The sequence below is a fragment of the Leiobunum rupestre genome, chromosome 3, assembly GCF_980474605.1.
Source record: "Leiobunum rupestre chromosome 3, qqLeiRupe1.1.hap1, whole genome shotgun sequence".
NCBI lineage: Eukaryota > Metazoa > Arthropoda > Arachnida > Opiliones > Sclerosomatidae > Leiobunum > Leiobunum rupestre.
This window is the reverse complement of record NC_143386.1, coordinates 19,942,829-20,014,917: the sequence shown is the minus strand read 5'-3', so window position 1 is coordinate 20,014,917 and position 72,089 is coordinate 19,942,829. Positions and strand designations below refer to the sequence as shown.

Sequence of the window (72,089 nt, the reverse complement as noted above, 5' to 3'; positions counted from 1 at the left end):
AGCTTATTGTTCAACTGCCATGATGGATTGCAACTTGAATCTTGGTTACAAAATGGTCATAAGGGATGGGCTGGCTAATTTTGGTTAAGCTCAACTCACTTGAAACCCTAAAATTTTTGTAATAAAATAACCGTTTAAAATTTTTAAGTATACTAAATAATATAAATATATATAAATTTTTAAACTAGGATATTTCCTTTCAAGTAAAATTTATTCCGTATGAGTGTGTAAATAAACTGAGCTGACTTAAAAGTAGCCTAGCATCTAGAGCCAGCCATGAAGTCTGGAGATTTTAGAACTTGCAATCCAGCATGGCAGCTGAACATAGTAGTCATTTTTGATTCAGTGTTTAATAATTATTTTAACGTTGGATTTGAACGGACGCCTGACCGTGAAAGTGGTCTGCTGTATAGCGAACGCCATTCAATAACTGGTGAAGAATTTAACTATAAATCACAGTGGACTGCTCACATATAGGGCACCCTGGTTGTACTCATATCGGCAGATTTACCAGTATATCCAGAGTTTAGATCGAGTCTCCTAAAAATCGCATTAAAAAAGTCTTAGTAGAGTGTCCTACAAATAGTAAAACGCAGGTGTAAATAGAGTCTCCTACAAATAGTAAAATACAGGTCTTAATTGAGGCTCCTACAGAAAGCGAATTTTAATGCAGTGTCTTTCAAATCGCAAAAATCATGTCTAAATTGAGTTTCCTAAAAATTAAAAAATATGGGTTTAAACCGAATCTCCTAGAAATCACGGAAATAGTGTTTAAATCAAGTCTCAAACAAATCGCAAAAAAACAAGTTTAAATTAAGTCTCCCACAAATAGTAAAACGCGGGACTAAATTGGGTCCCTACAAATAAAAAATCTGGGTTTAAATCGAATCTCCCAGAAATCACGGAAAAAGGGGTTTAAATCAAGTCTCAAACAAATCGCAAAAAACAAATCTAAATTAGGTCTCATAGCAAGATCTTAAATAGAGCTAAAAACGAGTCTTCTTTAAGGCTAGCTTAAAGAAACGTAAATAAAACTTGATTGTATCTAGATTTAAGTATATTTTTAGTCTGAGTTTTGGACTGTGGGAGACTTATTCATGATTTATTATGGGCTTTGAATAAGTCTTTTTTAAGGTTTTATTTTCGAAACATAATTTTGGTAAGGGAAGTTCTGTTATATTTTGCGCTCTGAATTGACAAATTGGCTATGTCGTAATCGGCCTCACCGTTTGAGTTATACACTGTGCATCCATCATCGCGAAGGTATTTTGATGAAAAGCTGTTTATTTTCATCGTTATTGAGAAGTTGTTCCTTCGTAATTACCATTTACATATTGAACTCAAAGGAAACACGAATGAAGGAAGGTCCATATCAATCTTTGGTAGGTACGAAATAGACGCAACACCAGAGTGTATATCACAGTTGGCCATTTTCAAAAAGCCATACCAATTTGGTCTAGGAGTGTTAGGCAATCGAGGAATTATCCACAAAGTGTCATGGTTCATCTTGTAAAGTGAAATATATTATCAACGACCGGGAGTTGACATTAGTTTTTTCAGCCTGGATAATTTCCTCTTCACATATTTTAGCTCTATGGATTACGTTTCTAAATTTTATCCGCCATATACTGAACAAAATGGTCAGATGTAAATTTACTAATATCGGATTTATAATTATATGCAGCACAATTGCACTTCATCGTAGGAACAAGAAAATCCCATAGCGTGCTAAACGTCGACGATAAATCTAAAAGCTAATTTGTTATACGTTAAATCTCCAAGACCGAGCAGTAACGGAGTAATTAAAATGCAACGTCTGACCGCTTACATTATACATTGACCGATGGAAGCAAATTTTACATTGATATATTTGCTAGTGAATAAAAAACATGGTTTTGGATGTATAATTTTTCCAAATCCATGAAAAGTGCACCGATTTTCGTGAAAAAATAAAATTGAAAACGATAACTAGTCATAGAATACTACCTAAAAGTTTCGTACTTAACAATACATAGTTTTGGCGAAAAACGATTGTATCGATCAATTTCAAACACCTTGTATGCTGGTGATATTTAAGAAATTGAAACTCCTAAATCATGGCATTCTAAGTTTGATGTACATATTGTGGCGTTCTCGTCTGTAATGACAGGAATTGACAGTACTAGCTTGAATTTCTAGTATATTTAATCATTATAGAGAATGGTATCGACTTCTTCAGTGATAAATATTCCAACCCTCAAATGCTCTTAAATGAACTAGTGGCGCTATAGTCTACAAGTAAAAAAGATTAATTTAGGGAAAACTATTTCAACTTGAGACTTAATGGATTATTTATCGATTATCTCGCGTGTTTGTAAAAGTATTATGAAGTCCGAAATAATACTTTTACAGAAATTTAATTTCACGGTGTCGGACTAAGAAAATTACCTTTAAATTGAGCCTTAACTGTACGTAATCAAAGAATTTGTGAATTGCATTTTATTTAAAAAAAAACACTGTCTATTATGAGCTATTATTGATGACTTTAGTAAAGTCTAATACAAATTCAGATTTTTATTTAATTTTCTAAATACTTTTTCAAAACTTAAATGTGATATTACCTTAAGGAGATGTGAAAAAATAATTAGTTCGTGTCTAGGAGAAGTTCAATTGAAGACTCAGCATTGAAACTAAGAAATCAGGGTACTATAGTCAGAGTGGATAACAATTCTAACTCTGAACACTTTTCGTTTAAAAATTCATATCTTGAAATTGGTTTAATAAAAATTTACAAGAAAGTCAATGTTTTAAAGCTTAAGAACCGTGGAATGTCATAAAAATATTTAGAAGTTGTAGAACGATCCGAAAATGGTACGACATTTAAAAAAAAGTACCCCCTAGCTTGTTCATTTTAAAAAGTTTTAATTTTGATTCGCGCCAACGACTTTTGGCCCCGTAAATAAGGTTTCGCGAATATTAAAGACATCGTACCTGAAAACAAGTTGGCAAGCCAAAATATACCTCTCCTCGGAAGAATTGTCCCTAGTGGTATTAATTTCTCGAGATAACCCTTAAAGATATATCTCCGCAATTTAGAGTTATTTGTTAAAAATATTAACCCATTTCTATCCCGCCCGGTATAAAATTTTAATTATAATTAAAATAATTGAGACGAAACGACCAATTTTAATTTATTCAGAATATCATAAGTTAAGTAGTTACAACAGTAAGTTAGACGTACTATAACAATGCACAATTGAATTAAACCCTTTTACAGAACAAGTTTATCAGTTAAATATAATACGAAGCAAATTTTAATGAAATATCTACAGAGGCTTTTTGGAATTACTCGCTTACGAAATACTTGCCGCATCTTTAACGCTCATTTTATTTCAACACTCGCCCTTGATGAAGATACCGTAGATATCTGGTAGTGGACGACTCGTTCACTTCCTGTTGACGTTGTGACGCATACCACATGAAAAAGACCAATGCCGTCCAATTTCCAATATCATATAATGACTCGCACACCCAAGAAATCATTGACTGCGTTAGAAATCGTAGATATCCAAATATCCACACCAAATGTATTTACAAGAAGCAAAAACCTTACCATCAACAAAGCACAGAGAGCCACTTGACTAACCGCCAGCTTTTAAAGCAATTAACGTTAAATTATCTCCTTTGAATTAACAGAACTATATATAGGTCGTTAAGAAAGTGGACCACCCACAGGGTCTACCCTTTAACCCTCTAATCTCGGCTGACTGCGCTAAAACAAGATTTAACCTTTAAAAAATACCAGATTAGGCCTTCATAAATTCATTAATAAAAAAAGACTGTATTACCTATTATGCTTACGATGCCTGTCTTAATTTCAGTGAATCTAAGCAGCTATCGGTGGTTCTGTAGTAGAGCGCTCGACTGCCAAGCCGAATGGTCTGGGTTCGAAACCTGGGTGGCGCATTTGTTTTTAATCAATAGAGAAACGCTAAATTAGAATTTCTTCGATGCAATAATTTCAATTTCAATTCTATTTCAATTAAACCAAAATTTCGTACTCTATTAAATACGCTTCCGATAAAGCTGAAGGTCTAATTTTCAATAAGGCGTAACAAGTGTCGGTGGTTCTGTGGTAGAACGTCCGCCTGTCAATCAGGAGGTAATAATAATAATAATAATAATCACCACCTTAGGCCTAAGTCATCATGCGACTTTTGAAGCCCTTAAATCAGGTGGCCGGGTTACAATGCGTAGGAGGGTGGTGGCAAGCCCTGCATGCCACGAGATCGAGCCAACAGCTCCCTACACTAACTATTACCGTTCAAATCCCGCCCGATGCGATCGCAAATTGATACTAAGACGAATACCGTGTACAACTGGTGGAAACCCTGCCATTGGACGTTGAGAGGTAGCATTACACTCAGCACTCGGTCCGTCCCAAAGTCATTAAGAAGAAGTTGGAGAGAAAACGCCCATATAAACACAACAGACTCAACATGCACAACCATCAGAACACAAACACAACAAATTCAACACTCACAACCTACGCATAAACATTACAAAAACCGTAATACACCAAACCGTCACGACGGTGAGCGAAAAAACACCATCCAAACCAAACCGCAAATGCATCCGTTAACGCTCACCGTCACACGGTGGTTTTGCCAACCCTTTGAGAAACTGCGTACGCAGTGATTACACTTTGCACCGAAAATGCGAACGCGTTCGCAGTCCTGACAGACAGACACACCCACAGACCCACCCACAGACCCACCCACAGACCCACCCACAGACAGACACGGTCGTTGTATAACCCCTCCTAGGGGACTTTGTCCCCTCGGAGAGGTAAAAATCGTAATCACGAAAAAGATTAGCCTTTTCTCTATGAAGTCCATATTTTAAATTTTACATTGCTTCAAAACTAAATTTATAAATAATTTTTAAAACCTCCAAGTGAATTGGCAAACTCTGAACACTTCGCGGTTAAGGTATATTGAGCTTTATTTTACTTATTTAATAAGCCAAAAATACCACTAAAAAATTTTATCAGCTTCTAAAACATTCATATGGGTTAAAGGTCTTAGAAATGTTTGAATTTGGCACCTCTACATAAGGCCCTAGGTAAAACTTTCAATGATTGTTTATCGCAGAAACAGGTGGAGATACTGCCTTGGGTTCTCGAGATAATTTTCGGATGTCCTTGAAGACATGAGTCAAGGCATAAGTATATAATATCGTTCCATAAGTTTGTCACGTTGGGGAATATTTTACTGAGAGCTGTTCACGGAGTGACATCATCACAAGAAGAAAATCTCCCCCTAGCGAGGTGCTGTTAAAGGCTACGTGTGACGCGGGAGCAAGCGGACGCAAAATGGCGACGAAGCCCGTAATGCAGTCTGTCTTGCGAATAGCTCTCAGTAAAACTTTTCTATGTGTGGAATAGGAAGTGTCACGCTTATGTTACAGTATACTTATGGTCAAGGTCATTGAAATGTTCATAGTCGGCTGTCCCCCAAAATTTCACATTCGTAACTTAAACACATTTTGAGATTATCGGCCTGGTTCGGTTCTTAATTTACAACCTGTATATACAATATGTATACGCATAAGGTAAATTCATAAGCAAATAAAACACAGAGAAGTTTATAAACGTACCTTACCTAAAAAAATTGGCAATTTCTTTGGTGTTCAGAGTTACCTAATGGTGTTCGGAGTTTCCCGAATTTATTCGGAGTTAGCCTTCAATATTGTCTTTGGGGAAATTGATTTAATTGAAGTTAGAGGTCTAAAATTGACAGAGAATGTGTCTAAGGAATGGTTCTTAATATCCACCCTTGAATTTCCTTTCGTTAAAAATAATTTATGTTATTAAATGATTTATAAAAAGTGTTCGGAGTTATAGCTTAGATTTAAACGGGGGAGGTTTGGATCTTTGGTTCCCACTTACTTAAATAAAGTTTATTTCTCTTACGGACCGTACACTCTAAGAAATTGGGGTGTTGATTGAACTTGATTCAAACCGTTTTAACACTATTTGTACACTTTTTCATGAGTCAAAATTTGACACTGCTAGGGGCGTTTTATTACACAAATCAAACCCCGTATTAACACCCTCAAGGTTTTTGTCTTAAAAATACGGTGTAAACAATGAGATTTAAAACTCCTTTTAAACAATGTTTTATCATTCTTTGTTTGTGACACAAAATATTTCCAATAACCGTGTAATAACACACCTTTAAATAGTCATTTTGCAACTTGTAAGCTTTAAATCACACCTTTTAGGTGTTAATACACCCATTTCAAGAGTAAAATCACACCCGTGAAGGAGTTAAAAGTAACCTTTACAGGTGTAAATAAGCCATTTTAAAGAATAAAATAACACTCTTAAAGGTGTAAATTCGCACTTTAAATATAAAAATTGTACCTGATGAGAGTTGAATAACACCTCTAGAGGTGTAAATAGGTTCGTATAAAGAGTAAAATCACACTTTTAAAGGTGTAAATAGGTTTGTATAAAGAGTAAAATCACACTTTTAAAGGTGTAAATAGGTTTGTATAAAGAGTAAAATCACACTTTTAAAGGTGTAAATAGGTTCGTATAAAGAGTAAAATCACACTTTTAAAGGTGTGAAATCAGAGTTTTAAAGGCGTAAAATCAGACCTTTAAAGGTGTAAAATCAGACCTTTAAAGGTGTAAAATCAGACCTTTAAAGGTGTAAAATCAGACTTTAAAAGGTGTAAAATCAGACTTTTAAAGGTATAATATCAGACTTGTAATGGTGTGAAATCAGACTTGTTAAGGTGTAAAATTAGACTTGTAAAGGTGTACAATCAGACTTTTAAAATAGTACTAAAAACCTTTAATTAGTTAAAAAAACCATAGAAAAAAGTGTTGCAGTTTACAGCACGACAAACCGGGTGCAGCGGTAAAATTATGCATACAATTTACAAAAACGTTAAGTAAACTAAAGCAACGCCACAACGAACATGCTTTGCCTAAGACGTAATTTTAACTGCGACAAAGAGCAATAATGCCCGGGTGTTTTATACCGAAAACCAAGCGCGACTAAAAGTATTCTTATCTGCTAAAAAACAGAAGTACAGAGAGATAAATATGCATAAAAAACTACTGATTATTGATAGCTTAAGAACAAAAAATGGCTTCATCTCATTTTTCTTAAGTGATCACCCTCGATGGAAATATTACTTAAGGCGTAATGGCTGATCGTCTCGGACCAGGTCTGTTGTATAGAATTCACGGATGTTGATATGCTTTGCGCGATGGTGAAATTCTTGGTTATGGATCATTTCATTGGCCCAGGCGTTGTAGATTTAATAGTTATTTAACTATTAAAAATGGCGTATTAACACTTTTAAAGGTGTGATTTCACTCTTAATAAAGGGCTTATAAACACTTTTAAAGGTATGATTTAACTCTAACAAAAGGGCGTATTAACACTTTTAAAGGTGTGATTTCACTCTTAATAAAGGGCTTATTAACACTTTTAAAGGTATGATTTAACTTTTACAAAAGGGCGTATTAACACTTTTAAAGGTGTGATTTCACTCTTAATAAAGGGCTTATTAACACTTTTAAAGGTATTATTTAACTCTAACAAAAGGGCGTATTAACACTTTTAAAGGTGTGATTTCACTCTTAATAAAGGGCGTTTTAACACTTTTAAAGGTGTGATTTCACTCTTAATAAAGGGCGTATTAACACTTTTAAAGGTGTGATTTCACTCTTAATAAAGGGCGTTTTAACACTTTTAAAGGTGTGATTTCACTCTTAATAAAGGGCGTATTAACGCTTAAAAGATGCGTCATAACTGATTAAAAGTGCGTTTACATGTTATTGGATTTATTGTTTCACGAACTGTGGAGAGTGCTTAAAACCGGTTTAATTGTTTGGTTAAGGTGTTGAATCTGCGTTGGACTTATCAAATTGAGTGGAAATGGTGTTAGAACGGTGTGAAATGAATCCCAATTTCTTGGAATGTTTATCTTATTTAAACATTTGTATAGTGTTGCCACACTCTTTTTACACCTTTAAAAAGTTGCTCCGTTTTGGAAGTGTTAAAACGGTGTGAACGAGGTGTAACACTTTCTTAACACCTTTTAAACACCCCTATTTCTTAGAGTGTAGAGTTCGATGCTGGCGTAGTTCAGCGTGGGCACAGGTCACTCTCGGAGTGTAGAAGCGCTCACATCATAACGAGGCGCGATAACTTAACGCGTTTTGTCGAAGCATGTTATTCCGACAACTTTCTTGGAGTTGAATTCGAAAAGAATCTCTGCTTCCTAGGAAGGTGAGATATAGAGTCAGTAGACGCGGTTCGTCTATTTATATGCGCTGGACAATGTTTCGTTACCATTCTTAAATCTTTAATGACCTCCCGAAAATGCTGATGCTTGTTGGGTTTCAAACGGAAGGGTATTTCCTACAACCATTATGGGAAACCAGAGTAAAATAAAGCCGCTGAAACTCGAAATATATTGAGCGGGAACATTCATAAAGTTCATGAACCTTAAAATGAAAAATATTGTTACTTCTTTCTCTCCAGTTCGTTAAAGAAATTTTTGAAGTAACCAAAAGACAAAAATGTACAAAATCACTCGAAAAAAGTACATTTTACATAAATACATTTCTTAGATATAGCCAAATGAAAAATAATGTACATTTCGATGTAGTGGATTTCCGAACGACGCCATTGAAATGGCCATTTCACCTGTTATTTAATATTAAGCAATATATTACAGTTTGTTTATTGAAATGCTATTGATTGGCATTCACTAACAATGGTTTAAGGGGTTTTCCCCCGAGTTCTTCGGTTTCCCCTTCCATAAAACGGTTAACGGTAATAGTTAGTGTAGGGAGCTGTTGGCTCGATCTCGTGGCATGCAGGGCTTGCCACCACCCTCCTACGCATTGTAATCCGGCCACCTGAATTAAGGGCTTCAAAAGTCGCATGATGACTTAGGCCTAAGGTATTGGCCTAGCTGATTATATATTAAATTAAATATTAAATAATTGCATCTAAATAATGTGTATATTATAGGCGAAATCGTACTAAGGAGACGCATCTGAAGTCAAATAGATCTTCGAGTTAAAGGACAACAAAAAATGGAATTAAAATAGCTAGAATTTCCAGTTCTAGACCGGTTTCGCCCTATTTGGAGCTCATCAGTACCACGCAGGAATCTGGCTGGCGACGAACTAAACCGAAAAGAGAAGCTGCTGCATTATAGTCCATTGGTGGTTTTTATAACATTATCCTACACTCTTACAAAAAAGGGTGTTTTGAGGGTTTGTCCTAGATCTCCCGGGTTCTTTGTAGAACTTTAAAGAGTTTTTAGTCATCGAAGAGGTTGTTTATACAACCTTAGGGTTTTATTTTTATCCTTTGGGTTTAGCATATAACCTTCGGGTTTTATTTTGGCTACAAAGGGTTTTATTTGGACCAGGTAGGGTTTTTTAATAACACGTAGGGTTTTCATTTGACCACGTACGGTGTTTGTTGACCGCAGAATGGGGTGTTTGTTGACCGCAGAATGGGGTGTTTGTTGACCGCAGAATGGGGTGTTTGTTGACCAATTATGGGTTTATTCTAGATCTTCAAATATTTAATATTTGAACCTTTTGGTATCACAACAACTTAATGCTTTTTATTGTTGAAGTTTAAAATAGATCTTAATCAAGTTTCCATTTGACCCTTAAAGGGGAATTGTCACAACCCTAAAATTGGTTAAAAACCATTTAAATGGATAGAGGACTTCCGAAAATGGTTATACAAAAATTTCATGTTAATATTTCCAGTATTTGATTTATTATTAACAAGCAAATTTCGAATTTTATCCCCCCGACTCGAGAATCTCAAAACCGCTTGGTTGAACCTACCCGCAGCGCCATCTCGTGAACGAAATATTATTTTCCCCGGTTTTGTCGTTTTTCGGTCGGAACTGTCGTCTGCTACGATATTCTCCTTGGCAATTTAACCGAGTTATATTCGTAGATTGTAGTTTATCGTGTTTTTAAAATGCCTTACACGCCGCACTTTCTCAAATTTTTTGCCGCTTCATTGGGTAGTAGATAAAACCTAGGAAAGATATGAGACCAGCCTTTGAGGCTACTAGATGGAACCTTGAAGGGTTTCAACGAAAGCCCCACGCGGAGGTTGTTAAATTTGTGGATGGATTGAAATAGAACCTATGGCGGGGCTAGGTAAAACCTTAAAGGTGCTACGGTGGATTAACTAAGCACCTAGGTTGGAGTTACATAGAACTTTCTATAGTTCCAATATAACCTAAAAGGGTTGTTGATAAAACCGAAAGAAGATGTATGAAAAACTCCTGACGGTACAAGATAAATGCCTTAAATGGAAGATAATCAAACCCCTGGCCGTGCCAAATGAAACCTCAAAACAAGGGCTATACATAACACCTTTACGGGTTGAAAATAAGGGACATCGGTAAAAAACCCTTTTTCCGGTTACATGACACCAATTTTTCTAAGAGTGTATCGCACATTTCACTGTCCACCAATGTTACCGTTGTTTACCGGATCTTGATTTTAAACCATTAGTTTAGTTTCCCATGTTTTACATTATCATAAATATGTTATTTTAAACTTACTAATACCATGAAACGATTCAGTTTCTAACCGTATTTATACAATTTGCGACTTAAAATTTTCAACTCGTTTTGATGTTTATTTTTAAACACTCTATTGGTATCATTAAATAGAATACTTTAATAGGTTAAATAAAGTGGTTCTCTTTTAACAATAATTATAAAAAATATGAAATAAATAACAACACGCATTTAAATAGACGGTTTTTGTGGCTGGAATGCTGAGTTTGCTAGGAATACATTACGGAGTGGTTAGTACTTTCGCCCCGCAGCAAGAGGAGCCGGGTTCGATCCCAACTTGTGGCACTGGGTGGAAACTCGGAACCACTCCTTCCGCGTTGAGTTAGCAAGCTATCTCCCCACTGGTTTAAGGGGTTTTCCCTGAGTTCTTCGGTTTCCCCTTGCCATAAAAACTTCTATAGGTTAACGGTAATAGTCAGTGTAGGGAGCGGTTGGCTCGCGTGGCATGAAGGGCTTGCCACCACCCTCCTACGCATTGTAACCCGGCCACGGTCCACCTGAATTAATGGCTTCAAAAGTCGCTTGATGACATGGGCCTAAAGTGGTGTCTTGGATATTAGCCTAGTTGATAATAATTTTTTGTTATAATAGTTCAAATGAATGACCTAGTAATGATAAACAATTTTGTTTTATTATTTTAGTGTCTTCATTGTTCATGGCAATGGAACTTACCCCAAAAATATTCGAAAATCATATCTAGTTCAGGGATTAAGTCTAAAAATAGATTTGGTAAGGAAAATAACAAGAGGAGTTCAAGCGCAGGATTTTCCTTTATCAATTCACTCATCATTAGTTGTTACCAGAAAGCGCTCTAAATAGATCCTTAAGAAAGGCCGCTGTCATTTAATATAAAGTACCTGTAAGGTCAAAGCTGTGTCTCGCATCAGTAAAAGATGGACGTAGCGCTTGCGTGCGAATCGTCATCAACTGCTGATAATGGTATTGAAAGTATTCGAAATGGTTTCTAAAACTACAAATATCAAAACCACCCCTTTGAATTTGAAACAGCCGAAATTTCTTCCGACAGAATATGGAATTAAGGTCATATGTCAATATTTTAAAGTAAACAAGGCCACTAAATCTTTAGAAGACGGTAACCGGATGGTGAAAGACCGTAAGGTTCAACAAGATTTTTATGACCTGTGTCAACTAGTGCCTCTGTTTACGTAACACGCTTAACAATATCTTCTTGTAGTCCAAAGCAATATAAAGTGCAACTTCAACTTAATAGTCAAAGTGGTGTTACAAGGTTATTTCCGATGTCATTGTGGAACTGGTAGGGTATGCACACATATCAGTGCCATATTTTATCTGGGACGGCAAAAAAATAAATCTGATTTAAATTAAAGATAACATATCTTGCACAGAAGGAGATATATAATGGGGTAATAAAAAACCAACTAGTTCTGCGTTATAAAATAAAATTTTTGATAATAGTTCATTCTATAAATTCAGCTACGCTTGCCGAACTGGTTTTTATGTTGGCACGCGCACGTGAAAATTCGTGGGTTATATGGCCTTAAACGCGCGCTTGTAATATAACCAAAGTTAAAGCAGTGACCTAGTAGCTACATTCACTCGAGAAATCCACGTTATATTATAGAAACAACTATTTACAATTTGTTCAGTTTAAACTAACAAGGAGACATCCCGAAGTGTAACCCCCCGATTTTGTTCAAACTCGGGGGATTGGTAGACCTTCATGTATCATGAAAAATCCTAAAGGGGATTTATTCAATGGGCAACCGTTTTGCCATGGCAACGAAAAATATTTTTGACAACAAAAAATTTAAATTTTCCAATTGAAAATAACATGGGATTCAGACCGATTCCTAGGGCCCCCCTGTGAAACATTTTAACAAATTTAAAAAATTCGAAAATGCCAAAAATAGAAAAATAGATAAAAATTGACCAAAAAAAACATCAAAACTGATCAACTTTTGATCAATTTGAGGTCAAAATCCCATGTTATTTTCAATGGGAAAATTTAATATTTTGTGTTGTCAAAAACATTTTTCTTTGCCATGGCAAAACGGTTTCCCATTGAATAAATTCCCTTTAGGATTTTTCATGATACATGAAGGGCTACCAATCCCCTGAGTTTGAACAATATCGGTTGGTTACACTTCGGAATGTCTCCTTGTAAAAGACCACTCAATGAACCCTGATATATACATGTCGGCCCAGGCTTAATATAAGTTCCACATCATTTGTGTTACGCTTCTTCCCCAGGCAAATACAAAACAATATACACAATTTTATATCTCAGGCGTCATTTTGTACCATTCTAATTGATATTCTGTCACTTATGATTTTTCGTAAAACGGCTTCACTCTATCGTAGCATACTCATGGATTCGGTTACTTAAAATTGAACGTTAAACACACTCTCATTTAGAGTCAAACTTATGGAAATTGTAACGAATGATTGTACATAGAAATTCGGTTCACAGTTTCTTTAAGTGGTGGACTTACAGATATTAATGCTTATGATTGTACGTTAAACATTTTGTTTCCATATTTACTCTTACAAGGAGAGTACCCGAGGTGTTAATAGCCGATTTAGTTCAAAGTCGGCCGTAATGTAGACCTATATGAGGTATGAAATTTCCCAAAAGGAGACGTTGCACTACCCATTCGATTTGCCATGGCAACCGAAAATGTTTTTGACCACTTACAACCAAAATAAGATTTTTTCCTTATTTTATCCAAAATTTGTTACCAATTTACCCTAAAAATGTTTCAATTTACCTAAACTTGTTGAAAATTACCTAAATGTGGTCCAAATTACACCGATAAAATCCCATGCTTTTTTAAATGGAGATTTTATTGTTTTAAGTGATCAAAAACATTTTCGGTTGCCATAGCAAATCGAATGGGTAGTGCAACGTCTCCTTTTGGGAAATTTCATATCTCATATAGGTCTACATTATGCCGGACTTTGAACAAAATCGGCAATAAACACCTCGGGTACTCTCCTTGTTAGCGTAATCTAATTTAAAATTTGCGCCTAATTGTTAGCTCTGTTTAGAACCCGCCAAGGAATTACAAAGTTCGAAGAGTCACGAAAGCGAATTTTTGGGTAATGCGAGATTCTTGTCGTGTTATAACCAGATTTGGAATTAAATTGACAAAGTTACGTTTGAATTTATCAAATAATACCGCGGTTCTTTAACGAAACGATTAATTTTAATATGCATTTAAACGGCGATGTATTTCAATTTAACACTTTAAAGTTTGGTATCTAAAATTAACGTCGATAAGAGATATATACGAATCTCCTTTCCATGATTGGTGCTATCACAAGGCGATAATAACTTTCATAAGAATGATACTTCCTATTCTTCCCACGGGAAATTTTTATTGTCATTGTGAGACCTACATTTATTCAATCACAACGCGTATTTTAATCATTAATTTTTGGTAAAAATTATTGTTTTATTACATTTATTTCAAATTAGCGCCATCTAGGTTAAGTTCCCAACGTATAAATGAAATACTTTTAAGAGCTAACGCCTGGAAACAAAACGCTGTGTCTTTAGCTGTACACGTTTTACTTTTCCTAACATTTTCGTCCAAGTTTTGAACACCAAAATGTGATCAAGACCTTACCAGAATTATAAATATTAAATCTTTTAGCCATGGTTTATTTTAAATTGTTAAATTTTAAAAAAGCTGCTACTTCATGACTTAGAAAAAAACTTTATTTTATTCGGAGCTTTCGGACCGTGGTCCTTACCAGAATTGTTTATCTGTCCTGCTATAGATTCGTTATAAATAGTTTTTTTAGAATTCCTATAGAATACTGAACAGATTTTCTTTCAAATTAGCTTAGAGTGCTTAGAATTGTTTCTTTAATATTAATCATTAAACACCTTTTAAGCGTTGTATTAACTTACGTTATATTATAATATAGCTAAAAATAGTACGCTACAAGGGTTTTTTAACGTATTGTCAAACACTAGTTCTATATGAATGGTTCCCAACCTTTTATGCCATCTCCAATTCCCCTCCCCCCTTCCCTTGTGACATATAATTCATTTATATCCCTACGTGAGGGATGTTAAAAAACTCGCGTCAAGAGTGCATTGCGCGGGTAGAAAATTTCATTATTTGTAAGTTTATTCGTTCCACTATATAAAACCTAGGAGTATGTATAGAAGGAGAGGTCGGAATTATAAAGAGGGGGTCGCCAATAATCCTCCTAGATCGAAACGCGAGAGGGTTACAAATTATCTACCGCGCAGGTGCGTCGGAAGAGCAGTGTTCCCCACCACGGCATTTAAATTTCATTCGGCTTAGGCTTAGTTAGCGTTTCAGGCAGCATGGTTTACACTAAGAAATGCTGTTATACGAACTGCAAAAGCTCTTCGAAATTTATAGATAGATTAGAAATGGAAAACGTAATCTTTTACCAAAACCTAAAACTAAATTGGATGCCTGTAAAAGGTGGATTATTGCTATCGGAAGGGCAAATTTGGAGCTACTAAAAATAAACAAAAGGCACTACGTTTGTTCAAAGCATTTTCATGGAGGTGCAGATTACTACACCTCCAAAGAAGGGGAAAAGGCAAAGAACTCTGGCTCACATGGTAAGAAATACAAAAAACAATAATAATATGAATGGGCAGTTTGAAATTAATTAAATATTTTTTAAAATTTTGATTTAGAGTTGTTCAAATTGTATGAAAACGAACTGGTAGAAAAGGTACGGGAAAATATTTTAAACTCAATGTCCCTATATCAATCACCCTAGGTATACTTAATTCCAAAATGCTTCGATTACATTAAGTTATAAAGTTTTGAATAAACTATCTTCTCTCAATGAAAAACATATTAAGGAAAAGGCAACGTTCCTAATACAAGCTAGACAACTAAGAAATGACCTGGAGCTTCCGGACGAATAATTTTATGTGTTTCAAAACATTTCCATATTCAAAGATGTAACTGAGGGACATTTGGAAATGATCATTTCAAACTGGATAAGGGCTTTTTTGGATGACACTCATTAATGGGTAAGTTTAAAGCCAAACTGTACGCGGAAAGAGTTTGGTTTCACACAAACTATTTCTGGAGGATCTAAACTCTTAACTGATAAAGAACTGGAGTACAAAGAGGATAATGCAATTCATCATAAAGCGGGTTACATAATGAAAATATTATCCAAACGTTATGAAGCGGAAGAGTTACAGGTTCTTTTCGAAACTTGCATTGAGAGAAAAGTACCGCTGGAAAGCAATTTTTCATATTGGACTGAATTATTAAGCCTAACAAAACTAGGTTTTAATTTGTTCAAAAAGTTAAATCAAGTTGCTAAACCTTATTTTGAAACGGAATTAGTGCATGAAAATGTTAACAAGAAAATTAAATTGAAGAATCGATTAAAAGAAAGTGGTGAATTTAACAAACTTTGGGGGAAAAATGATTTAATTGTTAGGGATAGAGCTAAAGCAATTTTGTATGACACATTTATCAATTGTCTAGGGAAAGCTCTCCAAAATTTTGCCAAAATAAAAATGAGCAACGCACAAAGAGCTTCTTTAGCTAAAGGTCTTTTCACACGAGCCAACTTTTCAAATCAAAATGCTGAGTCAGCAAAAATGGATCAGTGATCCATTTTTTTCTGGCGTACTTTTTTGGTGGATCAACTCATCGAACTTTTATTCACACGAACCAACTAGTTTACTCAACTCAAAGTTGACTCATCTAGTTGGATCAAAAAGTTGGCTCGTGTGAAAAGGCCTTAAGAAAAAAGGGTTAAGAAGAGCCTTAAAAGAAACCACCACAAAATATACCGAATTATTTTGTATTAACTAAAGTTATATATTAATATTTTGGAAAAGGTGCCATGGTTGCTTTTAGTTCTGGCCAAAAAAAGCACCTTCCCAAAAAATTGCAATTTAAATTTAGTTATTGCCGTAAAAAAGAAACCTTTCCCAAAATATTGCTATACACATTTAGTCGAGGGGCAGGTCACTTCCTTGATTAACGACGCACCCCTCAAAAGATTAAATCCGATTTAATTTTGATTTTTGATTAAATTCAATTTAATCAAGGTAATGTTGATTAAATCACGTTTAATCAATAATTATAATGTTTGAATCTGATTTAATCATGATTAAATGATTAAATCTTATTAAAATGATTAAATCATGATTGAAAGTTTAAATCATGATTAGTATGATTAAATCGCGATTAGAAAATAGAACGAGAATCAGAATGATTATATTGGTGATTGGAATGATTGTAATTGTGCGTGATTAGAACGAGTTGATTAGAATATTTTAATATGTGATTAGAATTAATATTTCGTATTAAACGCGCTTGATAAAATCTCGATTTAACCGATTATATTGATTAAATCGTGATTAAAATGGTTAAATCTATTTAAAATGTTTAAATTTGATTTAAATGTTTAAATCTGATTAAAATGATTAAATCTGATTAAAATGATTAGATCATGATTAGAATAATTAAATCTCGTTTAAATCGTAATTAGAGTGATTAAATCGTGATTAGATTTTTTAATCTTGATTACCCTGATTTAATCACGATTACCCTGATTTAATCATTTTACTACGATTAAGACGCACCCAAAGTGACCTGCCCCTCGCATTTAGTTCCTATACCTTTATCAAAATTTATCTATCCAATCTCATTGTTTATTTATTGATGAATATCGGGATACTTTTGTATATTTTGAATAGTCTCTTGAGCCATTTATTTTAGCCACTGTGTTTCAGCTACTAGTCCTATGGTGACAATAACAATCTATGGCGGGTTCGGAATTTCGGCAAAAACAAACAAATTTGAAATTAAAAAAAAAACAATAAAAATACTTGCGGCGGCCAGATAATATTTTAACTATTTGTTTTGAACTTCCTATGGTCTAACTTGACGAAATAAATTTTTTTAAGGGAGTTAGGTAATCTGACCATTTTTGACCATATTTACCACTCCCATAGCAAACTGACCATTTTAGACCATATTGACCACTCCCATCGCAAACTGACCCTTTTGGATCATATTGACCACTCCCATCGCAAACTGACCATTTTGGACCATATTGTCCACACCCATCGCAAACTGACCATTTTGAATTATATTGACCACTCCCATCGCAAAATGACCATTTTTGACCATATTGACCACTCCTGATTCAAACTGGCCAGTTTTGGCCATTTTACCCAATTTTAACTTTGAATGACCACTTTTCGCATGTTTGACATTAGCAATACAGAATTCCAAATTGGGGACCCTTTGGTGCACATGAAATCTATAAAGTTTGTCCTTTTATTTATTTATTTATTTATTTGTTTATTTGTATGTATGTCATGTTCCTAAAAACCGAGAACGGTTAGCTCTAGAGCTTTGAAATTTTAACTCAATATTCAGGGCCTGATTTCCAACTAAACGCGCCTAATTCCAAATACCCAACATGGTTATTAATATTATTCCATTTTATTTTTATTTCACTCGGGACTTCGTAGAAGTGGAGGTTTAGTTGGGATTTTTAAAGCAAGTGTCAGCTCTAGGTGAAGTAGCTCTTTTTTCAACAGATGTCGCTAGCGTCGAAATCAAAAGAAGATACTGAAGCTACATTTTGACTCAAAAGGCGGGACATAAAAGTATGCTTCGCGTTGATTGGCTCGTTTGTAAATTTGTCAATAACTTCATTTATAGTAATTGTTTACAATATATTTTATATGGGATATATAATTCAGGTTAAAGTTCACTAAGTAGAGTAAAATTGGTCTAAATATAATACTCTATAATGGCTCTCTGACGACGTTATTGTTTCGCTATTTTGAATTTTAGTTTCCGTTCCCATTAATAGATGGCTCCACGCTCTCCACGAAAGTCATTTTTTTCGAAGATTCGGATAGATTCATGGCCATCTCTAATAACAGGGGCCTTGTCATAACACAGGTGGCAATGATAGAGCCGACGGTTGCTTTAAGTAGTTTAGGACTTTTTACGTTTTTGCTAAGCGTGTTGCGTTTTTCTCCAGCGTTTACCTTTCTTACGTACAAATCAGATCTAATTCATTAAAACTAAGACCCCGGTCGAAGCCGGGTATTAGAGCTAGATAGCATATAAAATCCCATTAGGGATTTCCGGCTCGACCAAAGTCAAAAATTTCGAAAGGTCATAAAACTTGACCGGCTGATACCTTCTTGGGGCATGGACTAACGGTTGCCATAACGTTACGACGACGAGCATCGATTCAAAATATTCCGATAGGCCTAACCCATGTTTTCCGGTCAACGATCACCGTCACTGCGATTTAGATATTCTGAAAATAAGCCCTTTTGCAATTTCGAAAACCAGCCTTTTCTCTTGGCGCCACTTTAAGCGTTAGCATAGCAGACCAAATAAAATGTAATTCATGTGTCCGAATGTTTGTCAAATGTTCAAACGTACTAATGTGTATGTATTAATAAAATGTACAAAGATTGTTTGAATTTTCGTAACACGCCTATTATTTTTGAACGAGTTCGTGTATCGGTTTTTGCAATAGTTTTTTGGAACCCATATTTCTGAACATTATTGAAGAACCCATGTTCATTGGACAGTTATGGCTAATTAAGACACCCCCTAAAGTTAACGACGTACTTTTCGGAAACACCCTGCATGTGCACAAGAAAGACACAACATATTTCCTTTATGCTTCCTTTTTTTAAAGGTATTAACATGAAAATGCACTTTACACCGCCAAAATATAAAACCTTAGAAGGTTCTTAGCCCTAACTATCACAGATTTGCTGTTAGTAATAAAAGTTTATCTTTGGAACTTTAATGGAAACGGACAAGCGCGTACGCAGGACCCCACTGCTAGAACTTATACGCCCCATCTATTGCAGTTAACAAAGTGAATGAAGTCAACCACCGCGAGTGCAGAAGTGCAACCATGAATATATCTAGCTATGAATATCCAACCCTACGATATAGCCCTTCTATCATGTCGATTTGATTTGGGTGGCAACTTTCGAGACCAGTGACGCGTTTTCAGCCAATCAGGAGACTGAAGGAAATGACGGCATGCTCCTCACTCGATCGGAGCAGACATTATTGATCACGTGACTAGATAAGCCCAACCCAAATTTTAGCGGGAGGTTAGAGAGGCTATTGCTTTTGTATATTCATAGCTAGATATATTCATGGTGCAACCTCATTCAAGCGCGCCTCTTTCAAAATCAGAGCTGCGGCGAGGCCAGGTCAGTATAAAATATGGAGTTCTAGAAAAAATATTTGCTTTTCAAAAGCAAAATAAAAAGTGACATGTGACCATTTAAATATTCGATTTTTTTTATATTAATTTGCAGTATTACATTAACTAACTTTACAAACACAAGAACTAGGTAATCAGCAATAGACTGTTGAAAAAATAAACGGATAGCAAAATCACGTTTCAAAGATGGATTACTGTATAAAATTTTGCTGTTTTCTTCAGGATGGAGCGATATTTTTACGTTAGGTCAGCGCTATCTAGCGAATGCAAAACAGAGTTATAAAACGGGTAAAACTTGCGATTTTCGTGCTGCGTACTTTGGAATTACCTAATAGTATTCCCTATCTCTGGTTAGGATAGATAAGGGAAGAATTTGGGAGAGGTTGGCAATCAGGGCGCAGTTGCAAGAGTCCGTAAGACAGATGGAGGAAATAGCGTTTCTGCTATCCACTTTCAGCACTGATATTTCAGATAGAGGCTACTTGGTGTAGGAGTCTATCGCGTTCTATCTATTCGAAAATTTTCATAAAATATCCTTCAAAATAAAAACATTTAAAAATTCGTCTTTTTTACACAAAATAGGTATTTTTTTTTTAATTTTATAAAATTGACCATTTTGGTAAGGTTTTGTAAAATTAATTTTTGTAATATTTTCGTTTGAAGTTGCCAAATCATTTTCGGTTGCCAGGGCAAAACGGAAGCCCATCGCCACTTTTACCTTAACGAAATTTCATGTTACCCAACGATCTACAAACCAAGGAAATCGGTGAGAATCACCTCGTGTAGTCTCCTTGTTAGTGTAGCAAGCTATCGAGTTCTATCTATTCAAGATGTCGGCCAATTCAAAATGGTGGCACTCTTGAACCAGATGGTTCCAAGTATAGGGCATCTATTACCATCTAAAGACGATGTTATTTCTGACAACTCCGGGTGATCGAAAGTTATGTGTGTTGTAGTCTAAAGCGCTCTATCTATTCAAGATGGCGGTCAGTTCAAAATGGCGGCACTCAGCTAATTTAATATCGGCCATTGATACGCTTATTCCGTGGCCCTATACAGCATTCGATAACAGTTTTTAATAACTTGTGCCATCTAGCCAGACAACGGGAAAAATTGGTTTTTCTCCTTCATAAAATGGTTCATTGGTAAATTTATTTAATACAATCTAATTTTCTTTATCTGTTATGAGTTTATAACCAGCATACTCTTCCCCTTTTAGAAATGATGTTAGGCTTGAAAGTGGTCAGGACAGCATGAAATTAAATTCGTTCGTAGAATCAGCGAGATGAATCAAACATTTTATTATCTGGTATAAATTGTGATTATTGAAGATTCCACGTTTTACCCAACGTATAAACTTTCTCAACCGGGTGCGCTAGCAGCGTAATTGGTGTTTATAATGTACTAACTTCGATGCTATGAAATTTAAACAGTTATGTAGACTGGAACTTTGATGGTAATGAGTTTTAAACCGATTTCTGCCTAAGCAAAACAGATGTTACCTTTTACCGCTAGATTGCAAAAATCAACAAACATGATAACAAAAATACTTTTCGATCAAATAGTGCTGTGGACAACTCAATAGGCGTAATACATACCGAATTATGGCTATATTAAAATAAGCAGATTTCTGTCATTTTTAATTGGCCGCCATCTTGAATAGATCCATTTATGATACATCCTGGAACCGTAAGGTACTCATTGATGTTCGGATGTGTCACTACTGATAAATTATATTTAAATTTGTTTTGTTGTTTAAACCGCGCTCCTTATTATGGATATGCCGGCTCGTTTTGAAGGGGTTGTACATGGTCCATGTTCACAATGAAATCTTGAATATTGAATTTATGAACACAATAGCCTGCAAGTCCCGACATTTTCAATCAGCCCAAGTGATCAGAAAATAACAACATTTTTGTGCAGAGAGTTAGTAATAGAAACATCATTTCTCCGATCTGACTCATGGACTATTATAACTGCTCATAAAGAAAAGGGGAAAAATCGAAACCCTCAACGAATTTAAAGCCATTACAAATAATCGTAATTACTCGTACAAAACGTCTTCTAACATTAAATTATGACGTGAAACTTGGACCAAATAGATCTTTTAGTCGAAAACGAATTAAAACGTTAGTAAAATAGCCAGAATTTCGGACGGAAGACCGGTTTCGCCTATTCGGGGCTCATCAGTAGCGCGCAGGGAATCTGGCATCCGACTAACAAACCAATAAGAGAAACCTAGCGCCAAATCAGAAACCCACGAAGCAAACAATGTCTTGCGCTATATAGTAAGTTTAAAAGTATGATTCATAAGAAATTCAGATAGTCGAAAAAATTGGTGAGATCAATTTGTAAAACTTACGTCGTAAATAAACACAACTTCAAAACAATTAATCCAAAGCCAAATCACCGCTTAATGACTGAAGATGAAGTCTACCAAAATGGCCGTCAGTAAAACTTTAACATACTTATGGGCTTAGGCATGGTATTTCCTCTCCATTTCTAACTTTTACGTCAAACATGATGTTACGCGGACTACTTCAAATCAAGCTTTAGACCTATAATTATTGAAATCGGTAAATGATTTTTGAACCAATTATTTAAAATGGTACGTTAATATTATATATTTCTATAAATTGAATTTTCTTAAATTTCCAGAAATTACAACTCATAAATTTAAAATATATCCTGTTCATCTAGATTTGCACGTTTAAAGTTAGATATTGTAACGATAGCATTAATAATCATACTTACCTTGCGTCGCTGCAGCCAAGCTCTGTAAGGAGGTGGGCTAGGACGAGATACCTTCCACTGCACGAAGGAAGAGTTGACGCCTATCAACTGTCGCAAAATGTTGTAGTTGGGACGCCTAATTTATGGCAGCGGGGTTCTGCATACGCGCTCAACCCTTCACTTTCGTAAGATAAAATAAATACACAAATTTTAGACTAATGTTCTACTTCAATGTTTATCTATAGATAGATCATAGGTACATCCAAAACCGTTAAGCATATGTGCCACATAGCTCGGTGATCTTAACCTACACTACGACTTCAATGATGGCATGACGCAATTTTAACTGTACTAAGCACTGGCCTTGTAACTTTAACTGTACTTAGCACTGGCGTTGTAATTTTAACTTTATTAAGCACTGGTCTTGTAACTTTAACTGTACTTAGCTCTGGCGTTGTAATTTTAACTGTACTAAATTAATCTAAAATTTTAAATAAGAAATGCCTTTTTTATCTAAACTCCTAATAACTTAAAACGTTTGTGAATAATATCTTAATAAGTCAAATATTTGCTACAGTATCAATAGTTTGATAAGGCTTCATTGTCAGATTTATCTTAATTAAAAAGTCATTAATATACTTTTGTTATTTGCTTCTAATTTTCGCGCTAAACTGTAAAAAATGACTAAGAATTTATAGCATAAAGTTGATACAAACAATTTTGTTCAAGAAAGCTAGAGTATCGTTGGTCAGTATTAAGGCTGTGTATGTTTTTTTGGAGCCGTTTTTCAAAAAATGATATTGCATGGATATCCAAGTTTGAGTCAAAAATTTGACATCGCACGTATTCGAATATTCAAAAAATTTAAATTGCATAAATATCTAGGTTTATACGAAAGTCTTACACGTATCTTAAGTATATCTATATATCTAAATAAAAAAAATATATGGGACATCCGAACTTACGTCGTTAGTTGGTTGCTTCCCAGCCAGCTAAATAAAAATTAGTCCCAAATTCAAATTTCCAATATAAAGTTAAAAATGCAAAATTATTGAGTAACACTTTGATTTATGTATGATATTTAATTAAATACTTGTTTATTAACTGATGTTCGATTAGCCCAGAATCCATCATTCAAGATGACGGCCAATTGAAAAAATTGGGGTCTTGCGTACGCTATCGACCCCTTCCCTTGATGATCCAAAGATAAACATTAAATTATTATGCTCTAAGAACCGTCCAAGGTTTATATTTTGGATGGAGTTATATGCACTTTCATGTTAATAGCGTGTAAAAAAAGAAAGGCAATATATTGTGTCGTTTTATTGCACAGGGTGTTCCCGATGTGTACGCTGTTAACTTTAGGGTTGTTCTAATTAGCCATAAATGTCCAATGAACATAGATTCTTAAGTGCTTCATTTCAGAGATATGGGCTCCAAAAAACTACCCCAAAAACCGATACGAGTACGTGTGTTACGAACATTCTGAACATTTGTACTTTTATTAATACATGGAACATTTGGACGTCCAAGTTATTTGGTCTATTCCGCTTAGGCTTAAAGCGGCGCCAGGAAAAATAAATGTGGTTTTCGAAAGGACAGAAACGCCTCGGTGTAAAAATTTACGTGAGAGTTAATTTTCAGCTGGTCAATATTTAACACAGATCACTTTGTTTAGCAGATTATATACTTTGTTGAAGGTAACAGTGACTGAGAGTGCTGGGTTCGAGGTCTCTATCAGCTGTGGTGAAAACCAGCCTTTAAGTAAACAAAGATTTGGGCTCTCTTAATAAGAGACATAGCTGACTCTGAGTATGGAATGAAATTAGTATTATGGCTTCCTTAGCCAATCTAGTATCCGAGCAGCCGTAAATACTTCGTACAGTGTTTCCGCTTTCGCCATACATTGATGTGAGCACTTAAAGACGATTAATTTTTTATTTATGTATTAAAAAGGTCGAGCGCGAACGCAAGACCCCGCTACCAAAAATTGCACGTTCCGCAAGTCGCATTTTGCGTCAAGTGGTAAAAGTCGGTCCCACCCTTAGTGCAATGATGCGACCTTCTCCAAGCCTATCTCCTACCGGATCGAGATCGAGGCTACGCCAAGTAAGTATAAGACGAATAATTACAGGCTAAACTCATCTTCGCGAAATCAAGCTTTAATCCCCTATGGTACTATTTAATTTCTTCATATACATCGACAGAGCGTCAAGTAATAACACATAGATATATCTTAACTTCTTTTTGGCCTATTGTAAAGATCAGGTTGAAATAAGTTTGGGGAAAATTCAAAATTTTAATACGCATCAGCCTAAAGAGCAGTCCTTAATTAAAATACGGAAATGAATTGTCGCATAAGGAGGAAGTCACAAAAATATATTTTGTACACCTTAGTATTAATTTACTGAAAATGTACAGTTAAAATTGCAACGCCATTGCTTAGTACAGTTAAAACTGCAACGCTTGTGCTTAGTACAGTCAAAAATTGCAAAGCCAGTGCTTAGTTTAGTTAAAACTGCAATGCCAGTGCGTAGTTTAGTTAAAACTGCAAGACCAGTGCTTAATACGGTTAAAATTAGTACGCTTAGAACAGTTTAAATTTCGTCACAATATAATAGATATCGTAGTGTTGGTTAAAATAATTGAGCTAAGACGGTAAGATGCTCCATGGTTTCGATGTTCCCTTTAATTTAGCTGGAGCAGTGCATGTAATGCCCAAATATTAATTCCTGGGAGCTATTGCTCTTTCTTTAATTTAACTCAGCCATAATTATCCCTCTTAAGGTCCTTCCTTTAAGTTTCTTTTAAAATACCTTTCGTTGCGTTGGAATGCTGGCCGTTCATTCAGAGGATTTTTATATTCGCAATTGGCGTTCAGCGAAGGTGCCCCTAGGCACTGTGGCAGCTAAGAGCAACAAACACAAGGAGAACGCAGCAAGCCTTTAAACACGCTAACGCAGTGTTGTGTACAAATTTACGCTGAATTTTCCCCTTCCGACGGCAGCAGGCGCTAAAGCGTCTAACCAATGAAAACTGTGCACAAGAAAGAGCAAGACATTTGACGGGTTGCGTTTTCCTTGTGTGGGGTGCTGTGGTTGTTGCTCCTAGGTGGCAGGGTTTAGAAGACTAGTGCGTATAGTCTTTATTCCCTGACCCCGTCTTTGTCCTTGGTCCGATAGGCTGACCACTCGCTCTCCCCTTTTTCTTTTGGTGCTTTATCACAAGCCGCCCGTTCCCTTAAGTTCCTTAGCTTCATTTTTCGTCTTGAATTCTAATTCCAAGAACTGAGAATTGCCATAAAACCAGTAATGTGTAAAATAAATCATCGGTATCGATTCTTTCATGTTAGAAAGTATTTTTTTATATTGCTTTTAAATATTGAATGTGTCAAAGTTCAAGTTGTAATGTTTGGTCTCTGGCCTTTGATTTGGGGCGAGGTGGGCAAGATTTAACAACTTCCAGTGAAAGTGTCCTGACCTCAGACCCGGGAGGGATCATTAAGACCTCGGCAAATTGGGCAATTTAAAAATGGACGCCAAAAAGGTATTGATTCCAATTGACACTATATCTGACACGGATGAAATAGGTCACGTGCCCCTGTGGAGACAATTATCTTTGGGGACATCTTCTCTCAGAATTATCGGTCCTAGTGAGACTGATCTTACCGCTATAATAGAAAAAACTAAGATGAAATCTCCGGTTCTTTCGTTAACGGTTCCTCGTTACCAATATTCACAATATGTGCGTTTCGCGATAAGGTGATCCTACGAAGATCACCTCAGGCGGACAACTTCGTTGGACTTTGCTTTACTTACGGCCATTTTGGTAGACTTCAGAAAAAGAAATATAGGCACCACCTAAGGCCCAAGTCATCCTGCGACGTTTTAAGACATTAAGGCGTGATTTGACTTTGAATTAATTGTTTTGAAGTATTTTCTAGTTTGAGGCGCTTATGTGTCTAATTTTTATTTTCAGATCCTGTTTTAAATTGCTTTTGTTTTATGTTTGTATTTATAGCCTAGGGTGGTTTTTGTTTGGATATTGGAAGGGTACGCGAGAGACCAAAGAAAAACATTTCAATATAGTAGTTTTATTTTCTTATTTGTATAACAGGTATAACTTTCTTATTCATGAACGAAACGGGTCTAGGTGGCGTAACGGCGCTAGCTTCTCCGAGGTTGAGCGCAAGACTTGTGATCGTACCATTCGTACGGGGATCCCCGATTTTTCAACCCAGACCCAACTCGGGTCGGGTTATTAAATTTTTTGGTCGAGGTTTTTTTTAAGTCGGGTTTTCCAAATAAAAAAATTGAATAAACGCCCGAGCGAGTGCTTAGCTACAGCCTACAACCAAAACGGAGAAGGACGGGGCCAGCCAGCAGCCTATTATCTCGTTCGAAGGTACAAAGGTCGCGTCACACTCGCCAGGCTCGCCTCTCGTTCACCCTGGTTATGATTTCGTTTTTGATTTTAGCATAAGTCTATAATATTGTTCCATAATTTTTTCACTTTGGGGAATAGTTTACTGAGAGCTAGTAACGGAGTGACGTCATCACAAGAGGAAAATCTCCCCCTAGCGAGGCGCTGTCAAAGGCTACGTGTGACGCGGGAGCAAGCGGACGCAAAATGGTGACGAAGCCCGTAATGCAGTCTGTCTTGTGAATAGCTCTCAGTAAAAGTTTTACATGTGAGAAATAGAAAGTGTCATACTTATTGAACAATATTTTACACTTATGGTTTTACTTTTACTTTTAAATTATCAACCGTTGAAGCGACTACTCTCGTCACTTTTATAATTAGAATACGCTTATTAATAAAAATTTCGAAAAAACTCCGATTCGACCCGGTTTTTCGGGTTTTTTTCTCTTCCCGACCCGATCCCGACCCCGACTCAAATGTCACCCCGTACGATCACTAAGAGTTAAGACCTAGCGTCTGCTACAGAACAATTAAAAAGTCATGAGAACGGTTTTTTCTTAAATTATCATATCAAAATATAAGCAAACGATGCAAAAATTATATTAAATAAAAAGTATCATTACTTTTAAAAACAAATTTACGAATAACGATGAGGAAAACCTAATAGCGTCTGATTTAGCCGCTACTTATCTAGCTTTCAATGGCCAAACAGGGGGCGTGGCGATAGTTTGTGGTCGCGAATAGCGTTTACTAGAGGTGAGTCGAGCTCCCAAAGGGGAACTAACGGCACACAGCGGTCCACGTAACTTGGCACAGCTGGCACCGGAGATCCCAGTGGGACCCAAAAGGCTGGGGAGACCTTCCACCAAACAACTGTCTAAGAGACCATCTGAGGCACCAGAGTTCGCCTGGACCCTCTCCGTTACCCTGAGCCGATACCCAGTTTCCCGATCTTTTACCTGACTGAAGTCGGAGGTATAGATACATTTCTATCTAGTGTGCCTCCATCCTTATAAATTACAAGAGCCGTACCCCGACTCCCCGGTAAAGCCACATGTTAATGCACAACCCAACCCGTTAAGGGCCTCATTCACAAGGTAAAGGCCCCCAAGCTTTTTCTATGCTAAATAATTATGAAGGTATCATCTGTTAATTCTGATTTTAACTTAGCTTTAGCCAGACGCCACCTTGTATTATTTTCAGTCTGTTGCGGATGATTTAATCGTAAAAATATTAGTCATTAAAATTATTTAGGAATTTTGGGCTTGGGCCGGGGTCGGGTGGGTTTTAAAAAAGCTAGGCTGATTTACCCACTTCCTGCCGGAACTCCAAAACAATTTTCTTATGGATTGTTGTTAGGTTTTTTGGCTTTCTAGGCCAAACTAGTAACTGAGCTTCCAGAAACACTTGGTGCAGTGTTCCAGCTATAAGAGCACTGAAAGACGTTTTATTATAACATACATTGCATTTTTATTATATTTATTTACTAAAAGGGACTAGCGCGAACGCATGACCCCGCTAAAATGACTTTCACGTCCCGCAAGTGACAAGTCACATTTTGCAACATGTTGTCAGAATTTATAGCCCGGTGTACCGGTAACAAAAAACCACACCACCGGAGGCCTATCATCAGAATGCCCAACGCCAGCGTCCACAAGCCCGGACAGGTGACAAAACCAGCATGGGTAGCAGAACCCTACTACTGAAGGTCGCACCCTCGACGCAAGCCGCTCAACCCAGCAGAAGGTGCAGCAATGGGACGACTAGCCCGCCACTTCGCACACAGCAGTGGGATAGAGAACGGATGCTCTAGCAACTCCGGCCGACACCCCACCTACAGAGGCAGGGAGCCAAGCCCTTTGGAGAGAGCGCCTAAAGGGGAACGGCAGGCACACAGTAGCCCGCATAACCCGGCACAGCTGGCACCGTAGATCCCGGTGTGATCCAAAAGGCCGGGAGATGGGGCCGCCATGCCCTCATACGGAGGCCCGCAGCCCCACAGCAGGCAACCCAATCCGCCGAGGCGACCAGTTTGCCCGGCCCCTCTCCATTAGCCTCGGCCGAAGCCCAGTATCCAGCCCACACCTGACCGAAGTCGGAGGTTGGAGATAGGACCCTTTGGACGGAGCTAACATCTCCCAGTGCGCCACCACCCTTATAGGTTACAAGAGCCGGACCCCGACTCCCCGGTAAAGCCACCAGTTATTGCACACTTTGACCCCTTGCAACAAGCGGTAAGAGTCAGTCCCGCCCATAGCGTAACAATGAAACCTCCTCCTAGCCTGTCTCTTACCCGGTGGAGACCAAGAATACGCCCAGTAAGTTTGTTAGAATGCATTAGAGGCCAAAGTTATCTTCGCAAAAACAAGCTATATTCCCCTTTGGTAATATTTTATTTCTTCATATACATCGACAGAAAGTTAAGTAATAACGCATAGAAATTTCCTAACTTATTTTGGTCCTATTGTTAGAATCAAGTTGATATAATTTTGGGGTATATTCGAAATTTAAATTGGCATCATCCTTAAGAGCAGTGCTTAAATAAATAACGGAAAAAGAACTGACGCGTGAGGAGGAAAGTAGTCACTAAATCTATTTAAAGAAACTTTATTTGGTAGTGATTGTCGAGAATTTGGTAAATTTAATTTAAGTTAAATTTTTTCGACCGAAAGATATTTGGGGCTGCAGGAAATGCCCCAAATGTATACCACTTCATCAAATTCTGATTAGCGATTGTGGTTTTATACTTTATCCAGCTTTTATCCGAAAGTCTTGCACATATATTACTGATATCGTAAAATCCAAATAATAAATATCTCTGGCTGCGTTCAACAACCTTCTGATTCTTTCCCGATTATGTATCAGAAAACCGAAACAGTTGTTGAACGGTTTTTGCTTCTTCCGGTTGTGTATGTATTAATATACGGTACGGGGGTATACAAATTTCTAGTGTATGTGTCGTCACGAAAGTTATTGGATAGCTACCTAATTAATTTGTTTTACGAGCAGGGTTTTTTATACGTATCTTAAAGGTCACGCAAACGTTGAAGATTTCTGCTTGCCGCCTTTTTGATTGATTCATTTTAAACGGGTTGTAACCCTTCAGGTTCACTTTCCCCCGCATACTTACATATTTTAATTTTTTCCGTGTGTTATTTACTTTTGTTATTACCTTTTTTCCCCGCACTCGGACTACCGATTCTCAAAACCCCCGAGTCAGACCAATCTGGTCTTGAACATATTGTTTAGTATTAATTTAATCAATTTTAATGAATATTCTTGACCCCTCGTAACGTACCATATACCAAACGTCGTATAATTTTAAGATCTAATACATAAAAATTACCCCCGCGAGTTAGAAATAATTAAAATTAACTTAAACTTAAGAACTTAAATAATTTATGACTGGTACATGGGAATCCCGTATAATTTACATAGCTCATAGGAACTGGTCTAACCTACCCTTAAATATAAAAATTAAGTTAATCAATTAAACCATTCTCTTATAATAAATTAAAAACTAAATTCCTGCCTTCAGCAATACTAAAATTAGAGCCCTCACATTATAGAGCTAATTGGCGTATTTTCCTTCTGTCCCCGGCCCATGCATGGTGCAATAAATTCCGAGGCGGCCCGACCCAGGTTTTCCCAGAAAACTTTCCAAACCAAACTAATAAGGTCCCCTCAACTCACAGCGTTCCCATGGAACTATTATCATGTTAGCGGGCCTTTAGCCCACTATCAGGTAACCCGACTCCAACAAAAAGCGCAATTTTCCAAGGCCAGGTCATAGGTCGAAAGTGTGCCTGGACATTTTCGCTTGACAACAAAATAAATATAACCTCATGATCCCTGTTAACTTCCTCCCCCACAAACTCTGAGATCCCCACAATCACGCGGAACCAACCCCAAGGAACTTTTCGTAAGTTGAACAACGTCATACGTCCCATGACAGGACACGAGTCATAGGTGCACCAATGACCCAAATAAAATGGGAGGTCACCAATTACTTTTTATTTCCGATACGCCCCACAAATCCCCGGAACAATACCAGGAGACAGAACCCCAAAAAGACAGAATTTTGGATTCTCGACAAGACAGAAGATGTTTGGATTATCTCGATAGATTAGATGAACTTCCGGAGTCCAAGTCCGGAATGACCGTCCGCCAAATTCATGCGTTGCCTCGCCCATCAGACCCCACAATATCCAAGTATCTACGCCACTCGCCAGAAATTCGTCGTCGTCATCCGGACTCCCATACCGTAATTGAGACGAACAGACAGTTGGAACTGTCATCGCGAACAAGAAGTCCCCAATCGAGCCCCTTCAAGAAAACGCGTGCGCGTGTGTCTTGCGTAATCCGGAAGTCGTAATCCAGAAGTTTAACCTGGAATCCCGTAAACGAAGAGCAGCCACGAAGAAAATCAAGTGTTAAGTACCAAATTTCGTTCCCCTCCCCCCGTAGAATACCCAGGGTCAAGTCTGAAATAACTGTTAAAAGTAGAGAGAAAAATTTCTAAGAAAGGTGCAACCCCTCGCTATTGTCCAAGGAAAGGTTAAAATAGACCCCTCACCAGTTCGAGAGCTCATATCCATTCTTTATACTGCTACACACTAAAAACTTACTGTTGAAAAAACAGCAAATACAGTTTATAATTTACAGCAAGGTGCAGTTGAAGTGGGTTAACAGCAGTTTGTCGTAAAATTTACAGCTTTCTGCTGTATTTTGAAGAAAACAGTAGCGACTGTAAAAATTCATATTCGTACTGTTTTTAAAATGACAGTTATATTAAAATTAACAATATGAAACCATGGTAAAATTTACCACACGTTGCTGTTTTTTTCTGTTATAAACGGCAAGCGCTAGTATATAAAACAACTAATTTTTATTTAGTTGTCAAAACATTTTTTTAAATCGCACAAGTTTCATTTTAGTTTTAAATATAATAATATCCGATAAAAATATTTTTATATACTCTTTTGTATAAGTAGCACCCCACGCAAAATGCTATAATAATTACAACCCTGGTTCATCGTGTGCTTAATAATTTCAAACCAAGTTAATAGTTTCCTTGCCTTTGGTTTTCCCTATAACTATGAAGTACAAAGGCTCGAGCTAAACATGATTAACTAGAGTTGCAGTTATTACTATCATTTACAATAAAGGTTTTTATTGAATTATGCAAATATTTTGTTATAATAATTGATATAATTTTTATATATTTCTATCATGAATTGATTAATAAAGTATTTTTAAAATATTAAATTAGGCCTAAACCAACGTGATAATGGTTGGATGCGTAAAATGTTTGATGAAATTTTAAGGTTGTGAATAGGTTCTGTACTAAATACGTTTGATAACTAGAACTACGGAAAACACTGGAATTATACCGTATTAAATACGTCTGGAATGAAGGTTAGATAAACAGCAATACTCTGTAAATATAATTTTATCTTGCTGTTTTTATAAACAGCAGAGTGTCCAGTAAATTTAACAGGAAGCATGTGTTGAAACTTTCGCGAAAGTCGCCATTTTTTATTTGTTTCAATTAAATTTGATTAAAGTGTTAAATGTTTAGAGTAATAAATCTTGTATAACGTAGTCAGTAATTTAGTTAATCCACAAAATGTATTTAAAACTTAGTTTAAAATTTTGGTGTATATTTCGCGGTTCCCTAAATAAAATAAAAATATTGGCTTGTTTCCGGTCCGTTCGAGGGGACTAGTAAAATTGTAACTCGCGTGGAGAACGGGTTTGGGAGGACGGCCGGAGCTTGTTTCCGGCCAATATCCTGCCAGGCCTCTTCTAGAAAATTCATTTCTTTTGTATGATTGTGAGCGAGCCTATAAAAACTCCAGGCTCCAACATTATTCATGTTCTTTTCGTTCATCGCGGGGTCTCGTAAATGACCAAATTTTTAGGCATCTCCAAAAGAGATTTTAGTTAAGCTCCAAACGAGCAAATCTTGTAAATTTGTAATTGTAAATAAAAGTTGTTGTTCAGTTTTTAACTTCAGCATTTTATTCTCAACAATAAGTAAATTCAGTTCGTTCGCGAATAATTTTAGTAGGTCCTGAGTAGATAGATATTTTAGAACTCTAACGCTTTTTCAGTCGGGTGTTAGGGTTAGTATTCGCCGAAAATAAGCTCTCCCAATTAGGGTTAATGTTAATTTTAATTTTAACCCGAGCTACGTCCCGCAACAGCATGACAGTAAAGAAAACAGTCTGAGTTAGTTGTGAAATTAACAGCATTCTGCTGGCATCTATGCTGACCGCAGATTACTGTAAGATTTACAATAATATTTTTCTGTGTGTAGGAGCTATTTTCATCTAGCGTATTTTTCCCCTCGCTTAGTGTATTTCTGTAAAGTTTTTGGAGTTTAAAATTAATTGTAGTCGGCCATAATTGTAGCATTTTATTTGTAAATGTAGTTATTAACGTTTAGGGTGTATTGTTTATTTGTTCCCCTCGCTAATTTAAGTCAGGATGTCAGAAAGAAAGGAAACTGGAACGGATCCTATTGAGAACCGTAAGATAAATTTTTAATTAACCAGTTAGTCAGAGTGTTTTGATTTTCCTATCTATTGTGCATGCTATTCCCCGCTTAAAAGTAATAAATAATAATAGTGATGGCCTAACTATCCCATTAAGCTAAAAGAACCATAATATCTGATATCCCCCCAAATTTTATTATTTTGTGTAGTGTTTTGTTAATAAGTGTTAAATAAAGATTTTGTGATTGACTAACGACAAAGGGTTTCCATTCTGAAATCGAATCTCCCCCTCTTTTTTCTTTTTTTTTCTTTCCCCTGTATGTAACCCAATCTCTCAGATTTAATCCACTCCACGATAAGGCCACGACTCGCAATTTGACGCCATCTTCCCCCCGCCTTAGTGAATTAATATCCTTGAGTAAGGGCTAGGAATATTTCCGTCCATCAATTGTATAACGATTCCTTAAAAAGGTTATAGGGTTTTGGGCGTTTTGGCTTTCAACAACTTTGACGTCACGATAAGTAATTGGACCGAACGCTAACGCAATCAGAGGTATCGGATTATTTAACGATTTAAGTTTTTGAAAGCAGCCTCTGAGACCTCCGAGCATCGTTGATTTCTTCCCAAAAAGCACCTTTAAAATTAATTTCAAATGTCTAAATATTAAAATTTACGGTATCAAATTGAAAATGAAAACATTTCATACTGGTTCATTAAATTATGTACGATTAGCCTACTGCTCCAGGATCCATCATTCAAGATGGCGGCCAATTCAAATGATGCCAATCGGCTAATTTAAAATGACTCGGTCTGTGTTAGGCCTATTGCGTTGTCCCAAGGACTTATCGATAGAAAAGAAGGCGTTTGTTTTACTCGTTTTATAAATTTTGTATTGCATCTGCTAGATAAGGCTGACCTAACGTAAAAATATCGACACATCCTTAAGCAAACAGCGAAATTCAATACGGCTATCCATCTTTGGATACGTTATATTGGTATAGGTCTATTTTTTTTAACAGTATCTTTCTGATTACCTACTTAACGTATTTACAAAGTTATTTAATTTATTTCAGTACATTTGCATCACAAATTTCGAATATTTAGAAGGTCACGGAAGAAGAGAACAGCGGCTGAGATATGATCTTTTTATTTTAGCTGAGTTCCGCAATTTTGAACCGATTGCCATCTTAAATAGAAAGAACTCGATAGACTGCTACACTAACAAGGAGACAACCCAGTCTAAGAGGAAAGTTTCAATGGGCTTCTTTTTGCCATGGCAACCGAAAATGTTTTTGGCAACTTCAACGGAAAAGTTTACAAAAATTAAAAATTAAATTAAAAAACCTTAGAAAAATTGTCAATTTGATAAAATTCTGGTAAAATCTACCTATTTAGTGTAAAAAAGACAAATTTTGGGTAAATGCTTTTACTTTTTAGGAAATTTGATGAAAATTAATTTTCGATAAACCTCACAATCCAGCAGTATTTGTATTTTTCACAGTCACAAGTAAATTTGGGTACCAAATTGCAATTGGGTAATCTGTGGAAAATTTCTTAAAATTAGGTAAGCAAAATTATATTCAATGAATTACAAATTGGCTTAACGAGATAAATTTCGATGATATTGGTGCTCTATCTGAAATATCAGTGCTGAAAGTGGATAGTAGAAACGCTATTTCCCCCTTCTGTGTCCCGGACTCTTGCAACTGTGCTAAATTCCTTCAATTTTCTAGTTTTACCCGTTTTATAACTTTGTATTCCATTCGCTAGATAGCGCTGACGTAACGTAAAAATATCGCCACTTCTTAAAGAGAACAGCGAAATTCGATAAAGTAAACCATCTTTGAAACGTGATATTGATATACGTTTATTTTTTCAACAGTCTATTACTGATTACCTAGTTTCTGTGTTTGTAAAGTTATTTAATGTAGTTCCGCTTATTTGTATAAAAAATGTCGTATATTACCGATCATACTTACCTGGCGTCGCTGCGGCCATGATCTGTAAGGAGGCGGGCTTGGATGAGGTTGCACCATTGCACTCAGCTGTAATTGATTCTAACCACTTTTGCAAATTGCAAAAGATGGGGCGTACAATTTCTGGTAGTGGGGTCCTGCGTACGCGCTCGACCCTTTCTTTAATGAATTCCAAAGTTAAACACTGACTATTCAGTACTTATAAAAGCCAATTGGCGAAGTCTATGCATGGCAAACCAAACCAGTAACAGTATGTATTTGCAGCAGTTCTTTCTAGTGCAAAGAAATGACTAAAGAATTAAAAAGCAACTAAATCAGAAATGGTAGAGTGACCAGTTGAGGAAGCATTAAAGTTGTATTTGAAACTTATGCAACCTTAATGAGTCTATGCTTGCAGTTGAAACCGGAAAGTCGGTTCATTTTTCTTCCACCGCATTTCGACGTACTATCTAGAAACCTTCTAAGGTTTTATAGTCCGGCCGGGCTGGTGTGAATGTTCGGGTGAATAGCGTGTAAAAATACGAAACAAAAGAAATATGTTATGTATGTCCTTCAATTATGTATTTTTTAAACCAGTGGTGTTTCAAATCACCTTGTTTCTCGGGATATGCACATCGCGAAATTAGGTCCTTTTATACAAAAATGTTATTTCAGCAAATAGCAGCGCTACATATTTTAGTAAGCCCAGTTAGGGGCGTACCGAAGAGAGTACGTTTGGGTGGGGAGGTAAGTGAAATTTGCCAAGTAAAACCAAAGTTTGTCAAGTCGTCTAAGTTTGGATTGTTACGGTAGATTTCAATTTATATGTTTCATTAAAATTATATATCGTAACAAACAAACCTTTGAAGTTGTTTAAAAATAATTATATTCTGTCAACACGATCTTTTGTTACTCAAGTTAGGGTGAGTTAGCTAATAATTATTTATTTTCAGCCATGTAACTTTACAAAATATAGATGGCGCTACCGCCTATTATAAAGATGAATATCGTACAGTCTTATCAGAACAGGTCCCGTGTAACTATGGCAACCGAAATCGTAATTGTTATTCTAGCAGTATTATTCCCAATTCAATGGAAGAAGAAAACAGAGATTGAACGATGTACAGCAATTTAAAAATCTCATCAAACCCGCTTACTATTTTCTCGTCGTGTATCCCGCTGTAGTAATAAATAGATACATTTCATCCTGACGAATACTAGATGTTGTTTAACTAAACTGCTTTGAAAAACTGGAATTATTCATACCCAAATATAACATAAACAATTCAAACACTTATTACTGAAATATTAACGTAAGAACAACCGACACTGTATCACACCATATGATCACACGTTATCTTTACCCAACGCTACTTTAGGAATATTGGCTTGTGAAATTTTCACTTTCCTAAAGAATATCACTATAATATTCATGACTTACCTAATTTTCCCTAAGTAAAAAAAATTGTAACATCTCCTATAGAAATTAAAACTATTTTTATAAATTTTATACAGATTGCCAAATTTAACGTAGAAAATGAACACTGAAATAATAACGAACAACCGATATTCTCTATCACGCGTCTATCTGCCTTTCAATTTAATAAGGTGCTGTAGGAAAAATGACTATTTAAAAAGCTTTTACCACAAGGCTGAACTAAAGTTCCAACACACTAGCTGCCTAGCGTAGAAATCAGGTCTTGTAAGTTATACGTAAGGAGAAGCAACTACATAAAAATCTCAAACATAGTTAATGAGTTTAGGGAAGTAAATTGCTGGGAAATTCTAAATGATTTGTTGCCATATCGTTTACTATCGATTTAGGAATTTTCTTAAATTAACTAACATGTTTCATAATTTTCATTTTGCCAAGTCCACCTCGATTTGCCAACTCTCCAAAACTTTGGGGGGGGAGCCTCCCCCATGCCCCCCCCAAAGGTACGTCCCTGAGCCCAGTGAAGTACTTCTGAGAAGTTCCACTAACAAGTTTGTCCCAATTTGAGCAAAAAAATTCTCATTTGACAAACCGTTGAAATTGCAGCTTTCGTTTTAATTTTTTGGTTAATAATAAATTTTTTATTTAAAATTTTAACGCATATATCCTCTCAACGTCCAATGGCAGGGTTTCCACCAGTTGTACACGGTATTCGTCTTAGTATCAATTTGCGATCGCATCGGGCGGGATTTGAACCCGAGACCTCCTGATTGACAGGCGGACGTTCTACCACAGAACCACCGACACTTGTTACGCCTTTTTGAAAATTAGACCTTCAGCTTTATCGGAAGCGTATTTAATAGAGTACGAAATTTTGGTTTAATTGAAATAGAATTGAAATTGAAATTATTGCATCGAAGAAATTCTACTTTAGCGTTTCTCTATTGATTAAAAATAAATGCGCCACCCAGGTTTCGAACCCAGACCATTCGGCTTGGCAGTCGAGCGCTCTACCACAGAACCACCGATAGCTCCTTAGATTCACTGAAATTAAGACAGGCATCGTAAGCATAATAGGTAATAAAGTCTTTTTTTATTAATGAATTTATGAAGGCCTAATCTGGTATTTTTTAAAGGTTAAATCTTGTTTTAGCGCAGTCAGCCGAGATTAGAGGGTTAAAGGGTAGACCCTGTGGGTGGTCCACTTTTTTAACGACCTATATATAGTTCTGTTAATTCAAAGGAGATAATTTAACGTTAATTGCTTTAAGAGCTGGCGGTTCGTCAAGTGGCTCTCTGTGCTTTGTTGATGGTAAGGTTTTTGCTTCTTGTAAATACATTTGGTGTGGATATTTGGATATCTACGATTTCTAACGCAGTCAATGATTTCTTGGGTGTGCGAGTCATTATATGATATTGGAAATTGGACGGCATTGGTCTTTTTCATGTGGTATGCGTCACAACGTCAACAGGAAGTGAACGAGTCGTCCACTACCAGATATCTACGGTATCTTCATCAAGGGCGAGTGTTGAAATAAAATGAGCGTTAAAGATGCGGCAAGTATTTCGTAAGAGAGTAATTCCAAAAAGCCTCTGTAGATATTTCTTTCATTAAAATTTGCTTCGTATTATATTTAACTGATAAACTTGTTCTGTAAAAGGGTTTAATTCAATTGTGCATTGTTATAGTACGTCTAACTTACTGTTGTAACTACTTAACTTATGATATTCTGAATAAATTAAAATTGGTCGTTTCGTCTCAATTATTTTAATTATAATTAAAATTTTATACCGGGCGGGATAGAAATGGGTTAATATTTTTAACAAATAACTCTAAATTGCGGAGATATATCTTTAAGGGTTATCTCGATAAATTAATACCACTAGGGACAATTCTTCCGAGGAGAGGTATATTTTGGCTTGCCAACTTGTTTTAAATGTGCCATGTTTTTGAACGGTACCTCACTCGACATTTTAACGATACAAATAGGTAAGGTGAAACTACTTCAAGAAAGTTTCATTTTTGTATTAAATTTTCGTTCACTAATTTGATCGGCTTCGTTTTTTCGCCGCACCTAAATTGGAATAATAGTTTTTGAATAGTTCTAAGATATCGGTAAACATTTTGATATAGAAGTGGATACTATTACGAATGACGATGGTGGAGGTTCTTCAAACTCAATTTTTAATTTGTAAGTGGGAACATTTTTAGGATTCGTACCTGAGCGCTTACTTCATATTAGTGGAAGACAAATCAAGCCTTAATCCCCTATGATTATATTTTATTTCTTCATATACATCGACAAAAAGAAAAGTAACAACACGTAGATATTTCCTAAACGTCTTTCTTGCATGTTGTAAAGATCAAGTTGATATAATTCTGGGGAAAATTCGAAATTTAAATAGGCATCAGCCTAAAGAGCAGTCCTTAATTAAAATGCGGAAAGTGAATTGTCGTTTAAGGAGGAAGTCACAAAAATATTTTGTACACCTTACTATTAATTTACAGAAAATGTCTTTCTTGGTTAATCGCAAGGATTTAGCTGTCGTACAAGATTTAAGTTGGGTTTTCTTTCATCGCGCAATCATGTTCAACATTTTTTCTGATTAATCGAAAGGGACCTTTGTTAAGGGGCTGCCGGAAATGCCTAAAATTAATACCCCTGTATCAATTCACTCGCTATTTTTAGTTTTTTCAATTGTGTGCCACTGCTTAGTACAGTAAAAACTGCAAGGCCAGTGCTTAGTACGGATAGAATTCATACGCCAGTGCTTAGTACGGATAAAATTCATACGCCAGTGCTTAATAAAGTTAAATTTACAACGCCAGTGCATAGTACACTTAAATTTGAAACTCCAGTGATTAGTACAGTAAAACTTACAAGGTTAGTGCTAAGTACAGATAAAATTACAACGCCAGTGCTTAGTACAGATAAAATTACAACGTTATTGCTTAGTACAGACCCGCTATTATAAGTTGGACGTACCAGCTACCGCAATTCGCGTGCAGTGGAGGCTATCTCGTCCTAGCCTCCCTCCTTAACGATCAAGGCTACAGCGACGCAGGATCACTATGGTTCGTAGAGCCTTCGTTACAATATCTAACTTTAAACGTGCAAATTTAAATGAACAGGATATATTTTAAATTTCAAATTTTTTATTCCTGTAAATTTCGGAAAATTGAATTTAAAAATATAATATTAACGTACCATTTTAAAAAATTTGTTCAAAAATAATTTTTCGATTTCAATAATTATAACTATAAAACTTGATTTGCAGTAGCTCCGCGTAAAGTGTATGTTCAAGTTTTAGTGGCGGCCTTTTTGGTAGACTTCATATTCAGTCATTAAGCCATAAAGTTATGCGTTTATTTATGACGTAAATTTTACAACTAGATCTAACCAATTATTTTTGAATTTCTTATGAATCATACTTTTAAACTAACTATATTTTTGACTCGAAGATCTATTTGGTCCTAATTTCAAGTAATTATTTAATGCTAGAAGACGTTTTGTACGAGTAATTTGAAAGTTTTGTAAAGGCCTTAAATTCGTTGAGGTTTTCGCTTTTTCCCCTTTTCATTATGAGCAGTTGTAATAGTCCATGAGTCAGATCGGGGAAATGGGGTTTCTTATACCAACTCTCTGCGCAAAAAGGTTGTTATTTTCTGATCACTTGGGCTGATTGAAAATGTCGGGACTTGCAGGTTATCGAGTTTATAGATTCAAGATTTCATTGAGAACATGGACCATGTACAACCCCTTCAAAACGAGCCGGCATATCTATAATAATGAGCGCTATTTCAAGCTGGACTCTTTTAATTTTGAATTTTAAATTATAAAATTAATATTTAAGTGTAGAACAGCCTATTGTTTAGTGCTTAAAATAATTTTGACAATTTTAAATTTTAAAGTAATTAAGTTATTACGTTTTAATTCGGACCCCCGGAGCTAAACAAGTTGAGCAAGCGCCCAAACTACCCTTTAGTTAGGACCTTATATCTCGCTAACTATTAATATTATAATTATCAAAATTATTTTAAACACTAGAGGAAGGTTCAGCCTAATAAGAAAAATATTTAACAATTATGTAATTGTTAAAACAGAAACGTTCAGCTTGAACGAAAAAGAGGCTCTTACTGTATTCTTCCCCCTTAAGTATAATTTATCAGTAGTGACACAGCCGAACATCAAAGAGTACCTTACTGTTCCAGGATCCATCATAGAAAGATTTATTCAAGACGGCGGCCAATTCCAAATGGCCGAAATCTGTTTATTTAAAAAGACCGCAACACTATTTGATCTGGAAGCATTTTTTGTAATAATATTTGTTTATTTTCAGTATCTAGCGGCAAAAAGTAAAAACTGTTTTGCTTAGGCAGAAATCGGTTTATAGATCCTTACCATCGAAGTTCCAGTCTGTTTAAATTTCTTAGTATCGAAGCTGGTACATTGTAAACACCTGGTGGATAAAGTTTATAAGTTTGATAAAACGTGGAATCTTCGATCATCCCAATTTACCCTCTATCAGATCATTGGAATTTGATTCGGCTCGCTGATTCTAAGTACCAAACTTGAGAAGAAAAATATAAATTAATTACATGCCTAAAATCATTTCTAAAATTGGAAGATAAATATGGTTATAAACTAATAACAGATAAAGAAAATTTAATTTTATTAAATAAATTGACCAATAAACCAATTTCTGATGAAGAAAAACCAATTTGTCCCCTTGTCCTGTAAGATAACACAAGTAATAAAAAGGTGAGCATACGATAGCTTAATAGGGCAACGGAATAGGCAAACCAGCGGCTGAGATATGATCTTTTTATTTTAGCTGAGTTCCGCAATTTTGAACCGATTGCCATCTTAAATAGAAAGAACTCGATAGACTGCTACACTAACAAGGAGACAACCCAGTCTAAGAGGAAAGTTTCAATGGGCTTCTTTTTGCCATGGCAACCGAAAATGTTTTTGGCAACTTCAACGGAAAAGTTTACAAAAATTAAAAATTAAATTAAAAAACCTTAGAAAAATTGTCAATTTGATAAAATTCTGGTAAAATCTACCTATTTAGTGTAAAAAAGACAAATTTTGGGTAAATGCTTTTACTTTTTAGGAAATTTGATGAAAATTAATTTTCGATAAACCTCACAATCCAGCAGTATTTGTATTTTTCACAGTCACAAGTAAATTTGGGTACCAAATTGCAATTGGGTAATCTGTGGAAAATTTCTTAAAATTAGGTAAGCAAAATTATATTCAATGAATTACAAATTGGCTTAACGAGATAAATTTCGATGATATTGGTGCTCTATCTGAAATATCAGTGCTGAAAGTGGATAGTAGAAACGCTATTTCCCCCTTCTGTGTCACGGACTCTTGCAACTGGGCCACGATTCCCTACGTGTGCCAAATTCCTTCAATTTTCTAGTTTTACCCGTTTTATAACTTTGTATTGCATTCGCTATATAGATAGCGCTGACGTAACGTAAAAATATCGCCATTTTTAAAGAGAACAGCGAAATTCGATATAGTAAACCATCTTTGAAACGTGATATTGGTAACCGTGAATTTTTTCAACAGTCTCTTTGCGTATTACCCAGTTTCTGTGTTTGCAATGTTATTTAATTGTATTACCACACATTTATATAAAACATATCGAATATTTAAATAGTCACATGTTGCTTTCTATTTTGCTTGGAAAATTTAATATTTTGTTAAAGGAGGCAAGCTTGGATGAGGCTGCACCAATGCACTCGGGTACGGTTTACTCCAACCACTCTAGCAAAATGCACTAGATGGGGCGTACAATTTCTGTTAGTGGGGTCCCGCGTACGCGCTCGACCTTTTCCCTTAAAGTTTCAAAGATAAACATCCGTGATAGGTGGTCTAAGAACTTTCTAAGACTTAATATTATGGCGAGGGTAATATTATCATATCAATACCCTTACCAAAGTGTGTAGTAACTAAAAGAGTTTTATTATCATATATTTAAATGGCACTCATTATAGACTCATTTGGGAAGACCCAATTCTGGAGACTTGAAAGAAACTTAATTGAGAGTTAATTGTGGGTTACAATATTAGATTAAAGTAAGAGTTATTTAAGACTTCGATTATGTCTCATAAGGGAAGATTAATTTTTAAGGACATGAAAGAGACTTAATTTAGAGTTTATTATGGGTTACAATTTTAGATTAAAGTAAGAGTTATTTCAGACTTCGCTTTAGTCTCATATGGGGAGATTCGTTTCTGGGAACTTGAAAAAGACTTAATTTAGAGTTGCTTAGAGGTTACAATTTGAAGGTAAAACAAAAGTAATCGTAAATTTCATTTTGAACTTTCGGCTGGATCATCTTATCTAGCTATTTTTTTAGTGCTCTCTTAAATGGGTTTCGCTCTCGTGCGCCGCAGTGAGGTGCCAATTATATAAATATGTGTAGTTTTGTCCAAGCAATACAACAAATGTTTCGTATATTCAGAGGCGTATCTAGGGTATGGCAGCCATGGCGCGTGCCATGGGCGCCACTTGACGGGGGGCGCCAAATTATGTTTTAATTTTTTTTGCGGTCTGCTTTGGTGTTGTGTTTTAGGTTTCTCTGAATGTTTATATTTCCGTTATATATATATATATCTAAGATGAGATTAGATTTAGGTAACTTTCTGGAAAAATGCCTGGGGCAAAGGAAGTTGTGTGAACTTGCTTTGCTAAGTATCGAGAGAGAAGAAATGGAAACAAGATGTCCCGGACATTTAAGTACACACAATCCCCCTGATGTAACTTTTAATCGCAAGAGGAATTTTACCGAAAACGTATTTTTCGATTTACCTGGTTTTGGAAATAAGGTAACGACTTAGATGGCGCCTTTATAGAGCTCGGCGGAACAGATAAATTAACCGGAAAATTTTTAATTATTCATAAAAATTTCGGTTATTAATTATTTATGAATATTATTTGCGGTTATAAAACGAATTAATGTAAGTTTTTATTCGGATATTTTCGGCTATGGATAAAAACAAATAAAACTGATATTTCGTATCCAAACGACGAGCTCTACGCCTGTATCAATTGGCATGAAATTCAAATATAACAATGGTGCGTACGTGGGTTGTGGGGTCCCGCGAATTGGCCAAAAATCTCACTTAAAATTAAAAATCGTGTGTACGGCGGCTGGTTATAAAAATATTTAGTGGCACACTTATTCTTAACTTCTGGGCATAACAAATATTTAGGGTCACACTTATTTATTACGCGCCTGGTCATACGTTATTCTTATTTTTTTCAACACAATTGCAATCTAAGCTGGAATGGGCCTAGATGTAACAAAACTTGTGCTTTTTGATCAAATCTTACTTACCTTCTTCCTGTCGTACGACGTGCGTAAAAAGTGCGTAAAACGTTGAGTTATAATTACTATTGGCATACGTTGAAAGCTCGGCGCGAACGGCAATGAAAAATGTGAGAGGGAAACTGGCGTTTAGAACTCTATAGACACGCGGATTTACAATGTCGGAAGTTGCGGGGGTCCGTATACGCTGTACAAAAAACCTCACTTAGAATTAAAATTAAGCAACGTAGTTCCAAATGTAGGTTATATAGAAACCGCAGCTATTCAAAAATATAACTCTCATGAAAATCGGATTTAGATTAAGGAACGGTATGTAGAATTTTAGCCGGAAATATAAAACCGCGAAAATTGGGGTCCAGTAAATTAACAAGGAAACTATACTTAAATTTAATATTTACTGATATAACTGAAATTGTATATCCGCTGAATCCTAACCTAACCAATAATAGTTTTTAACGTTATCATACTTATTTTTAAATAAAATATCTACCACACAAAGCGAAACCACCAAAAATAGGAAATTGGGAATTTGCCCAACTTCTCGGGCTCCGATCCCAAAAATTACTATACTGCCTATAATAGTGCCTACCGATTGAGATATCAATCGCCTTTGTACCGCTAACGTACCGCGAGCAATCGTTTGTACGGCCGCCGCGGCGGCAGCGACGGGGGCGGCGGCTACACAGTAGGTGATCGTAATACACACAAATTCCTAAGGATTGTGTGTAAAAACAGACTTCGACGATATTATTGACAAATTTTCGTGAATGTAATGGGAAGGTAACACTATAAGTTGGTTTCGAATTACACAATATTTCTTGTACAATAAAAGATTATAGTTATTAAAAAATCAATAAAGTTTCACTTATATTCCATTTTTTATAACTCTGACCACCGGGGAAGGGGCGCAATTTCTATGGTTTGCCATAGGTCAAATTTTCCTAGCTACGCCACTGGAGAAGCTGTGTGATTTAAAAGTGTTTGCAGAACTAGTACTGCTGATATATCTGAAACTTTCACTAGTTCCGCCGGTCTAGTCTGTTTTTTTATTTCAAGGATTTCAGAGTACGGTGGATATAAATAAATACCATGGGATTTGGCACCTTCTCGCAAACTATAATAAGTTTTAACCGTTAGGTTTTCATCAATTATTAGAGCAAATGCCTCTGGCGGTGTATATCTACGTATATTGTTTATTTCTTTAAAGTTATTGAGGATCTGTGGTTCCCTTTTTGGACTTTTAAGGGCTTCTTTTAAAAGATTCGACAAGGTGTTGTGTCCAGCTCGCATAATACACAACTGAACAGTCTTCAAAACTTTCGGCGAAGGCTACTCAGTCAAGCTACTCGTTCAGAGTTGGGCAAAACTCCGAGTGAATTTGTGCGAGTGATTTTTCCCTCTCACTTTTCTCACTCCACTCCCTAACAAAAAACTCCACTTTTACGAGTGGTGTTTTCACTTTTTCGTCACTCGCCGAGTGAGCTCGCGGGAAAAGAGTGAAGGTAGTCAAGGTCAGCTCCTTCACTCTTATCAGTTTTCAAGACTATTAAAAGAAGCCGGGAATTTTGAATTTAAATTTAATTTAATGACTTTACTGGAGAGCGTGCTGCCATCTATTAACGACAAAGGAGGCTAAAATATACTTTTTGAACCGAATTCAAATTTCCCGCCAAAAATAAGAGTTAAATTGGTGACCTTGAGTAATCTCACTCTTTGCGGCAGAGTGCACTCGGCGAGTGACGAAAAGCCAGAGTGGGAAAGAGTGAAATTTTTCAATTAGTTCCACTCTCACTCAAAAGTGAGAGTGTATCTCTAAATATAACCATCGATTTTTCCCATGTCTGTACTCGTTAGAGCTGCCACTTGTCTTCTCTTTGATCGCGAACTCATCAGTTGCCAATCTATAGTTGGCCTTCCTAAAACATTCATGTTTGGCGGTTTATCGCTATCTGGTGTAGTTTCGAGTCTTTGAATGGTGAAAGGAGAATCCAACCAAGTAGCATGCTTCTTGAAAAATGGGGTTCTAACACGCCAGCAGTTTCCGTATTTCTTTCGAAACCGGCATTTTAAGTTCTTAATTTTTGTAATTACCGACTCTTCTTCCGTTTCGTGGAACGTAAAACGTGATGTACACTTAATTTTCTCTAAAGAATTTCGTCATTCTTCTTCGAGTTCGTGTTTCTTCATGAAAATCTCGACCAAATCTTTATACCTTACAATGTCTAATTCGCCTGTTAGTTGGTAAGATTCATTATTTTTTTAATGTGTTTTCTCACTTCCCAAACTACAGCTAGCCTGGGCGTCCGAGATCGATTTAACCAGATCTTGATGAATGTTTGCCATTACAAGTTAAGAAATTTTGTCCAAAACAACCAAAGAAACCGGTAGAACAAATTTTTTAAACTTGGCATTCGCTACGCAGTTGCATCTTAACTTTTTAAGAGAGGGAAAAATATAATACAACTATAGTGTTAAGACACTGGAAGGTATAGTTCTGGACGGACGTCACATCGCCGTAAATTTCGAAATGAATAAGTGTAGCTGCGCGTCTGAACGTCAAGGGGGGGGGTGAATAATAAAAAGCAGTGAAACTTCCGTCAGCACCCCCCCCCCCTTGACATTTTCCCTCAAAACCCTCCCTGAAATAAAATCCTGGATACGCCCTTGCTGAACGTAATCCGGATAAATCGAACTTACAAGTCAGTGCAGGATATTTCAAAGAGGATATTAAACATTAAATTTATATACATATAATAAACTATCGAAATGACTTAAATTGAGCCCTACGCCTAATTATAATCATAAAATTTGCGCGTATCCTTATTCCGAAGGTTTTAATCAACACTTTACCTCTTCTTTATTTAGCCTGCTGGAATCGGGAAGAGGAAATTATGAATGGAATATCTTAATTTCAGTTAAAAAATGGCTTCAAAGGGCTCTAATCTTCAATATTGTTTTAATTGTCACCATTTTTTTTAAATAAACGTAATTTACTCGAATTTTGATAAGGCCCGGCGGTCGACATAAAAATGTAAACGTAAGCCGTCCAAGTTCGAAATCTCGCTAACTATTTACAGATATTATTTTTTACTATGTTCGTATATAATGTTTTAGATAAACCGACAGATAAGAAAAGTTATATTTTATCCTCCTATGGTGCGTTTTGTAGTAGTTTAAAAGAAAACAAAATCATCAAAGACACGATAAAATCCCCGATGAAAATATGAGTTTTTGCATGTTATAAAAGTTGCTAAACCTTGACGACGTTTACCTCGCATAGTTTGGGCATTGTATTCTAGACAAAATACTCCACGAGTTAATTCTAAAATTACTTGCATTCACTTGCACTCTTTTACAAAAAAGCCATTTGAAAAGGCCACATTTTGATGAAATTTGAAGCTTTATATTCAATTTTCAGCGGTTGTATTTATTATAGACTTACCAAACTTTCAAGTATCGTCTATCATCACCCTTAACATAAATTGCCCTAAACAATCCTGAAAAATTCCGTAAAGAAAACGTTTGGCCTCCTGGTGTCACTAAGACAAAAATGATCAATGTTTTTAGATTCTACGCACAACATCACATAAGAATATATAATGTTATGTTACATTTTATCGGTATTTAATTTTGGCCGCAAAAAGTCGATTTGAAAACACTGGGCAAAATTGTCACTTTCAGCTCGGTTTCTTTTACGTGTGTACCCTGAAACCCCATTATAAAATTGCGGGTCTTTAAAATCTTACTCAATAAATTTATACAAAACGTTAAAACCGTCAAGGTTTTGGCATCCCGTGTAAAAATTAATCACTGCGGTAAAATGAGAAACCTTATGCAAAGAGAACCTCTGTGAAACGTTCGGTTCCTTGTCCAAGTTGCACGCTTTGTTATGGTATTCAAGATATTTAACTCTAAGAGAAGCGAATGTCTCCCTTAAATTTTCCAGATCTTTTGGAATCTTCAATTTGAGAAATCAATGACTGATTAAGAACTTTAACCTCTTCGTGGTGTTCCAATGCAGAGCGAAGTTTTTGTATCTCATATTGTTGAATCTTTACGATTTCATTAAGGGTAAGGTTACCATATACTAAGCTATAGCTATGGCCGGGAAATATTAACATTCTTTCAACATAACATGAAATTTTTTCTGCATGTTGCAAACATAAGCGAACCTACCTTCATGTCTTATATCTTTGGACAAGGTTTGAGAACGTAAATTTTCTTCCAAAATCAATTGAAACAGTGTTGCTTCTGATTGTGTTACCGTTCGGTCCGATTGCTTATCGTTCCGTTTAAAATGAATCAATCAAAAAGGCGGCAAGCTGAAATCTTCTACGTGTGCGTGACCTTTATGATACATATCAGAAAAACCTGCTCGTAAAACAGGTTAATTTGATAACTTTCCGATAACTTTCGTGACGTCACAACCGGAAGAAGCAAAAATTGTTCAACTGTTACAGTTTTTTTTTAAATAATCGGGAATGAAACCGAAGGTTGTTGAACGCAGCCAGATATATTTATTATTTGCATATTAAGTTTTCAGTAAGTGGGGTGGCGGAGTGGTTAGTACTTTCACCTCGCAGCAAGAGGAGCCGGGTTCGACCCCAACTTGTGGCACTTGGTGGAAACTCGGAACAATTCCTTCCGCTTGAGTTTGCAAGTTCTCTCCCGACTGGTTAAAGGGGTTTTCCCCGAGTTCTTCGGTTTCCCCGTCCATAAAAACTTGCTGAGGTAAACGGTTATAGTTAGTGTAGGGAGCTGTTGGCTCGGATGGCATGTAGGACTTGCTACCACCCTCCTACGCATTGTAACCCGGCCACCTGTTTAAAGGCGTAATAAGTCGAAAGATTTTTGGGAGATTTTGATATCACGTTCCAGATTTGGAACTAAACTTAATATGAACCTCGTTTCAGGCGGACAGCTTCGTTAGACTTTTCTTAATCACTTAAGTGTCATTTTAATGGCTCGTCATTTGAAGGCGATTCGTCGCTACTTGCCGAACCACAAACTATGGTTAACTGTGCGTCAAGAATTTTCTTCAACTGGTACTAAGGTACCAGGAACTTTCAATGGCCTTCGGGTGTATAACATTGGTAATGCTATTCTAGTAATGGACCTTCTGGTCAATTATTAAACAAAAGGATTAATTACTATTTCGATATGCCTTTGGCATTAAACCTCTGGTTTAGTTTTTAAACTGACCTCCGGTGTCTTGTTACGTTATTAAGGCCTTTGCGTCATTTCATTTTTTGTAAAAGATGAGTTGATTTCTTAAAACCAATATTAAATTTAGCATGGCAATTATCAATGAGTAAATAGTTCATTAACTTAGAAGTTAAACCGAAACACATCCCTAAACATTTTATGAGTCAAATATCAGTAAGTATCTCGCTAACCCTACAAAAGGATTAATTACTATTTCGATATGCCTTTGGCATTAAACCTCTGGTTTAGTTTTTAAACTGACCTCCGGTGTCTTGTTACGTTATTAAGGCCTTTGCGTTATTTCATTTTTTGTAAAAGATGAGTTGATTTCTTAAAACCAATATTAAATTTATCCATTGGCAATTCTCAATGAGTAAATAGTTCATTAACTTAGAAGTTAAACCGAAACACATCCCTAAACATTTTATGAGTCAAATATCAGTAAGTATCTCGCTAACCCTAATAGTGACAGTTGTGCGAGTGTCCGGGACCAAAATTAACTTATTAATGGGATTAATATACGATTAAATTAATTATCCTCTTTCTCCAAAGCCACATTTTGCGACAGTTGATAGGAGTCAACTCTTCCTTCGTGCAGTGGAAGTTATCTCATCCTAGCCCGCCTCATTACAGATCAAGGCCGCAGCAACGCAAGGTAAGTATGCTTAATCGAGCTATCATTACAATATTTAACTTTAAACACGCAAATCTATATGAACAGGATTTAATTTAAATTTCTGAATTGTTATTTCTGGAAATTTCAGAAAATTTAATTCTAAGTAATATAGAATATAAACTTAGTATTTTAAAGAATTTGTTCAAAACTCATTTGTCGATTTCAATAATTATAACTCACAAGGAGACAACCCGAGGTGTTACACACCGATTTTGTTCAAACTCGGGGGATTATTTTTTTCTCAAATTTTTTCTAATTTTAGCCATATCGGTTAATTGTCACCCAATCGGTTCAAATTGATCAAAATGTGATCAATTTTGATTTTTTTCGTCAATTTTTATAAATTTTTTATAATTTTGGTATTTTAATTGTTTTTCAATTTTTAAACTTTTTAATCGGTCAAAATCCCATGTTATTTTCAATGGGAAAATATCCATTTTATGTTGTCATAATCATTTTTCGTTACCATGGCAAAAGCGTTGCCCATTGAATAAATTCCCCCGAGTTTGAACAAAATCGGTGCGTAACACCTCGGGTCGTCTCCTTGTCAGTAGCTGCGCGTAACATCGCGTTTGCACGCAAAAGTTACAAATGGAGGGGAAATACCACACCTAAACCCCAAAAGTCTGTTAAAGTTTTACTTACGGCCATTTTTGTAGTCTTCAGATTATGGGCCCGGTGCAGAGACGTTTTGCGATTCCTGTTAATTTTAACAGGATCGCAATTTAGCGATTCAGATTTAGCGAGCTGTTTATTTGGCGATCCTCGCAATGGAAATCGCGGTGCAGAGACGTTTTAGCGATTAGTGTTAATCCGAATTTTTATACCCAAGTCACGGACCAATAGGAGAGCTCTATTTTTGACGCAAAAAGCTATCACGTGGTTCTGTTTGGCTTGCATTTTGACGATCAAAGCTTGGCTCTTCTAATTAGTAATTTCCTTACTCTAATTATATTATTAGGTTTTATAATTTTTATAGTTAAATCTGTTATTATATTAAAATATATTTATATAATATAGCCACGAAGGGAAAGCAAATCAGTTTCTGACTAATGAGAGGTTATCCAAAATCGTTTTTAAAGCAATAAAATAGTGCGTCAAAATGAGTTTCTTCTGATTATATAATTTTCTCACTCTTATTATTTATTAGATTGGTTGCATTTATTACACAGTTTAATGGTTTTGTTATTTTAAAATTATGGTTTGTACACCAATAAAATTACGAATGAAAAAATGATTCATTACTATTATAAGCCAACATTTTCCGAAAATAATTATCTTTCAGAAAATGGGCCATATCATTTGGTTTTTGGGAAAATAGTTATTTCAAAACTTAGCTGATAACAATTAAAATAAATCTAGTTATAAAATAAATATATAAATAAAAAAACAGCAATTTCAAGAGTGTACAAAAATTGGTAATTGTCTTAAAGCAATTTCTAGAAAATATCCTATATGGATCACACGTAAAACAAGGGTCCTGCTTTTTTATATAAGTTGTTGTTCTACCTAATTATCTGGCATTTACATAGCCTAGTCAAGGTATAAATTGTAACAAATGATATAAGAGTGTACAATTAACTGACAAAAAATTTTAAGGAAATACAGCAAATTGGCTCGGTAAGCTCTTGATGCATGTCAAATAAACTTGACTATTCCAATACATCTTTTATCGCAACTCCTAGTCTACCTGAGGAAAGGTTTCTTCTCGGTAGATGAATTGGTATAAACGCTGGTTGATAGCTTAAGATCCTTGATACACTGAACAAATTCACCATGTCATTACTGACTCATTAGTTAAAACCCACTGCATACACCACCAGCAAATAAGGATCTATAAATAAACCAAGGATTAGAATACACCCAAAGAAGTAATGTATAAGATTCTCTATTATAATTTATTCTTACCTGTAAAGTTGCTAAGAGTGGTTGGCTTATTTTAGTGTTTCGTAAATCGTGATTGTGGTTAGGCCTTGGCTCTGACAATAATTTGACAAAAACATTTTTCGGAAAGCGATAGTGAGCTAGAAACAAAAAATTTAATAATTTAAAAGTTTCTGACCTATCGTGTTGTATTACTTATCTTTTTATAGTAGGTAAAAAGCGTTTACTTCTCCATTTATTTCCCGAGCGCATTCCGTACCACAATCTGCCATTGCTTTAGCGAGCTTTTTGGCGGCTAGCGACTGTCGTAGACCTCTCGCAAAATAAACAGAACGTATTCCTGTTTATTTTGCGATCGCGATGTCTCTGCACACAGATTTGGCCCGAAGCACGCGATTTTCTGAAACCACGCCCCCTTTCTGGTAATTTAGCGAGGAATCGTTATTTTGCGATACTTAATAACGTCTCTGCACCGGGCCCTAAGATCTTCTAAGACCTGTGATTTTAAAATATTCATATTTAAGTATGAAAGTATTTAATAATGACTAAATCAAACACAAAATAAACATAAATCAAAAAGTAAAATGATTAACACAAAATAAAATAATTTTCGACCTGACATAGACAAAAGCGATGGGAGACAAGGTGCTTCTCGATATTTAAACGCGTGTAGGCATTTATTTTGTCAGTTTTTTAATCTCAGCCATGATCGAGGTAAAATCACTTATGGTCTTCCAACTTTTATCATTTCTACAACTTAAAATCAATGGTACCTGAGGCTTCTTACGTGTTCGACAATTAATTATACTCACTGGTCACAAATCAATTAATGGCTTAATTTAAAAAATAAAAGTTTTAAAACAGTCTGGTGTGATTATGAATGTTGAGGTAATTAAGACAGTATTTGTATTTCATAGCACTCACTATCTCTACATAATGATATTATGAGGGCGCAAAATACCTGCCGTTTTGAAATATGTCAAGGCTGTTTCTGTGCTAAACCACTCTTAACGCTTTACACGTATTGAGACAGGAATATATATATGCTTACACTTGGAATGTCCGACCAATACTAAGGTGATCCTGATGATTCTAATTTACCCCTTTCTATCGTCTCTGCGTACAGAAATAATTAACCAAACCACATAACCGTCGCCTGGTTTTTGCCAATTTTTGAAACACATTGTGAAACAGTGGAAAAGTACCAGTTCAATGGGTATGTAAGAGAGTTCCCCCGTTTAGGGTTAGGCTTATATTTTGTCAACGGTTCCACGAATTGGTTTTTGGTAAGAGGGGAAAACTCAAATGCCCTGACTGACCGTAACTTCCCCACTTTTCTTCCATCATCGAGTCGTTCACATTATGGGCGAGAGCTGTAGGTTATAGTTATAAAACCAGTACAAGGGGCTTAGTTATAAAAGGTTGTAATTTAATTGTATCATATTTAAATGGGCTTTTGACCTTTCCAAAATTAGGGGAGTCAATCTGTAAGAAACACAAAGAAATATAAACACAATGGTAATAACACTGACTATAAACCCTTGGATTAATAATAGTAGTTCCTACCTGGATATATCACTTGAAGAACACCTGAACAGCTTATGGCTTTAGCGACAGCAGCGCCGCTTCGGCGAAGTTAACGGAGAATTGCCGAAACTCCCGTAACACGTAGCCTTCTACAAGGCAGAACCCGTAACAAACACTTATCAAACGCACGCGGAACTTTATAGTGATATATCCAGGTAGGAACTACTATTATTTATCCAAGATAAAACAATAAACACTTTCATGATACAAATACACTTGTAAACAACATTAATGAGGATATTTGAGTTATAGAGGTTCTTAATCTATTATAATAGAAAATATTTGTATTGAGAAAATAATGAAAATTATAGGAAAAAGCTTAGCTTCGCTGAGGAAAAAGAGGATATATAGGTAACCGTGTACATTTCAGTGCAATTAAAAAGGGACAGAAATTTTAAAAAATTAGTGATATCCAAGAGGGAATATTCTGGATCCATATATTTTAGGTACCATCAATATGTTTTACACAAAATTATTAGTAGTTTCAGTAAATTTACCACATTAATGTATAAAATATTCCTCTTGGAATTACAATTATATTAAAATTAAGACCATTAATATAATTAAACCTTTGTGCCAAAATATATTAAACTCTATGTATATTTTTAAATACTTCTTAATATGCCATAGTCACATTGCCTTAAGGCAGATACAGCACTGAAAACCGGTAGTAAGTTAAATAATTGTCAGGGGTACTTCAAAATTATATTTCTTGGGTTAATCTTACCATAATTTACATTTTAATGGGAAATTTTAATATGAAGCTAAATTATCCAGAAACATAATGATTTAGTTACCGCCCTAAGTGAGTAAAATAAGCGACACTTTCACCCAAACAGTAAAAGTTCAATTGTTAAAAATGTTCTAATTCAAAATTCGTCTCATTAAAAACATAATACTGGTATTTTATAAATACCTACATCATGGATAGTAGATTTTAGAGGATCGGTAAAAAGCCTGGTTTTTAGTTCCCGTAAACCAATCACACTAAGGGAGTCGTCCAAGGTTATTTGAAAAAAAAAAAACAAGTATCTACTATGGTGACTGTTTAGAACCTTAAGGCCAAAGTCACGAAAGCAGCACACGTACACTGCACCGAAAAAATATATAACAAAGAACAACCAGCAGGAATAGGAACACAATAGTGACTTTAGTCTAACAAAAAAAACAATAAACAATCGCGTAAGTAGCTGCCCAACATCTACCGCTAAGGTGCACGGAAAATTGGCACACAACCAAAGACGTTTCCCTAAAGATGTAAGATTTAATCAAAAGCAAACCACGAGGCAGTTGAGAAAGGTTATTAATAAAGAATGTAAAGCACCCAAAAACGCGAAAAGAAAAATATACAGCAACGACATTAAAAAAAATTGATGATTACGCACTTCGAATAACGCAAACGCATGATATTCGAAATAACTCTTTTCCCAAGCCCAGGTTTTTCCCAAAACTTTCCGAGGTCTGAATTAGACAAAAGACAAGACCAGCAATATTCCCTTAGCTCACAGCGATCCCATGGATTAAACACTAAAGGATGTTCCACGAGCGAAAAAACGCAAAAATACTCTGTAACCTTGCCACCTAGTGGCGCGAGCCCGCAAACCGGAAATTGTTTTCTATCCAGGGGCAAACAAACGGGCATGCTATTCCATGGTTGATTATCTTAATATTTACATTCTTTTTAATATGTATTCGGCTTTATTTTAGGATTTGAAGCTTTGCAGATTCAACCTTTTCACTATTCACTATTTGTAATTTTAAACGAAATTGAAGATTGATAAAAGAAGCGTGTTTTGATCCATGTCGTTATAATCTTCAACTAATAGAGCAGACGAAAATCCAGAAATTCCAAAAACCCGGGAAATTATTTAAAAAAATACGAGATGGCGCTACAAAATCATATCCAGTGCCCCTAGGGGAGTTAAGCGTGGGGGGGGGGGGGGACACGTTACGACCTAGCCAACGCGAACTCGGCATTGAAATCTTAGCTCGTGAAACATCCTTTAGTATTTAATCCATGGCGAACCCATGAAACCTTGTTCATGTTCGCGGGTATCAGGCCTACCCCCAGGTACTAACAAGACCCCAACAAAAGCGTCAATTTTCAAGTCTGCCGCTACAAGATCGGGGAGCGCCCGGACTTTTCCACTTGGAGACTAAAGTAAAAGTAACCTCGAGACTTTGGCACCCACCCCCCCGCAACACCAAGTGAACTTTCCTTAGTCAGGCGACGTCATCCGTACCGTCACAGGGCACGAGTCTTAGGTGCACCAATGATCCACATGAAATGGGAGGTCACCATTTGTTTTTATTTCAACTCTGCCCCACAATCCCCGGAACAAAACCAGAATACATGGGCCCCAAAAAGACAGAACTCTGATTTTGTCAAGTGCGTGGAATGCGCGATCAGTCACGGTTATACATATTAAATATTCTCGCCAACTACCCAGATGAAATCCATCCCGGGCATTTCAGACAAAAGATAATAATCCAAATGGCCATGAATCCGGGAAGCGTAACGTCCTCGCCACCCTCAAATCATTTGTTGATCACCAACTACCTAGCCGTTCCGAGAGAAGAAGCCCAGATGACCGAGACCGATTCCCTCGGCTAACCAGATGTTTCAGACCGAAAACTGAAGTACTTACGCCAGCTTGTAAGAAGTTCGTCGTCGTCATCCGGACATCCGTACCGTCATCTGGGCATCCACGCCGTAAAACGAAACGAATTGACAGTTCGGAACTGTCATCGCGAAACAAGAAGCTCGTCTCGAACACGTCCAAGAAAACGCGTGTGCCTGTGTCTTGCGTAATCCGGAATCCCGTAAGCCGAAGAGCAGCCACGAAGAGAATCAAGTGATGAGTAGAAATTTACCTTACCCCCCCTCCCCCTTGTAGAGTCGAAATCTGAAATAGCCAGTGAAACGTAGAGAAGAATTCTTAGAAAGAAAGTCTAAGCCCTCGCTATTGTTCCAGAAAAGGTTAAAGACAGGTCCCCTCGAGATTGAGAGCTCATTCCGTTTTTGTATGTTCATACTAAGAGGAATACTTCTTAGGGACGTGCATTTGTCCTCGCTGATATCATTTGTAGTGAGTTGTTTTGTTTAAGAGTTAATTGTCACGAAAAGTAATTTTAGTATTTTTTTAATTGCAGTATTTAATTTTTTGTGTTTAGTCATTTAGTGTATTATATTGGACTGCCTATTCATTTCCCTATTAAATCCTAAGACTGCCTATTCATTTCCCTATTATACACTGGTACTGCCAATTAATTTCCCTATTATACACTGGAACTGCCAATTCATTTCCCTATTATACCCTGATACTGCCAATTAATTTCCTAATTATACCCTGTGACTGCCTATTCATTTCCCTATAATACCCTGAGACTGCCAATTCATTTCCTTATTATACCCTGCGACTGCCTATTTATTTCCTTATTATACCCAGCGACTGCCTATTTATTTCCTTATTTTACCCTAAGACTGCCTGTTCATTTCCCTATAATACCCTGAGACTCAGAAATTCATTTCCCCATTATACCCTGGGACTGCTAATTCCTTTTCCTAATATACCCTTAGACTGCCAATTCATTTCCCTATTAAACCATGGGACTGCCAATTCATTTTCCTATTATACCCTGAGACAGCCATTCCGACTCAATTTAACGTTGGTTTATTTCTTACCTGATGATCAAACTATTTCTTAGTCAAGGTTTTAGGAACGTGTAAATTCCAGATTTAGTCACATTTTTAGTGCAGCGTAATAAAACCTTAATTGAAAATGTTTCGAAAGATTACTTTGGTCATTTAGCACAACGCCAGTGTATTCTGATGAAATAAAATTATGACATAGGGATTTTTCACTTTCACTGAATCAAGACTAGCGTATATTTACGAAAAATCAATTATGATTGAATTCATCTTTAAATTTTAAAAGCATCTATCGGTAACTTTTTGAAAGTTGAAATTAGTATTTTTCATATGGAAGTATACAGTTGTATCTAATAATTTCTTAATTATAATTAAATTATTATTTTTGAAATTACTAGCTCATTATGTTTCCATATTTTCGCGTTTGTTCAGCATAAATGTCTTATTTTAAAATGTGAAGCAAAAATATGTTTTTGCGTTATAATAATAAATAATAATAATCAGCTAGGCTAATACCCAAGGCACCACCTTAGGCCTAAGTCATCAAGGGACTTTTAAAGCCCTTAATTAATTAAGCCCTGCATATATGCCACGCGATCCACAGCTCCCCACACTTACTAATACCGTTAACCTCAACAAGTTTTTATGGATATCGATATGCTTTTTCACTAATGAGCAACTGGCAATAATTTCCAATAACTAAGGCCGTTTTTGGGGAATTGACGATATTTTGGAGTTCTGGGTAATCCTACAATGGTTTATAAAATTGGACATTTGGCTATTGGTTTTTTAGGTGATGTGTAACAATTTATGGTCCATTCTATACTTTTATCATGTATCGAACATCCCCCATGGAAAAATATTCCTATGGCCTCACTCTGGTATAACCCCGCTCTAGTAGTGCCCAAACGTCGCCAATCGTTTTGCTGTGTGCCTTATTTAAAAGTTTCCAAGATCGTTGGACCCCCTCCTTTTTCACGCGACCGTCATAAGCCACGCTGGGCCACTGGGCACACAGAGGAAAAACGCTGATTTTTAACAGCAAGGTAGTGGCGTCCGTAGATGCCACTAATGTGCTGTTTTTATAACAGTGAATCGACATTGTTAAAATAACAGAGGAAATGACAGTTTATTTTTAAACAACCTCGCTGTTTTTGCAACAACATTTTGGTAGATTTTCAACATCAACAACAGTATAATAAACGGTTGCATATATTGTTCCAATGATGTTTGCTGCTGTTTGGTTAACTGTCGATTACTGTTTTTTTTTAAATTCATCGCTGTTGTTACAACTGCTTTTTGGTACATTTGTAACATCAAATGCCGTATAATAAACGGTTGAATATACTGTTGCTATGGTGTTTGCTGCTGTATGGTTAACTGTCGGTTACTGTTTTGTTTTCTAAAAACCTTGCTGTTTTGATAACAGCTTTATGCTGGATGTTAACATCACCTGCAGTTCAATAAACCGTTGCATATACGGTTTCAATGGTGTATACTATTCTAATGGTGTTAGCTGGTGTTTAGTTAACTGTCAATTACTGTTTTTTTAAATACCGATAGCTTCATTATTTACAATGCTCACTTTTTCTTGGAGCTGTTTGCTGTCTTAAGAACAGTAGATTGTTACTATTGTAACTAATTAGGCAATGTTTCTTGCACGTTGTCTGCTGTTTTCAAAACAGTTTATTGCCCAATTAACGATAACTACCGTTATTAAAACTGTTGAATGCAAATTTGTTACTACTGACCATTACAGTACACAGCCCCTCTAAAACAGTCTTCAGACTGTTTTAGAGGGGCTGCTTTTAAATAGTTATATTATAAATAAGAAAAAATCTAGCGTTTTTAAAAATTAAAAAATAAAAGCAGAACAGTCGTTTTGAAATTTTATTAGATTTTCTTACAAAAATTTAGTCATCTTCTAAATTTCTGGAAATTAAAATAAAGTATACTAGTGATTTTATCAGATAATTATGACATGTTTATGATTAACACACTTTTCATTGGTTGAGTCGTAGTTCCCTATTATTGTTATTAGAGAAAGACCTTTGGGTTTGTTGGAGGTGTGTTTTTAAATCCCTTGCATTTTTCATTCGGATTTATTTTTATTTATTTATTTGAAATAAAAGAATATGGCTACGAAGCTTGTGTGTAGCCTTACAGGAAACATTCTGTGACCATAGGGTACCAGAAAGATCCCCTGTAGCAAATCAGAGTCGGGCCGACGTAGGCTTTTGTACTTTCATGGAAAAGTCGGCGAGGTAGACTTTTGAAGGTCCAAATGTCCTAGGGCTAAATGAGTCAGCCGACGGTCGGCGACCCTAAAGGTTTCATCCCATACGACTGTAAACCAACTGAAACTGGCTACAAAACCGACTTAGAAACAACGTTGGCCCGACTTTACAGACGCCCGAATTGCCGACCCTCTAACCAGAAAACCGACTGTAAATATCCCCTATAGCAAATTAGAGTCGGGCCGACGTCGGCAAAAGGCAGACCTAAGAACCGACCCCGAAACGACGTTATCCCGACTTAGAATGTACTGTATAATTACGTCGAAACGACTTACTTTTTGATATTTTATGCGACTGAAAATAACCAAATAAAACCGTAAATATAGCTATATAAATAGTCCCATGAACGGGAGTGAAACAATGAGTTTATTTCCGTCAATCGGAAAGCTCTTGAATCTGGAGTACAGAGTTCTATAGTTTCTTGGGGTTTAGTAACAATAACGAATGAATATTCATTAATAATATCTTAGCCTAACATATTTAGGTCAACGAATGTAACCTACTTGAGCTGAGAGACGTTCAATACGGAAACATTCTCAGATTGAATATATAATCTTTTTCAAAAACATATAATACAGAAAGGAAGTTATTTTAAAAATATTTCAATTTGTTTTATTAATTCGTCAAAGTTTCACAGTTTTGAGCGATTTGGCAAATAAATGTTGGATATAAGTCGGCCGTTGCTCGGGCTATAAATGTGTCATGTCTTTTGCAAGTCATGACAGCTATTACAATTTATGACAGCTATTACAATTCAAGGTCGGCGTTTGGATTCTAAATAGTTCCAATGATAAGACTCTTAGATTCGGCTAGTGGTTCAAAATGCTAGGTCACTATACCAACTTTAAAAGCGACCGAAAACGTACTCACGAGGAATTCTCAAAAACGTTTAGGACTATTAGAGTCCGTATTTGGACCAGGACCGAAAGGCGACTTTTCGACCAAAGCCCGACCTTAAATCGACTCTTTGTCTTTTAAATTTAAGGTCTATTTTAAGTCGGATAATGGTCGGCACACCGACCATAAATAGTCCCAAAAAAGGATTTACGGTTTTAGTGTCGAAAAAAGTTCGGACGTTTTTAGGTCGGTATTTGGTCGTCGACTATAAAGTGACTTTTCGACCGTACCCCGACCCTAAAACGACTTCATGTGCTACAGGGGATATATATAAAAGGATACTTACATACAAATAGTGAACCCAAAAGTTGTGACACTAAGACGGAGATAACAATGAGCGCGTGACACAGTCAAGGGCACTTGGTCGCAGTGAGTTCCACCTTTCGACAGCACGAAACGCAAGGTGCCAACGGCGGACATTAGTCTTGAAACGTGGCTTATAAATCTTAGCGCGATGGCCCAGTGTCTTGTGGAGAGTAGAGAACTGGAAGAGAGTTGAGGCGGTTAGCGCAGATTCACCAGACCACATGCTCCAGATTTGCACAACGTCGTTAATTGCGTAGCGAAGTAGCGGGGCCAAGGCGCGTATCCCGTTCGTCTGGCGGTAGAGTGGCAAGACCTTTAGTTAATTTGGTGAAGCGATTACGCAACTTCGTTAGTCGAGTTTGGTTGCCTAGCCGCGGCGGGAGGCATAGTTAATTTGCTCAAGCACCAAGGAGTTGTATAGCGTGCGGATAAGCTTCGGGGAGCGAAAGAAAAACGTTCTACGTGATTGAATTAAGTTTTTTGACAACACGTGTTGTGTGGTTACTAAATGTTAAGGAGGGATCTATCCATAGTCCCAAATCGCGAATGAGAGCGTCAGGCTTAGGAAGGGGGGAGCCATCTACGCGATAACGCTCGCGGGGGTTGTTGGTGCCCAGATGGTTGACACCACTTTTCTTGACGTTAAATGACATTCCGTGATTATTTGCCCATGTTGAAACAGCGGCCAGGTCTTTCCTTAGCTGGGCTCATTCCAAATCAGTCACTACCGCATATTTTAAAATCATAGTTTAAATATATTAACAACATGCAATTGTGAGAAGTTTATAACACTTCCCAAAAATACTGTTTACAATTAAAGCATAAAAGAATTAATTTAAGTTGTCACTGCATCACTGATGTTCCGGGCGGTACATTTGTACTTTTTTAAAACATCGTAGATTTTGAATACGTATTTAGTACATTTTGTAAATTTATGATAGAAAAGTAAAATTTTTGATACGTATTAAGTACATTTTTAGGAAACTTTGTACAGTTGCACTTATTAAAAACCAGGATCGTGTAAACTAAATGAAAATTTTTCATTCAAACCACACCAACACTGTAATACTTGGTTATAAAGCACGAACTTGTCGGTCTCTTGAAGCCTAGTCTAAGCTATCTGTTTAATTAGTGCTGATTTTTCTATCATTCCGCGCAGTAAGGTTCACTGTTAGGTAAATCTGCATCGCTATTTATTCCTATTAACGTTTCGCGCCACCTAGTAGTGCTTTTTTGGAACCTGCGGAAATCTATAGGGGCACCTAAAAATTTAAATATATAAATATCGCGCCAAGATTTAATAAATATCGCGCTGACATTTTAAATGCTAGGTGTTTTTATGAGAAATGTTATAGTTACAGTAATTTTTTACTAACCAATAAAGCTCTTGACTTATTTGAAATAGTTTTTAAATCGCGCTCTTTTATTTTATCATATGTCTATTTTATTGAGGCAACGTTATATTTAGTTTGAAGTAACGTGCTGTTGCTTTGGCTGCAAGGTACTGTTTCGCTTGAAGCTCAATTTGAGGCAACTTACTGTTTTGTTTAAGGCAACATACTGTTTTGTTCTAGCAACATACTGTTTCATTTAAGGCAACGTTTGGTGTATCTTGTAGCAATTTACTGTTCCAAAGGGAGTAGTGTAATGTTTATTTTTATACCATTATATTCTTATTTTCCTAAAAGGTTACTGTTATTATTACAGCAACTATTTTTTCTCTCAAAAACACTAACACATTGTGAATTTAACTGCAAGTTGCAATAAAGTATCGCAAACCACAAACTATTGTGTTTTGACAACCCATAAGTTTTAAATTAACAGTATGTAGAAGTACTTTTGAGTGCTACATACTGTGATTGCATAAAACAGCATAATGTTGTATAAAATACTGTTAATGTTGTATATTTTCCAAAACAGCAGCATGCTTTTATTTAAACCGTAGTATTTACTATTGTTTTGACAGTAAGGGATGAGTGTGGGGTTCATGGAAAACTTCGAGGGCCCCGTAGAACCTTTGTTCTTCAGGAATAACAACTCGGGCACTCGTGTCAAGCTCTCTCTCTCGCTCTCTCTAGCTCGTTCCTGACTGTGATGCGGACCTAACTAACTCGTTCCTGACCATGATGCCGACCAAGCTCAGTTTTTCTCATTTGGTGCCACTCTTCGTAAACGTTTCGAGGGAGCTCGCCTAGTCGGATCATCGGTGGTCAAGATGACCCACGCCGCACATAACCGTTTATCAGAATATGAACTCTCTCGCCCAACTTCGTTATCACCGGTCGTAAGAAATGCATACACTTTATTTGCATACACTTTTTAGAGCAAGTTGGGTCTGTAGAATTTTAGCGGTTTCTTTCAGGGTATCTAACAAGACCCGCTATATTTAATTAGACTGAAGAATTTTATTGTTTTTACTGGGAATCTTTAGTTGAATATCAGGTCGCGTTCTATCTATAACTACTATTTCTATTATTGACTACAAACTTTTTTTTTAGTTTTCTAGCACCAATTTGTTTCTTTATTTTTGGGTCTTTACCCGTTGACAATTTACAGTTTATCTGGCCCGCCTTCGGAGAGTCGACCCTTTTTAAAAAGTCCCCTCGAGGGGGTTCTCAAGCTGAGTAGGATTATAAGCGCGCAGTCCGAGGGGGTATGTTTGGGTTATTCCCCGAAACTTTCCATACCTAAACCCACCAGATTCTACGTCGGCAATTTTCATATCCAGCTTGTTACAATGATTTCGAATACGAAAGAGAGGACATTGAGCCTTTCACAAATACATCAAAATATATTACAGCATTTACAATGAATTATTTCTATTTTAACATTTATTTTTAAACACATATACATATAACAATTAATCTTAATCATTCCAATTACACTATTAATACTAAAATTTAAGTTTAAACAATCATTTAATTTTATTCTAATTTAAAGTGTTGGTTGCACGAAATTTTAGCTATGGCTAATTAATGGTTCATTAGAAAGAGGAAACATTTTATAGCAAGTACAGAAAATTTCATCAAAATCGGTTACGTGGTCTTTGAATTATTATAAAAAGAAGTCGAAATGGTGGAAATCGAGTTTTTCGGCGAATTTTCAGACTTCTCGGCACCCATGACGTCAGAAAATGCGAATCGTATCATTGGCTAATTGTCTGTAATACATTTCTTTACATCTGGAATTAAAAGCAGGTTGATTTAACACCCAGGAAAAAGTCCTACGCAGTAGTAATTGAAATAGGCATACACAAGCCTACGTAGTAGAAAAACGATATGAAACCGAAGGCTCCTTGTAAATTCTTATTAAAACCAGAGAGGGTAAAGTCACTTCGCTATGAGAGGCGCCTCTTTCGAAAAAACACGTAATAATATTTTTGCCGCAATAGCGTCCATAGGTCCCCATTGACAGAGGGCGCCACTTGCATTGCCAGTGTGCTCGCGCGCGTTTTGAAGACGCGTTTTTGACGACGCAAAAATATTTTGACGACTTTATTAAAGTTTTCAATATGCCAGGGCCAGTTTGTTCAGCGAAGAATTGTTTGTCAGCGAAAACAAAAAACTCTCGTTTATCATTTTTCAAATTTCCGAAAGAAAAAGACCGGTAAATAAGCGTTTTTAAAACATAGGCATATTTTTATTTACATTAATATTCTTACTGAAAAATTTTAGTTCCATTTTGTGGCTTGGAAATCTAAAATGTGACAAGCTTATAAATAAATCAACGGAATACCTACACGCTAATCACAGGCTATGTGCTAAACATTTTACTGACAATTGTTTTATGAACATAAAAACCAAGAATAGACTGACAGATTCCTCTGTTCCAACAATTTTTTATGATAGTGACAAACAAACCCTAGAAAGTGATAATGAAGGTAAAGAAATTACTTGCAGGGGTAGTTAAAATAGCTTCTAATAATAAACCAAAAATATAGTGTACAGAGATGCAACGTGTAAGATTGGACTAGAAGATATAAGGCCAAAAGAAACCACTTTGGAAGAAATATTGGTAGAGCACAATTACAGTTTTACTAATGATGAAATGGTTTCAAGCACCATTTCATTAGAAATTTCAGAAAATGGTAATTCAAATGTGAGATTTCATCATTGCTAAGTGATAACCACTGAACATTTATTGGTTATATATTGCAGTGGCTGTAGTTAATTCAAATCGGAAAAGAACATTGGATTTTACGACAGAACCATTGCCTGCTAAAAGAATTCAGATTGACCATAATTATTGTAATCTGTCAAATCAAAACTGTGGAAATGGTTAGATAATACGATACATTAATATTTTTAATGCAATTCATTTATTAAAAGCTTTTTAATCATTATCTTACTGATGCCAGATATAGGAGCAGAAATTGAGGTCGACATTTCAAATAAGAGCGAAAATAAGTCTGTGCAAGTTTCAGGATTGAAAACAAAGAAAGAAGCAAGACTGCTTAAGAAACTAAATAAGCAAAGTGTTCAAATTCACAGAATGAAGAAACAATTGAAAAGTTTAAAAGAAAAACTGGCAGATAGTCAAAATATTTCCAATATTTCTGATGCAAAGAGGTTTTTAAACGGTTTTGCTGAAGAGCTCTTCAACTCCGAATTAAAACTTAGGCAAAGACACAAAAAAGGGAGGAGATATTCATCAATGTTGAAGAAATGGGCTCTCTCGCTCTTCTATCACAGCCCTCAAGCGTACAGAATGTGGCAAGCAGTTTTGTGTCTACCAACAAAACGAACGCTTGAGAAATGGTTGTCTCGCATGGAAATTGCCCCTGGTTTCGACCACAAAACTCTGCAAGCCCTGAAAATGAAATTTCAAAACAAGAAAAAATGTGAGAGAGTTATAGTACTTTCATTTGATGAAATGAGTTTGAAAGAGAAACTCACATATGATCATTCAAGTGACATCATAGAAGGCTATGTAGACTATGGACCATTTGGAAGAGCAAAGCAATACGCAAATCAAGCCCTGGTTTTCATGGTTAAAGGTTTGAAGGTGAAATGGAAGCAACCCATAGGCTACTTCCTTACTAGAGATGCTTGCCACGGGGAGACTTTGAAGCTGCTGCTCAATGAATGCCTGAAGCACCTAAAAGATATCGGACTTATAGTCAAGGCTATTGTTTGCGACCAAGGAACTGGCAATCAAAATTTATACAAAAATCTGGGAATATCCGTGGAGAAACCATTTATTGAAATTGATGAGGAAAAAATTCATTTTTTCTTTGACCCTCCCCATCTGTTGAAAAGTGTCAGAAATAATTTTAAAAGATATCCATTTCTGGTGGAAGGCACAGAGGTTTCATGGAAAGACTTGGAAATTTTTTTCAATTTAGACCAAGAGATTGGAAAGTTCCGAAGTGCGCATAAATTGAAACGAAAGCATATCGCTTTACCAGCATTTTCCAACATGAAAGTTATTTTGGCAGCGCAAGTATTCAGCAAAAGCGTAGCTAATTGTATACAAGCAGCATTTTCTTTGGGGTTAGGGGATCTTACCATGCGTAGTACTTACACTGCGGAGTTCCTACTACACATGAATGATCTTTTTGATTGTTTCAATAGTAGGACCCTAAACAGTGCTACGCTATGCAAAAGAGCCATGTCAGACACATCCATCCATAAGCAAATGCTGAGTGAGAAATTGCAATGGTTTAACATATGGAAACCCCAAAACTGCAAATATAAAAAATTGCCTTGTATCGAAGGGTGGAAACTTTCCATTCAATCACTGCTCTTTTTGTGGAAAGACCTAAAAGAAAATTTTGGATTTAAGTTCTTATTAACTGGGAGGTTAAGCCAAGATTTTGTTGAAAATTATTTTGGTTCTATCCGTCAAAAAGGAGGGAATAGAGACCACCCAAATCCTCAACAATTCCGGGCTGCATATAGAGCTGCATCAGTAAACAACCTTTTAAAGCCACCAGATTCAAATTGCATTGACGATTTAGATGATTTCATCTTGAATATTGATTCCTTTAAAACCCCAGCTCCAGGACCAGATGAAGATTTATCAAATTTGGAAAGTCACGAAGTTCTGCAAAGCCAAGGACATTGCTCTGAAGTAGACTTGGAAATTTGTAAATCAATTGAAAGCATAAACCTACTAAAGCAAACGGTTTTAAGTTACATTTCAGGGTATTTAATCCACCGATGCTTTTCACATCACCAATGTTTATCTTGTCTTGGTCAGCTTAAAATTGAAAATCCAATGATTGATCCTACCAACATTCTCAGTTATTACAAAGCAAATAAAACAGAGAAAAACTATGCTTTTGGTAACCTTATTGTACCAACAGAAGCATTCTTGAAATTTGTAACGCAGACCAATGAAGTTTTTGACACCAGTTTTCAATTACTGTCTCATATGACAAATGTAAGAGGCCGCTTAGAAAGATTTATAACACGACGTATTGAAAAAAAGTGGTTTGTTGCTCCAGACAATTCATCATGCGCAGCTACATTTCAAACCATGATAGGTTTTTTCATTGAGTTTTGTATTCACAGCGCACTGAAAAAGCAAGATATCGACCATGAATACGCGAAATCTCAGAAAAGATTAGACAGAAAATTGATGAAAATTCAACACTAAATACATACCCAGGAATTTCCAGGAAAACCATTTTTCAAATAATTTCATCCTCATTCATATACATAAGCGTAAACAATTATTCTTTCCATGTTATCACTTTAGGCCTTGGTCATTTTGTACAGTTTTCCATGAATTTCTTTAATTTATTAAAAGTTAGTGGTTGTCATAGTAAAAAACATAATAAAATAGTAAAATTTCTTGTCCTCACTAATGATATTTTTCATGAAATGTCTTTTTAATAATAAAATTGACCATCGGAAAATTTAGAGAAAACACTTTCCGGATCCTTACATATTGTAATGAAAGTATGAAACTCGTTCACTAGCGCCATCGCGTTTTGGGGACCTGAACTATCCCCCATGAAGCGCGCGCTTCAAAAATCTCTTACAAATTTTAACATTACAGGAATAGGAAGAGGCGCCTCTCATAGCGAAGCGGCGACTTTACCCTCTCTGTTAAAACGTTGGGTCGCGCGCCGCGTAGCGCGCGTGTAAAAAAATATTTTTTATTTCGATAATAAGCCTAATATTATGATTAAAAACCTCTGGTTGGAAAACTTCTACAAGGAAACAAACTCCCTCCACTTCTGTTCTATCTATTTTAGGAATAAAACTACAGCTTTGATTTGCCCCAAATTGCTCGTGCTACGGAGGAGAAAATTCGCCAAAAATTTCAGGATTTTGAGGAGCGAGAAAGGTCAGTTTCGGACTCAAAGTTAATACACTTAGGCTTGGAAATTTGTTTCGACAATGACATTTTTGGAAAGAGAACGTCCTGGGCTTCATAACAAGCCCGCATTCATTCGTTTTTATTACTATCGATTTTTCGTGCAACCAACACTTTAAATTCAACGCGTTTTTCAACAGGGTCAATACCAGAGCAAAACAAATTCTAAAATGGCGTTTTCAATTACGTTGATGTTGATGTTGCTCAATAAAATGAAAATTCTTTCCATATTTCTCAAATGCTGCCACTTATTTTTAATCTTAAAGATTAATCCCCTAGACAACGAACTTCTACTCCTAAAATTAATTATTTCCATTAAAAAGTGTCACAGTGATATCGCAATTGAAATTTTGGTTGGTTCTAAAGGGTATTCCTCTATAGAGCCAAGATCTACCCGTCTTCAGCCTATCTGGGTCGAATTTAGGTATAATATAATAACCAGGGCCGTCACGAGGTGCTTTGGCGCCCTTGGCAAAATATTTTTGCGCCCCTATTTACGGCCACTTTTAGTTTCTATATTCCATTTTCCATCATGGTCACTACAGTGAATAGTTTGTGCTCAGGACACACAGCATGCACTGACCCCTTCTAGAATCAAAAATCAATCTCGTCCTTCCAACCATTGCCTCGGAGCCTCATAAGGAACGAATGGCGGAGTCCTCGAAACAGTCCAATTGAAAACAAATACTAACAATGATGGCGAAGCGCTAAAAGAAACAGTCTCAAAGTTAGCTGTCGAATTAGTGGAGTTACGTTTACGAAAGAACCACCAAGAAGCGGGTTCAACTCGTCGAGGAATGTACGCCTGTGCACCTGAGTTTCGCCCTCCACGAGATCATCAGATTCACTATGAAGCAGTAGCGCAATGTAGTCAAGCTCAACCCAACTTGGTAAACTACTACCCAGGGTCGTAGCTAGGTAGGGGCGGGCGGGGTGGCCGCCCCGGGCGCCAGGTAGGCGTTAAGGTCTAGGGGCGCCAACATATAATTTTCTTCAGTATTATTCTATTACATTTCTAAAAATGAAGATCTATTCGCTAAAGATCAATTTGATTTGGGATTAGCTAATGGCGTTCAACATCGTATAAATACCGGCGATGCTCCACCAATTAAAAACGACCGTACCGTATTCTCACTCCCCCGGGCGCAATTTTTGCTAGCTACGGCCCTGCTACTACCACCCGTTTTATGTTCCACATTTATTTGAGCAATCGCAACAGCATTTACCGCCCAGTATTTATTAACTGTGTATTGAGCAATATCAACAACCCGATTCTAGACCAACTTGTTTCTGTTTTGGGAGAAAAGGACACTTTCAGCGTGACTGTTTTCAACGTCAAACGGATCAAATTGGGAATCGTAGATTTCGTGGTAATTTTTCGAGCAGTACGGACCAAATTGATTCTCAAGATGGAAGAACTCAAATGAATAGTGGAAACCAAGCTATGCAAATTAAACGTCGCAACGGAGTAACAAATAACATTTCTGTAAAGATTAACGGTGTTGAGTCATTGGGTCTCGTGGATAGCGGTTGTTCAGTCACTATTATTAGAGGGTCGATGGCGCGTGACTTGGGAATTCCTAACTCGATTACACCTGCAGAAAGTCAACCGAAATTATACTCTATAACCGCCGAAACTATCCATTTACGAGCAATCACAGAAGTGGAATTCACCAACGACTCTCTTACGCGATTGCGTAATTGGTACACTACATAAAGTAAAACATGTTGAGGAAGAACGAATAAATGTTTCTGACGAAACATCCGGATTCTCTTTATTATTAGATAAATTTAACCTTCACAAATATCCAATATCAACAATTGAAACTTATACAAAACTTTATTTCTAAAAATGAAGATCTATTCGCTAAAGATCAATTTGATTTGGGATTAGCTAATGGCGTTCAACATCGTATTAATACCGGCGATGCTCCACCAATTAAAAACGACCGTACCGTATTCCAAACACGCAAAAGGAAATAGTTAAAACCGACGTCACGAAAAAAGGACGCGTACCCTCTTCCGAGAATAAACGATTCGTCGGATTATTTGTCTGGTGCTAATGATTCACTACTTTGGATCTGACCTCTGGTTACTGGCCAATTGAAGTTCATCCCGACGACAGGGAGAAAACCGGATTTATACGCAACAAGGACTGTTTGAGTTCAATAAAATAAAAGACTTATTTATTGCTGGTTAAATCAAAGGACAACGATATTTCAAAAGTGCACAAGAAAATTTTATTAAAAATTTATTTAAAACATTATTAAAACCCGACTAGTTTCGGTAGCGTCATCGCTCCATCATCATGATGATGGAGCGATGACGCTACCGAAACTAGTAATAAGGTTTTAAATAAATTTTTAATAAAATTTTCTTGTGCACTTTTGAAATATCGTTGTTCTTTGATTTAACCAGTATCTCTGTGCAAGTCGCCAATCAAACACTTAATAAGACTTATTTATTTGGACTACATTATTGGGTTTTCTTCATCTTTTTCGAAGCGTTTGAAAAAACCTGAAAAGGTTTTTTTTGTCTTCGAGAAGCTGGAATTAAAATGAATCCGCAAAAATGTAACTTCTGCTAAAAAGAACTGAAATATCTTGGCCACGTAGCGTCTGGTGAAGGGATAAAACCGAAGAATAAAAACATTCAGAAAGTGTTGAACTGGCCGGTACCTAGTACAACTAATGAAGCGCAGTCCTTTTTAGGACTAGCGTCATACTATTAAGAATATTGGTTAAGAATTTGGCTAGTGTCGCCTCACCACTTCACGCGCAATTGAAACCAAAAACTCAGTTCAGAGGGACATACTCCTGTGACGAAGCGTTTAACACTTTGAAGACCCTAATTTTAAAGATCAATTTAGAGTGGAAACAGACGCTACCGAGTTGGGTATTGGATTTATTTTGTCGCAAATTCTTACGACAGTCGAACTCTACATAAAAGTGAAATAAATTATTCAACAGTCCAGCGCGAAATTTTAGCCGTAATAGGTGTGGAAAATTTCGCCCTTATCTGTTTGGTAGACACTTTATACTCATCAGCGACCACAATCCGCGCGTTTGTCTTCGAAACATGAAAGAACCTAGAAGAAAATGCTACGACTCGAAGAATACGATTACGAAATTCAATACAGGTGTGGGAAGAAGCACGGTAACGTTGATGCTATGTCACGAATGACAAACCAACCTATCGACGAGCTTGAATCTGATACCGATCACCATATTACCAGCGCGGTATTTGGTTACGAACCCATGTATAGCTTAGAGGAATTTGCGAACTTCCAACAACGCGATGAAGCGATTAAGAAAATTATACAAGTTTTGACGACCCAAAGAAAAACCCAGTTCTCTAGAATTAAACGGAGAAGCGAATCGCTGTGGAAAAATGCAAAAATTCTCTATATTTAAAATTACATATTATACTGTAAGAAAAAGAATGCCGGCAACCCACAAGTTGTAGCACCTACATTCATGATTCCCGAATTTTTACACCATTATCACAATGAACCACGTCCAGACACCGCGGCACTGAGAAGACTTTGAAGGCGGTGCAACAAACATATTGGTAGCCCTTAATGGCCGAAGAGGTTACAACCGGGTGTAGAGAATGTGTTCCTTGCGCCAAAACCAAACCACCCCATCACTACGAAGTATCTCCTTTAATGACCGTTCCCATCGCTCGCCCGTTTGAAAAAGTGGGAGTTGACGTCATTGGACCAGTGGTCACTACTGAACGTGGGAACAAATATTTTCTAACTATTACGGACTATTTCACAGAATATCCAGAAGTGATTGCTTTACCTGATCAGAAAACTGAGACCATTTTAATTGCGCTGTTAAGTTACGTAGCTACCTGGGCAATTCCACATTTCGTCGTAACTGATCAAGGAAGAAAATACGATTCTGAAACCTTTCAAGAGTTTTGCAAGAAATTGGGAATAAAACGACAGCGAACATCCCACTACCATCCCCAGAGCGATGGATTAAGCGAACGC

The 72,089-nt window shown here is 36.3% G+C and overlaps 1 long non-coding RNA gene and 2 other non-coding genes across 6 annotated transcripts; 1 reads left to right on the top strand and 2 right to left on the bottom strand.

Moving 5' to 3' along the window:
* Positions 1-24,548: 24,548 nt before the first annotated feature.
* On the bottom strand, positions 24,549-24,713 carry LOC149949771 (U1 spliceosomal RNA). Its single transcript, XR_016480136.1, has one exon. It is a non-coding gene; the product is annotated as a U1 spliceosomal RNA (small nuclear RNA).
* A 10,777-nt stretch (positions 24,714-35,490) lies between these two features.
* On the top strand, positions 35,491-35,653 carry LOC149949770 (U1 spliceosomal RNA). The gene has a single exon (XR_016480125.1). It is a non-coding gene; the product is annotated as a U1 spliceosomal RNA (small nuclear RNA).
* A 30,010-nt stretch (positions 35,654-65,663) lies between these two features.
* Positions 65,664-67,484, bottom strand: LOC149949769 (uncharacterized). 4 transcript variants are annotated; one of them, XR_016479961.1, is made up of 7 exons: positions 67,372-67,484; positions 67,055-67,282; positions 66,902-66,992; positions 66,683-66,830; positions 66,468-66,523; positions 65,930-66,403; positions 65,664-65,860 (listed from the first exon to the last, which is right to left on the bottom strand). It is a non-coding gene; the product is annotated as an uncharacterized LOC149949769 (long non-coding RNA). The 4 variants fall into 4 exon arrangements; XR_016479962.1 differs by having other exon boundaries at positions 65,664-66,010; positions 66,287-66,403; XR_016479960.1 differs by having other exon boundaries at positions 65,664-66,403; positions 66,683-66,840.
* Positions 67,485-72,089: the final 4,605 nt, after the last annotated feature.